The 72,089-nt window shown below is 45.5% G+C and overlaps 1 protein-coding gene across 1 annotated transcript; it reads right to left on the reverse strand.

Moving 5' to 3' along the window:
* Positions 1-10,887: 10,887 nt before the first annotated feature.
* On the reverse strand, positions 10,888-36,587 carry DUSP10 (dual specificity phosphatase 10). Its single transcript, XM_083857971.1, has 4 exons — positions 36,314-36,587; positions 34,005-34,850; positions 16,404-16,781; positions 10,888-13,392 (listed from the first exon to the last, which is right to left on the reverse strand). The coding sequence occupies exons 2-4, from the start codon at positions 34,804-34,806 to the stop codon at positions 13,127-13,129; spliced, it is 1,446 nt and encodes a 481-aa protein (XP_083714097.1). The 5' UTR covers positions 34,807-34,850; positions 36,314-36,587; the 3' UTR covers positions 10,888-13,126.
* Between the last annotated feature and the right edge of the window lie 35,502 nt (positions 36,588-72,089).

Here is a 72,089-nt window from a genome sequence, read left to right on the forward strand (position 1 = left end):
GAATTTCAGAACCCAGCTTTGCATCAGGACTGTAATGCAGTAAGTATTTAAAAATCTCAACACAATTAAGGTAACAAATGCTGTAAAGTATGTCAATAAAATAATTACACTAAATAATTATCCCCTTATTTGCATTCAAAAAGTAATCCTTGAAAGGCTTACTGAATAAAATTAAATAATAGAAATAAAAATTGGTCAATCAACCATCTAGTCTGTGATTATAAGGACAGAAAACAGGCTGGCTAAGTATTTGTGGAGGATTATTTCTGTGGCATTCAACCTCAGGGTCAGGTAAGGAGAAGACAATGAAGGAAGAAAGCTAAACAAGTGCAAAATAAACAGGATTAACTTCTTCCAGTTGTGGGAAAAGTACATTGTCAGTGGATTGAGGTGGGTTAAATTGTGAGTATGAGTGATGCTCACCACCATCCATAGAATCAGGGACTACAAGAGGGTGATAAAAAGCTGGTGTTAAACATGCCAAGGCTTAAAATCTGGATTTATTAGTAGCCACTTCCAAATAGACACACAGATGTTTTCTTGAACTGCCAGCATTAGTGAGTAATTTTGAAAGCATGGGTACAGAGAGGCAGATATATTTTGTAATAACTTCAACACTGATTTTGATAACTAGATTGGAATTTGAACTTTTGCTGATTTATTTTCTGGGTTATAGTGGGGCTGATAAGGAAGAAAAAAGGACCACCTTTTCTGAGAAATATTGCATCCTGCCTGGAACAGGAAAATCAAGTGATCAAAACATAATAAGGAGGGGAAAGGGGAAAGATTCTTATCTCAGAATTTCCATTTATAGAACACAGAACCTGGGGAGAGGAGCAAGAGGAGCCAGGTGTGTGGAAAGAGAATCAAAACTTCCAGGTCCTTGAGAGCTTCAGCTTCAGGCAGTGCTCACAGGGTTTTTGAGATCAGACACTTGAGAGGGTTTCACTTTGCAGAAGCTAGGAAGCTTTGGGGACTTCAGCCCCAAGGCAGTAAAAAGGAAAATAAGACATTTCAAAGTAGATTTATACTTAAAAAATCTATTCAAACTGCTAATTGCATTGATGCTTTTGAGTAAAATGGGTTGCTTAAATACTGTGATCACAGGTCTGTAAAAATTTTGCTAGCATATTTCAGAAAATGCTACAAACTTCTGCAAAATAATTCTGAGGAGCCAACCTCTAGTATTATCCATGCAGAACTAAAACTGTGCTACAAGACAAAATTCTGAAGTTCTTATTTTAATAAAGAAAAGCTGCTGAAAATTTATTTAAAGTGATACCTTTTACCTCAACAGTGGAATTATCTGAAGAAAATGTAACCAATGTCCTTGATACCTGTCCTGAAAAAAAGCTGATTCTTTTATAAGAGACAGGAGGTAAATTACCAACCAAACAATATATATCTCTGAATTACCAAAATATTAAAATCCCTTTGAGGCAAAATTTGCTTGTTTCTAACTCAACCTTAGATGGCAGGTTCTCACAGGCTAATGGTCTTGTCATAATTATGGACCAGTTTGCTCTTTCCAGCACATTTTGGGCTGATTTTCTGACAGTGTATTGTGGGTCTTTCTACCAGCTTTTACTGCGTGTTCTCCTTTATCACAGAGAAACCAAATTCTACGTGTTGCTGTTCTCCCTTCTTGGCCATGTTAAACATCAAGCTTTCTTTTATTCCAATCATCCTTAGTGAATACTTAAACCCATTTGCTGCATCCCTGAATGTTCCTGCTTTAATAACAAGCATTCCCACCCTGATACCACACACAGCACACCAAGTGTTTCCAGGGTGAATCCAGAGAGGTGCACCAAGGCAGGAGTGCAAATAAATTATCTTAAGCATCCCTGCCAACCTAAACCAGCCTGTGGTTCCATCATTTTCTCCTTAGGCCACAGCTTCTCTTGAAGGACCTCCAACCTATCTTCTTCCATCCATGTTTTCTGCAAGCAGAACTGAGCCCTGGGATATCATTCCCTTCCCTCATTGTACAGATGGAATGCTGAGAGTGAGAATTAAGACCACACTTTAGCACATCAATGCCTGCCTGCCCAGAAAGAGGAGCAGAAACAAGAAAACCTCCCCTGACATGGGTGCAAGGTGAGATTCCCAGGGCAGGGAGATCAGCCCCATCTGTAACCACTGCCCCAGCTGGTGGCCAGCCCTGGGTCAGGACATGTTTCAGGAGCTCACATCCCTCAGAGCATGGGCACAGCATTGCTACAGCCACTGCAGCACCACTGGCTCCCTGATTTACTCTTGATGTGGGCTTGGAGTTGATAGTTTCCAGGGCCTCCAGCTAGACTGGATCTCCACAGGGATATCCAACAGGGAATCCAGCTCAAACTCACTCTCAGCTCAACAGCAAATGAGCAGTTCACTTGTCAACACTACACACACAAAACTCCCCTAAATTCTTCTTTTACGCTTTCAGGGTATCAAGTGAAGGCTTTTCCCAGTAAATATAGCTGAGTGCTTCTAGTCTGAGTGCTCCCCCAGAGGGGATCAGACAAGCATTAGGGAAGAAGAAAAGAAATACCTGCGTAGTTTGTTGTTAGAAACTGCCATCTAGAAGGGAAGCTTCCCTTCCCTCAAAGTCTGGCAGGCTGAAGAGACTGAAGTTTTGTTTGGGAAAGCCTGAAACTCTGTAAGTCAATATTGTTTTTAAGATCTCTCATGAGCATGAGAGTATATCATTATTTTCTATAAAGAGAATTTTGCCTTCCCATTAAGAGATACGTGTCTATTTGTATCTCCCCTTTGCTGCCAGATAGCCTTGGCAGAATAAATACATTGCCAACACCCTCCAGGCAAGGCATAGCAGCCTGGAAAACACTGTCCACCACTGACACAGACATCTTCCCATTTTCCTTTCCCACCATAGCCCCAAAAAGTCTGGTTTAGCAGCAGCACAAGAGCAGAGGCCATGCGGGGGGATGAATTACGTGAAGACAACAGGAACCCAACACAGGAGCCCCTTTCTGTGTTTTCCCTCCCACCATGGCCAGGCTAGACACTTCTATCTGGTTCCAGCCACAAGTGAAATCTTGGATTCCTCTGGAAGAGCAGCAGCCACATTCCAGGTTGTCAGCACACCACTCTGACATCATTTGCAGATCTGGGTCACACTGGTGACATGGGCAGTGGAGGCTGAGCACCAGTGCTCCTGCTGGTGACCCACACCAGGCCTGGCCAGGGACCTCCACACCCTCAGGGGGCTTCAAAGACTGTGAAACTACCAAAGCAGGCAGAAAAAGCTCCCCTCTCTCTCACATTAACTATTTGGGATTATTATCCACTGGGAAATACTAGCATTCCTTATTGGAAGAAACACCATCCTTTCAAAAACTACCTACACTGAGCCAAATAAAAAATGGCTCCTTCCCAGATGACCAAAAAGTTTTGAGGAAAGCCAACACACTTCTTTTGACCAACAACTTTATTTCATTTTAGATGTGCATTCAGAAGATGAAGCCCTTTTAGGGAGTGAGCAGTTGAACAGTTTCATCACTAAAAAGGTTAAAGTGACATGCTCTGACCTTATCAAAAGGTTTCTTTCCAATTATTTTCTAAACAAAACCCTTAGGAGGATTATGCATTCTATGCAATGTCTTGCTGTTAATGAAATTAATCGTTTTCCTAATGAAATTTGAATTATTTTAATCTTCCTCATGAATAAAATCAAAACATCTTATTCCAAGCACTCTCATCAGTTCAAGTTAAAAGAGAATTGCCTAAGACTACAATGGAAATAGATTAAATCAGCTTTGGATGCTCATAAAGGGGTACTCAGCCTTGGCACCTACCCAGCACGGAAAATTTTAGCCTCAAATAGCTCAGGTTCAGTCAAATTATGAGGAACAGAAACCTGAGCCTTCTCATGATAAGTGCAAGGAAGCCACAGTGAGACAGAGCCAGCAGGGCCATGACAAAGTGCCCAAGTCCCCTCCATGGGGACACAGAATTTAACCTGTATGGCAAAAGGAGTTCAGGGAAGATGAGATGGACCTCAGGTGGGAAAAGCTGCCAATGGCTGGGCATCCAGCCTTGTTTCCCAGCATTAGGATGCCTGTTGGACCCAACCAGCTCTCAGACAGCTGGCCCCAGGCTCACCCTGGTGAAGATCCACCAGATTCCCAAACCCTTGGATGGGCACACAATTACTCCACTGCCTTCTGCAGGGGTCTGATCTCAGCCCAGACCATGGACTAAGGCAGATTTTTGGCCATACAGAAACTCCCTCCTATCTGGTCGTTGTTTTCCATCTCTCTTAGCCAGGCCAATATCACAAACAAATGAGTGAAGCAAAAGTAGTGGGGTTTGCTCCAGCCCAGCTCCCAGGACTCATTTCTATCCCTGGTCAGCAGCTCACTTCAAAAGGTCCTGCTATCAACTGCCAGAGGTGGTGTTCCCAAATCCCCACCACTTGGGAGAGACCTGTCATTGTCCCTCAGTGAGGAGGGACTCTCACTTCTGTGCCAAATTTTCTCTGTCCATCCTTTGTTTCTTCACATCTCCCTTACTTTTCAGCAAGTTGGTTATGTCTTTTCCACCCTTCAATCATTAAAAGTCTGACCTTTTTTCACCTTTAGACTGAAAAAGGAAGCAAAGAGAAACACCATTTCCAGCTGAAACAGAAAGGAGGATTTCAAAAGGCAAACCACGTGTGTACACCATGTGCCTGGAATGCTACCAGAGGCACCTGGCAGACAGAAACATAGAATAGGAGAGGCTGAAGAAGTAAAAATACTATAGTAAACTTCCTTGGGATGTTAGGATAATCCAGAAATCCTTTTGCCCAGTTTCCCCATACGTGACCCTTACTCTGACAGATTGCACCAGGCCACGGTTCCTCTGCTTCCTCATGTACAATGTGCGGTCACCCCAGAGAAAGCGAGGCAAAGGTAGCAAAAGTTTATTTACTTAATTCCCCAGAGATTTATCCAGCCACATCCAGCCCAGCCACCTCAGGAATTCAGCTGGGAGGGCCATTAGTTTGAGCATGGCCCAGACTGGATGGCCTGCAAGATGCTCTTTGCAAGGTGGTGAGTGGAGAAGGGCTCAGCTCTGCAGGTGCCCACCATGAGATGGGCTGGCACTGACCAAGTGGCCCCAGACAGCTGCCAGCACACAGCTGACACATCCCCACCTCAGCAACGTGTTGTAGGATGCTGCTAACTCTGCAGCTCTCAAAGCCAATACAACATGCACAACTGAAATGAAGGAAAATGGTGAGGAAAAAGCTATCTTTCAACAGGCAATATTAGCCTGTCCCCTCCAAAGCAAACCTCCTGCCTGCACAATATTTAGTGACCTGCACACCACGCTATCAGTCAGCCATGGGAGATTCCAGTGCAATGGTTCACCCCTTGCCAGAGGTGTTTAATGGTCAGTCTCAATCTTAGAGGAGTTTTCCAACCTTAACAATTCCATGATTATCTGAGTCCTGCACTGCAGCACCTGCCCAAGCAGTGCTCTTGCTCAGCCTAAGGCCAGGGCTGCACAGACGTTTCTCCTGAAACACCAGAGAACCCCTCACCCCCTGGGTCATCTCTGCCGTGGATGGTCAGCCCAGCCAAGTGGAAGTCCCTTTGGGGCTCTGCTGGAAGCTCGTCCTTTCCAAATACGTCGAAAACAGAAGGCCGGGGCTGGATGCAGGTTTGCTGAGATCAGGGCTATTCTGGTGCAGACAGGCTATGTGCTGCTGATAGGGAGGATTAATGAGCCAGGCTGCTCATCCGTTGCAATTAGAAACAACACTACAACTATTTTGGTGCCATTTCTCTGCTGAGCACTCAAACAGCTTATCAGCCCCTTCTATATCTGCATGTAATCACGGCTTCCTTAAATATAGGAGGGTAACAGCCATATGTACACTGTGCTCTGCCCTGGGGCTAAGGTGTGGAGGACCACTTGCTAATGCTCATACAGCATTAGAGAAAAGGAGAGAAAGGTGTTGGGTGAATGGCACTAACAAGCCTTCAGTGTCACTTTGTCTGGCATTTTCCAGGCTCATGGGAGAGCTGGACACAATGAGCACCTAATTTGCTCCAGCTGCAAGGAGAAGGCACTCAGTGTCTGAAGCTGTAGCTAATCATCATATTTATCAGCATAAGAAATGGTTTTGTGACATTAGTCAAGAAGGAGGAATTCTAGCTCCTGGGCTCTGCTCCTAACTCTGACCCATGACCACGGAGATCCCTCTCATCTGCCCCAGCTGCAAAATGAGAGTGACAACACCTGTCTAAAGGATGAGGTCTTGCCTCCTGCTTCCATGTTGTTGTTTACAAGTGTGGGTGATACTTTGAGGTAGAGGACTTCCAAACAAACCAAATCCTTTATTATGTCCAGCATACTATGTTTCATACATCTCCTGTGGAGTGGTGAACATTTTATCTGCCTCAATTCTCTGACAAAGGTTATGTATATGTGACCCTGAATCAAATCGCCAATATGCTTCAAAATTCAGAGCAGGAACTGGACTCGGCAAACTTTCTGATATTGTTACTGTTGCTTCACTCATATAAGAGTTCAGCTAAAACAGCTGGAAGAAACAGCTCACCCAGGGCACTGGAGGTCCCTTCCAGGTACTGTCACAGAGCCCAGCCCAGAGGAGTTTCTCCAACAAGTTGCACTCCAGCAGGTTAACAGCTGGACTCCAGGCCATGTCCTGATGGTCATCACAGCCCTCAGCACTCAAGGGGCACAGCTGAAAACTGAGGAAGGAAACAAACCATCAGTGTGCCCCGAGGTTCCTGTTTGCCTCACACTGGAAATGAGTCCCTACAAGCTGCTATCAGGAACTGCAAAAGTTCGGTCCCAGGTGTTGAAGGGTTGTAAGACAGAGCAAAGCATTGAGACACAGGCACAACACTGCATCAATGCTGGAGGCCTTGAAAAGAGCTTCCAAAGGGATACTAGCAGGGCAAAGCTTGGTCCAGGACTGCCAGACCGTGTTCAGATCTCGGAAAACATGAACAGCTCCTTAGCCACCTGCTAGTATCTCAGTTTTTCACACCAGCATCTTCTTCCTTCACCCTAATGGATTTTAACAACCAACATGCTCTCATTGAAGCTGCTGCCAATGCCTCTGACTAGACATTTTGTACCTGCCTGTGTCCTGGAGCAGAGAGAGATTCTACAACCCAGCAGTCCTCTATGCAGAGTCCCTGCATCACAGACAAACCTCTGCCCATCCTTATAGCAACTTACTATGCTGCTCTACAATGTGATCTTAAAATGCTCCACTGGTGTCTGCCAGAAGAGCAACTTGATATGAAACTCACAAGTGCCAGACAGCTCCTTCATCTCTCCATGACAAATAAATCTTCAGGATAAATCCATGATCTCCAATGTCACTTCTTATATATAGACAATCAAAGAAACTAAGGTACAGAAGTGTGAAGACAAGGCATATGAGTCAAATTATATTTAACCTGTCATTTAGTGATTTATCTAACAAATAGTTTGTTATATTTTTAATTTTACTCTCTGGTTTACATAAAGGTTTTTTCAAGTGTTTCTGTACTGTGCTGAACTCTTCCCCTCCAAGATACAGCCATTCTTATCCTCAGGAATAAACCTTTAGGTTATTTTTTCTTGCCACTGAAATGAACCCAGCTCTGAAGCAGGAGCGCACAGCTCTTGGCTCAGTCTGACAAACTCCCGTCACATCCCGGGAAGACACTGAACAGATGGGCATCTCACAGGGCAGGACTTAAGCCAGACTGGATCCAGCCAAATTCAACAGGACCTCAGACAGCTTCCAAGCCCAGGGACTGCATCTCTACATACTGCAGGATACAGGATCCTGCCCCCATAAAGATGCAAAGGGCAGGGCAGCTCAGCCACCGAGTCAGCAATAGGATTTCTGGCTGCACCTTGGGTAAGTTCTGCTACTGTTCCTCACTCTGGCTCACAGCTCATCTGAGAGGCCCCTCCACCTGAGCAGCACCAACTAGAGATGCTCAGCAGGTGATTGAAATTGCAATTTTGCCATCCCATCAGTGCCTCTTGTTTCTAGTAAGGAGGCAGTTGCAAGTTGGAATTGCTGCAGGATGTCTTGGGCTCCGGGCCCCCAAGAAGAGTTGCTGCCTGAAATAATCAAATCACACTAGAAGCCCATCAGGATCATTGCAAACATTCATCCTGCCTCAATATGCCTTAAAAATGACTGACTTTCAGTTGCTTTCCTTCAGTCTGAGGAATGACAAGACTGGAAAAGATGCAGAAGACAGCTAAAGCAAGACAAGAAAGGACCCTGCTCTTCCAGCTCATACTCCACTAGGACAAGGTCCTAACAGGAACGGAGACAGCAGAGCAAGAAATCCCTCAGCAAAAGGAACATTGGACTGAGCAGAGAGATTAATACTGCACCCAGCAGTGGGAGGATGACAGGGGCTGGCAGCACCCAGGATCACTCCTGGGAACACATCAGGACCTGAACTTTGTTTGCAGCAGCTGCACACTCACTGAGAAAACAAACGGCTCTGATTATCAGCTACTGATCTCAGGCTGGCTCAAACCATTTGAAACCTGCTCATCACTAACTCCTGTGTGGTACCTAGAGGAACAGCAGACAAACAGGCCACAGGAAAGCAGATACCTGCTAATGAGCCAGCCTTGAACTACTTATTATCTCTCTTTGATTCCCTCCTTAGCTCAGTCGAGTGATAGCAGGCTTTATTTTTGTCCTCCCTACTGAATCAGCATCTTCTGTTCCCAGAGGCTTTTTTGTTCTCCCTACTGAATCAGCATCTTCAGCTCCCAGAGGCCTTCCTGCTGCTGGTAGTACACATGGCAGGAGCCAGCTTCACCATAGCTAAGCAGGACTGGAGGCCAAAACACTCCCCCATCTGCCTTTTCCCACACACCTTGTGGCTCCTCAGTCTCATCAGCTCCTGCCTGTGCTTTTGAGCAAACCTCCCTGCAAGGAGTCCTTGGCAGAGCTTCTGACTATAAGGCACCAATGCACTCCCTACACGATTGCTCCAGCTCAAAACACTCTGAGTCTGTATCTGTCAAGAAGGTAGGGGAGGGATCTTTTATCTGTCTTTTTCCAAAGGATGCTGGCACATCCATGAAAGGTAAAGGCATAGGAAGCCTCAGAAAATCATCTGCCAAGACAAGAAGGGGGATTCAGTTATCCCCAGTGTGACCAAGAAGCATATCAGCTGCTTAGTAAGGAAAGTTAAGCAATCTCTTGGCTCTGGAACAACTCTAAAGTCAGGATAGCTTGCAGGATGAATGAATTGGTCAGTTCTAGCTTTAACAGAGCTTTACAGCAGGTCTCACACATTGTTGGGTCACCATTTGTAAAGACAAAGTAAATTTCCAGCCAAGAAGCAGCACTTGGCTCACAACACCTTGCCTGCCTTGCTTTGCAAGGTGGATCTCAGGGAGCCAACTCACAGGACCTGGGCAATATCCTCAAAAACAACAACTCAGGAGAGAAATGGAAAATGAGTTATGAGGGAATCAATTTTCCAGAACCGTGCCTATTTTAGCACACCTCACACAAGAGCACAATGCTGACGCTGAGCAGGGAAAAGCAGGTCTTGGTCTCACTGACACTCATGTGTGAATAAAAGGCTATTGAGTCATTTTTTTTCCCATTTTTTTTTAACTGTGCCTCATCCTGGAGTGGCTGAGGGGGGCATCACAGCCAGCACTAAGAGCAGGGGATGGGTGATCAAACCTCAATTCTGTCCTTGAAGTCCTAAATAACCTTTCTGGTTTTCCTTCGCCACAGCAATAACAATACCTGTTTAAACCCCATAACAGTTCTGGCCCCCACCCCTTCAGCCTTGCTCCCTCCCAGAAATGAGGGCAGAACTTTCATGTTTTTCTGGCTAGGAGCATATAGTGCTCAGGCAGGGGCTTTCTACTGACACACAGGCACATATTCACAGTGCATCATGCTGGGTAGCAGAAAAAGTGCACACAGGCAGGACTCCTCAAACCCTCATCTGTATTTCTCTTGCCCTTAGCGTAAAGATGCTAAGTGACCATTTACTAGCTTCAGTAAATTCTGCCTTAAAAAAAATCAGCATTACCATCCAACCTGATCCCTGGTGAAGCAATTCTCAGGTTGCCATTTCCCAGTGTTGCCTTCAGTGGGACACAACCCTCCAGAGGTCCCCTACAAGGAATGGTCTGCATGAAGGAGCCCATCTCCACTACAGACAAACTGTCAGCAAACTCCACTCACTCACAGCCTTGCACTGCCCTGCTCCATCATTTCCAAGACCATCACACTGGAGAATAAAATCAAGCCATGCTCCTCACAGTGACAAGCACAGACTGACAGGGTTCCTGCAGCAGAAACTCCACTCCCATGCATGGAGCAGCAGCAGCCAAACTGCTGAGCCTCACTGAGGCAAACACATCGAATCCTCTGCTGCCAGTAACTCACTCAAGGCTGCAAGAGCTACTCATTGACTCAGGTAAGAATTAAACACCAGTACTCACATGGCTGCAAACTTCATCCTAATGCACTCAGTGTGCGGTGGCCAAGGCTGAACCAGAGAGGATGTTGTGAGTCATGTTGGTGCAGCACAACCTTCTTCCCTCTCCAGGTCTTCAAATAGGAACAAGAAAAGCAGTAACATGGAAGATTAACTTTGAATCAAGTTCTCCTTCCCTTCATAGTGAGCCCCAGGTACACAGCCTACATGCTCCCTTTGGTGAATAAACCTGTTTCCCTGGCAGGGCACCAGCACTGTTACACAGTATTTATGGCCACAAACAGGCTTCCAGCACCAACTTTCCAGCCAACCCTTAATCCTGCTGCTACTTCTGGTTCTCTGGTAAGAGGTTTTCTAACCTCCTCCCTCCTACCTAACAAGGGGCATCTGCAGTTCATTGAGAACAGCTGGAAGAGGTTGGGCTCAAACAGGAGGGAGGGAAGCAGAGCAGCTTTGCTAAGGGACCTCCTTCCTTCCCAAAGCACAAATGCTCCCAACCAGCAAACAGCACCTTCTCTGTCCAGCCACCTTCTCCTTAGCTCTAGGAGCAATCACAGTCCAAGAGGTTTTGCTGCGTGGGCAGCAATTGCTGCCAAGGGTGTTTTAAATGAAAGGACCAATAATAACCATATAAAAGAAAAAAAATATTAAAAATCAACTCCAGTAGAAAAATAATTTAATAAAGGGATAAGTTTCAAGAAAATATCTGTATAGTAACAACATTTTAAGTAAAATGTCCACAAAAATATACATGTCTAATGTGATTATACATTAAGTTTTCCAACAGGTCCTGTTTTACACTTGGTTCAGTCCATGTAGGTTTTCATCTAGGAAAAGCCTTCACTGCTATCAGCCTTCCTGGGACAGATCAGTTTCCACAACAGAATCATAGGAGAAATGTTTTCTAACTCATTTTAGGCTCATACAAATGAACTTTAGAGGTGGTAACAGTCCAGAACAGATCAGGTTATACCATATCATTTAAAAAAAAAGTGAATACAAACAAGGAAAGCAAAAGGCAGCCGCCCAAGGGACACTGTCAGGCAGAAACATCAGCCCTACAATACACACCACATGACACTGACACAGCTGGAAAACAAGGGGCAGGAAGGGAAGAAGGGCAAGAGGGAGGGGAAAATCCCAGGAGGATGATTGCCAGGAATTGTGGAACTGCTAAAGAAGGGGGCTATAGAGAGGCAGGGAAAAGCACACGTGACCAACATATGTCTAAAAACCAGACAATTTTGTAACATAGAAGATAAGTTAACTACAGGAATAGGGAAAGGAATCAGTGGAGATTGTTTATTTCTTATTTTTCCAAATGGCTACTGAGCTGTAAAAATTACAGGTCTGTTCCAAAAAGCCCTCACCAATAGTGCTAATTCAGTCAAACCAGAGAGAAAAATCTGGTTACAGAGAGATGCAAGATACAGCAGAAAGTAAAGAAAACATGTTCCACCAGCAGAGGACAGGAACGCAACACTGAAGGGGAGATGCCAAACAAGAGATCAATTTTGTCAATGGGAGAGGTACAATGCCACAAAAAAAAAAACAAAACAAAGGGAACAAAACACACCCCCCCCCCATCTCATAGAAAGAAAATGGAAAATGGCTAAAGAAATAAAAGGACACACACTTTCCAAAAGATTTTTTTGTTTTATAATCAAATTTCTTTTACATAGACCACTGAAACACACCAATATTTTGTGCGAAAAATATTTTTAAATAAACTTTACTTGTTCTAGATTTTTGTACATTCTGATATACATATGTAACAAGGTTTATGGCACTGTAACCAGGATCAAAATCATATAAAGGAACAAAATAATTGCTTTCATTTATCCTTTCTGAACCAAGCTGGCTGCTGTTGCACTATTAGACTTTAAAAATTATTATCTTATTATTAGTGGGCAGCCAACTCTTAATTGGTTTGAACACTCAAAACAAACCCCAAATTATTATTGCACAAGAAGCCAGTGAAGGCATATGGCATAGAATGATCGAAGTCCCTTACTGTTAAAACCTTACACCCCAAAATAGAAAAATAGAACTGGAACATGAAACACACCAAATAAACTTTGTTTTCTTCTTTAGTTTGAGTCAGGAGTGTGAAAAGTGCCTTGCAGACTTTTAAGCTGCTCTGATTTCCTTTGCATCAGTGAACATTTTGCTAGGTTATCTTTAGCAAAGCCTTTGCAGAATGAAGGCCCTTCTGTTTCGGAGAGGTTTTTTTCTGCTTTGTTTTGGCTATTTGTGTTTCGTCTTCAACTTAGGTTTCTTCAGTCTATGAACCTGCACAGACTACTTAGCCATAAACTCTACAAGTAGCCGGAGAGGAAGGAAAAATAAAAATTAAAGAAAAAAAGCCCAACATTTCTTCTTCTTCTTCATCATCTTCTTCGTTTTTATTTTTAAAAGTACTCCTTTTGCTCTGAAGCCTCCCTGCTCTGCCGATGTCTGAGAAGGAAATCGTAACAGCATCCCAAACCCAGCAAAGTTCTTGGATCTTTTAAAAACCTTTCCTTACAAAAAAAGGTTTTTATTCACAAAAAGTTTGCCACAAAACTCCCCTTTGAAAGCTAAAAAGAAAACCCCATAACCCACCCATCACTGTCCCAAATCAAGTGAAGAACAGGTTCTGCCCCCTCACAGCTCGGCTGTCACACGACAGTCTCCACGCCAATCAGCTTTGGTGTGAGGATTCGCGGGGTGACTCCATTGTTCAGGTCTTCTTCAAACTCCAGTAACTGCCCCATAAAGTTAAGGTTAGGGGAAATGATTGGTCGTTTGCCTTTGACAAATTTATAGGCATCCGTCATGGTCATGCGTGTGTGCTTCATTAAGTACGCGATAACAATGGTGGCAGATCGGGAGACACCCGCCTGGCAGTGGATGAGGAGACCTTTTCCACACTGATGAGCTTCCTCTGCAAACGAGACAGACAGAAGAAAGAAAGATTTGTGCCAGTCTGTAAATTAGAACAAGCTCAGTGCAATTAAGAGTAACTTAATGTGAAAAGTCCCTTGATTTGATTACAAGCACAGCGGCGTCTCTTCCCCTTCCCCTCCAGCACATCCTCGCCCAAGGTTTCAGAGCTACTGAATGTGAAACTCCCAGTCCAATCTGACACGGAAAATCCTCAAATCCACTCTCTACTCTTTATTAGTAGAACCATGCATTGAGAGATGCTGCTTCACTGCCAGGGAGCATTTCATGAGGAGGACAAGGCCCATGGTGAGGAATCTCAGGCTCCATTTCCACCTCAGTTGCAACTCCACACTGTGTTATGTCAGCACCTCAACCTCCCTGTTTTTCAAAGCAGGGAACCACCCTTCTAAAAATCAGGTATTCTCAGATTCAATTCATAACAACACATTTGTTTCAAAGCCCTGTTCTCTGAAGCTTTACAAAGCTACTCTTGAAATGAGCTTCAGTGGGGTTCTCTGCTGTGCAGCCTCTGCAAAGGGAGGAGCTGGATACACACACACATCCGCTCCACCAAGATTCATCACTCAGAGGGAGGCACCCTTGGTAGCATTTAGGGGGCACAGAGTGCTTCTAACCACATGCTAACAGGACCTGGGAGAGGAGAGTCACTGCCATACCATCCTCATCTGCCACAGCTTGCTTTTAAAACAGGAGATGGAACTTTCAGGAAGTGACACTTCAAACTACTTCTTTTGTTTCAATCCACAGAACGAACATGAATTTAAGTTTGCAGGTTTTGGCACAAATCCAACCCTACCAAGAGTACAGTTCAACCCACCCCACATGTTCAACCTGTGAAAGCATAAATGAAGTCAACTTCCCTCTAGACATTTTTGCCAGTTAGTATTTCAGGAAGCTGAAACTCTCTAATGCATTTTGACACACATTCCCAGAGAGTTTCTGATGATTTCACTTCCTATGGCTTTAGTCTTAGCTGAACCTGGGGTTGGTTGTGGTTTTTTGAAGACATATTTAAAGAAACATAGGCCAACAGTCTGCTGTTTAAACATTTCCAAATCTTCTCAAATGCAATTTACAGTTTACCCTAAGGAAGGGAAAGCTTTAACCAGTTACTTCCCCAGCTGGGTAATTTGATACAGAAGAAAAACTCTCAATGGAGAAATATTTGTTTATTAAAAACAAAGACAGCCCCTCAAGCTGTAATTATTAAAAAAGAAAGTAAAATGGGTTTTGAAACGCTTTCTTAACCTTTCCAGAGCAAAGCTGCTTTCTCTTGTCTTGGTAAGGTCACAAGCCAAACACTATTTTTTAGTAGTTTTGAGAACTCTAATCCTGCAATTCATGGGGATGAGGGAAGGAGAAATCTCTCTTCTGCCTCAGAAGGACCTCAATGGAGCTTCACCATCTCTTTACCTAAGCTTAGCCTATTGCATCTCCCCATCTTATTGAACTTAAAGTTTAAGGTTTTACTGGATTTCTTGACACAGCTGTTTTCCCAGAGAATCAAGGCAAGGTCCCTTTTCCCTGCCCTTCACCCAAACAAGTGTTCACCTTCCCAGGCATACAGTACCAGCATCCTGGGGAGCTGACAACACTACTGGTACCACTGGGGCTGGTTCAGGAACACAAGGGAATATTTGAGTTAGAGATCCTTGGGTCCTTCAAACTGTAGAAGACAAGCCCAAAGGCTCAGAGTGGTAAAACTCACCTGAACTGCAGCATAAGCAGTGATTTCTCTATTCACTTCACTAAAGCAGTGTAGCTACAGAGCACAGGCATCAACACACCATGAGCCCCTACTGAGACACAGCCAGGCAAGGCTGAGGAGCCCTCTGCTCCCAAGCTGCCAGCCCTGCCTGGGCTCACAACCAACCTGCTGAGCCTGGCCCTCCTGCCCTGGCAGCCGTTCCCATCCTTGTTGAGCCCGAGTGCACCTGAGTGCAGAGCCAGCACAAAGGAGGGCAGGCAGGAACACGGCTCTGCACCCACTCCAGTGTGAGGTCAGTCAAGGACCTACACTGTGGTGCAACACACAAGCACACTTCTTCCTTTGTCTAGTACTTCTCCACCAAGACTGAAGTACTGGTGAAGGAATTAGCTCAGTCTCAGCACAAGAAAATAGAATTTTATGTCAGTGGTTCCCCCAGCACACTTCAGAATACCTCTCAGGACACATACTTGCACTAGGGAAGCACTTTTACTATGCCACAAAAGCAGTGTCCACAAAGACATCTAGAGGGGCAAGGAAAGGTGCTCAAAAGCTTTCAGTACCACGTGCTGAAGTCCTCTCTGACCAGCCCTGCTTGAAGTGGCCATTTGGCTTTAGCCTAGCTGAGCATGGCCCTAAACTTGGCTGGGGGTTGTGCTGTGTTGATTGTAATGAGGTCCAGAACAACGCTGCTGGGTCACTTCTTCAGCAATCTCCACAGTAAGCTGTATGTCTGTGGTGAACTCTCTCACACGGCCTACAGGGTTTAGAGGCTTATTAAAGCAAGTTTTCATCACTATCCACTCAACCACACATACACTCTGAAGCTACAAATCTAATGGTGGAACAAGCCAAGTGTGAAAGTTTGTCAGTTTTCTCATTAAGTTAGCAAAGACTGAAACACCATTAAGAATAGTCACTATGAAAAACTGGCTGGAAGCCACTGTGTGGAAACTAGGAATGCAAAGGAATCAAAAAGAGGGGATGACGAAAATCTCAATTTTGTGGGGTTTCCTGTATTTAGAAGCCTGGAGGCAGGCGTTACTATCACTGGATAAAAATTGTAACCTCGGGCTACTTAACCGGATGTGCCAGAGATGAGAAAGGCCAGAAATATGAGGCGCTCAGCATTTCTGACAACCCAAACTAAAGGAAATATGGTCTTAACCAGCCTTCAGAGTTGTTGGCAAAGCATAAAGTTTGTTCTAAATTGTTATAACGGGTAAAAATAATAACAATAAAAAAAACAAACAGGAATGTTTCCAGGCAAGGGTAATTACCAATGAACTCAAAAGCCTCTTCAAAATACTGCCTGAGATTCTGCTTGTTGCTGTCAGTGGCTGGGAGCCGCTTGTAGTTGAACATGCCTTTCTCGTAATGGTACAGGGGCAGGTGGGTGGTCACGTTGATGACGTAGCCGATGTTCATCCTCTGCATTTTCTCCAAGTCCTGAGCATCGTGCTCGTTTCCGAGGAAGAGGAAGGGCAGGATGGGGGTGAGCTCAGCGTTCTCGATGTCTGGCGTGGTGGGGATGGACTGAGGTAGCACGGGGGGCACAGCGGAGGCACCGCCCCCTCCTCCCCCCTCGGGGCACTCCTGCAGCTGGAGGGAGTTGTCGCAGAGGTTTTCGTGGTTCTGCCTGAAACCGCTGAGTCCTCCTGGGAAGAGAGACCAAGCAAATACTTCAGTTAGATACCCCAAGATTCCTTCAGAGCACACACTGGGGCCACGAGGGCTGGAGCTGGCTCTACTGTCCCCACCACCACTGTAACAGTGTCACTGGCCTGTCAACAGCAAGGGTGGCATGAATCAGCAGCAGGCATTGTCCTCCCCCTGCGCGGCGGATGGTGCCAAGGAACGGGCTCACAGACAAACACCCCTCTGTGCAACATCAGCCTGCTGGGGCTGCCTCACCTACTGGCCTGGGTGACAAGGAAGGTGTTTTTCCAAGAAAGAAAACATCACCAGAACCAGAGGCCAAGGGGCTATCAGCACACTAAAGCAGAGCAGCAAGCCAGCTGGGACAGTCTTAGCTTTACCTGCCCTTCAGCAGCCCTGAAGGGCATCCCCCCCCACCCAAGAGCTCTGAGGAGGACGGGACCAGCTCACCCCAGCATCGCCCAGCATCGCTCCAGGGAACAGCATGTACCCGACTGTGCACCCGAACAAAAGAAAACCACTCCTTGTAACCTAACAGTGACTGAGGTGCTTGATTAACATGTGGCAAACAGCTCTCCTTTCGCTGCCCCGGCCACCTGAAAATATCTAGCAAGAGTTATTTTTAGGACATTAAAATGGATTGGGAAATGGATCTGAGGGGGGAGGGAGAAGTCAGTTTTTCAGTGAAGGAAGCTCGTGCCTTCCCTGCTCTATTGCTGGCTTTTTCAAACACCATTTCCCTCCCTCTTCACTTTTTTTTTTTTTTTTTTGTGGAGGGTGGCTTTGCAGGGCTGGAGCAAGCAAAGTGGACCTCCTTTCTACACCTCACTCTGCACTGACATCAGCGGCAGGCTCCCCACCTGCCCTGTCTCCATGGCGATCCCACAAAGCACACAATGACATCAGCTGGCATGACATCAGCTCTTTGAGTGCAAACAATACAAGAACCACTACTTTGTGCAAGGCCTTCGGTCGGAGGCGGCGGTGTTCCTGGGAGCCGCTGATGTAATGCTAACAGGTGGCTCCTCCAGCAGAAAAAGGCAGAAAGAGGAGAAATGCAGGGATGCTGTGCTCCCCCCCACCTCAGCACTGTTGCTGTTGTACCAGGATACTTGAAGGCATGCTCAGCATCCAGACAAGCCAAGTGCTCAGGCTCAATTGCGCTTTGTTAACTGCAAGCCAAAAAAAAAACCAGGAGGTGAGAGAGTGACTCTGAAGTTACTAGAAAGAGCCACACTAGCAAAAGGGGAAAAAAAAAAAAAAAAAAAAAAAAAAAAAAAGAAGTGGAATGCCACCCTTCCAATAATGTTATTTAAAATTTAAAAAAATAAAAGAGGCTATTTGTCTTTTCCATGCTCTTTCAGTCACCCAGTGAAGGTTTTAAAGTGAAGCAAAACATGCTGCCAGTTGGGCTCTGAATCAGATACAGCAAAAGGTTTCAGTGCCTACTGTTGAGTGCTGCAATTCAAATGCCCAACTGAAGTGTCTGTGACATGCCTGCCCATGGGGTAGGACCCACCCAGGCCCATTTCCGTGCCCTGTGCTGTATTCCAAGGGCATAAGGCACTCAGACTAGGTTACAACCATCTGAGCCCCTCTAATGCAAGTGTCCTTTTTCACATCCAAATTCATGTCCTTCACACACTGCTAGTAATGTAATTTCCCAGAAATTCTTGAAATGTCTACAAAATGCAGAATATTTTCCCTGCCTCAATAATGTGCTTGTCTTCAGCTATTTCTGCTGTTTACAGGACACAAAGCAAATAGATTGCCTTAAATATCTCTATTCTCAAAGTTGTTACAACAGGAGATCAGGATAGAAAGAAGATCAAGGACAAAAATCTGAGCTCGACTGCACCGCCCAGCCTCAACGGGGCCTGAAAAAGTCTTCCCAGTCCACTAAGAAAACAAGATGATAGTCCCCAAGTTGAAGATGTCTAGACTAAACCCACATTCCCATCTTTCTGAACAGGCAAGCGACCCATTCAGCTTGAATATTGTTGTTTAAATAGTCACAGCATGCTGGGGTTCCAAGAAAACCCCTGAAAAAGTTGTTTTAGTGACCCTGGAGCCAGTGCCCATTTTCCACCTCTCCTGGTGACTTCTGGGAATAAGCAGCCCCAGGTAGAGGCAGGACCCCACTGGTTCATCACTCAGGTGGGGACACACTGATGGTGTGGCAGACACCAACTTGCTTCACCAGCTGCCTTGTAAGACACAGCAGAATATCAGGGCAAAGGATGGGAAGGGACTCCAAATACAACATGTGGAAGATGCCCAAACAAGTAGAGTAGCCAGACATATAACACTTTCATCCACAATTTTTTTACAGGCATTTGCCAGTGTCACCATTCCTAATGTCAGTTCACATCCCCCATTCTCCTTGTTCACCTTCTCATGTGAGAGGAGAGTTAAAAAGTCAGTTCAAGCAATATTAAAAGCAACTCTCAGAGCAAATGTTCCTGAAAGAACACATTACTGGGGAGAGGATTACCAACCTGAACTGGCTCAGACACATCAGCAGGGGAGGACTGGACAAGAGCACTGGTACCCAGAAAAGATTCAGCAAGATGCAGTCATGGAGGGAAGCTGAACCCTAATCCAACAGCAGGAGCTTTGCTTGGATCTGTGCTGCCACATGAGTCATGCAGGTCCCAAAACAGGACCCAGACACCTCCTGAGTGCTGTTCCGTTCTCAACACACACGTTCTTGCACAAACTGATTTATGAGGCACTAGGGAACTTTAAGTGGAGCTCATGCATGCATAATGCTCAGGCTTTTTTGAGTTTGAGACTACCTCCCAAAACAGGCCCAAACAAAGTTAATAATGAGCAGCCAGAAGGAGAGGGATGGATTTTCCACATGAAGGTAAATACAACATCCAAAGTATTCAAACACGTCTATATTCCCTTGTCAAGCAGCTGTTATTTCAGCATTTAAAGTCTTCATGTAGGAATGTTAGAAGAGGTGGGAGAGAAGAGACGGTACCCACAGCAGAGGCCAAGACAAAGCTCTTGCAAGCCTGGTCTGAGAGTTGATTCATTAAACTCAGGTGCAAGACATCACTGCTACTGACCACAAATCCAGATCACAAGGAAGCTCAAGGCATAGATGCAGGGACCCCACTTGGGATTGTAACAAAAGATGTTTTGTGGTTGACCCTGCCCAAGCCTTCCCAAACCTGGGGAATGAAGGAAGCATTACAGAGGGCAGCACCTGTGGCCAAGAAGCACAACTTAGCAGAAGCCTCTCACTGGCACAGAAGCTGCATTTTAAAAGCAGCTTTTTAGATGCTGTTTGAAATATGGGCAAAGCCTCCATCACATAGAAACAACCTAAGTAGAGAGGCAGTATAATCTATTCACCAAGAAAGCCCCTGGGAACACATGGCAGTGCTGTTGGAACCACAGCCATGGAGCCTGGACTCTGGAGTGTAGCCACCTTCAGTGACAAACCAAAATGCCAACCGGCAGATGAGCCGCTGATGGATGTCCACTTCAACAGACTGTCCTGCCTGCAGCCCATCTCTCCTGGCTTTAAACACTCCACAGAGCTTGTAATGACCAAAGCATGGGGAATCATGCCCAGCCAGTGTGATGCAGCCTGTGCATGGGCACAGAGAACATCTCAAGTACTTTTGCTCTCCTCCAGAATGGCTGCTGGGCAAGTGTGCAGAGGGCTGAACCGACCCAAACCCAAACACAGATGGACATACAAGGATGCTCAGCACTCTAGGGAACCTGAGGTATTTCTTCCAGGAGGAAATCAATCAGTGAGGCAGAACCCCTGCTGGCAGATGGCCTTGTGTGGTATCTAGCAGGATACAACAGAACACCAAGGGCTCCTTACTTACTGCTGATGCAAGACCCAGGTTGCAGAACCATTTTTGCAGTTGTAACCGCATGACCCTTTCCAACATCCTGCCCTGCCAGAACAGTTAGTAAGTGACAACAGACTTTGGAGTGTCTGAGACCTCAGAACTTTGAGGAAGTTTTAAGTCAGCACTGTACGTGCTCCAGCTATTCCCACCCACTTGTTCAAGTTCCCTGCAGCCATCTGCCCATAAACATCTCACTTAATGCTCCTCAAATCCCCCCACCAGGCAGCACCTGAGCAGCAGCTGCACACAGATTTCCCAGCTACAAAGCCACCCAGGAGCCCGGGGCTCACACCAGCACTGCAAGACCAGGTGAGCAGCTGAACAGCAGCCAAAGCAGCTACAAACAAATAAAAAACGACAAGCAGCATGATGCTGGCATAAAAGTCACGCTTAACACAGTGTCTGTCATTTGCCATCAGAAGAGGGCGAATACGATGCAAAACAGGCACAAAAGTACAGCAGGAATGAGACAGTCAGCTTTTTATGAGAGACTATGGCCTTGCAATAGCATCATCTTCAAAGAAATCCAGAAAAACAAATCGTACACACACAAATTTATAAAAGTGGATTGGCTGGTTGGGGATTTGTTTGTGTGTTTTGTTTGAAGGGATTTTTTTGTTTGTTTGTACCATTGCAGCTTTTTAGTTTAGGGTTTTTGTTGTTTGTTATTTAAGAATATTGAGAATTTAAGCACAAGGAGTACAGTACCACCTGCCCTCCCTCCTTTGTCTCCCCTTTGGCTTCTCCTTCAGCTACAACTGCTGCTTTCTAGTTGTGTGACTATATGCAAACTAAGATTTGGGTTTACAATATGCTTTGGCACATTTGCAATATGTTTCCTATCTGGAAATGAGCTCTTACCCCACAGCTGAGAGAGTAAATTACCTTGTTCCCTCTCCAGTGGGAGAGCTTAGGGAGAGGCAGCTACAGTGAAATACCCTCACCACAAACAAAACCTTTGCATTACCTCATCGGTGTGGATATACTTTGTTCTGAGCATGGCAGGTACTGGGTGTTCCCACTCCCACTGCAAACAGGAACATACTTTTATACATGACAGACTGCAGATGTGGGAGCCACATTTAGACCAAGCACGTGGTCTCGGGAGACAACCAGACCTTTTATACAGCTTTCAAAGCTGTCCAGGCAGATTTCTGGATCTGCTCATCCTCGATTACAATACCACAAAGCCATCTCGGAAAAAAAAAAAGCAACGGACACACAAGCACAAGAAGAACAGAAATCCCAGGACACTGGGAAGTATCAGCAGAAGAGATCTGTAAATTCCCCTCCTCTCATGTTGCTGGGCTCTCGTGGGGTGCGCAGCAGAGAATCTGGTGATACCACAGCTCTGGCCACCACAAGCTTTACTCGCTCAGGAATGAAGCCAAGCTTTAAAACACCCACTCAGCATGTGACCTGTCAGTACCACCACAGCAAACCCTGAGGCTGTGTTTGAGTGAGTTTAGGGCCGAAATGTCACAGGGAGCATTTGGGGTGCAGGACAAAGACACTCAGACTATTGGTGCGTATCTGTTTAAGACGACGCTTTGAATTTGTGCAAGTACAGCCTGTTCCTTTAAACCTGTGACCTCATTTATTTACATTACTGCAGAAAAGCACTGCCAGAAGCAACAGCTGATGACAGTCTCATGTATTTTTCCACTAAGACAACAATTAAACTGCTCCTGTGTTATTAATGAACAGATGACTTTGTGTCAAGTTGATTCAAAGCACAGGATGCCTCAAGGTTAAGCAAACGTGACTCCAGCATGTAAAAATAGAAGTTAATAGAAGGTATTGTCCAGATGCTTCACCCACCCAGTGCTCTCCCCCTTCCTCAGCCTCCTGGGCAGGAGGGCCCAGGTCTCATGGCCATCCCCCATCACACTGCCACCAGTGTCTAGAGGTCCTGCTGCAGGATGGCACACCAGTGCAGAGCCACCACCTCTGCAATGCCACCATGCAGGTGGACTGCTCCTGTACCACGGGCCTTCTACCAAGGAAGATGCTGCTGCACAGGCTGAAGCAGAATTCTGCCATTATAGGCCCAATCCACACCCAGGATAAGGACAACCATCTAGACCATCTCTTCATACCACCAACACAGCTGTGGCTGCAGGTGTAGGTCTGCTGAGCACCAAGGAAACTGTCAGGGCATGGAGGCACTGGGGCTGCATCCATAGGGCACAGGAGCCAAGGCCACCTTGCAGGACATGACATAGCCATCACACTTGCTCACAGATGTTGCTGGAGTGACTTTAGCCACAACAGAGATGGTTCCTAGTGTGTCCTGGGATTCTGCTCTGTTCATCCTGAGGCACTGAATGAAGGGGTGCTCAGATCTCCTGAACAACACAAGACACACACTTTCCTTACTCAAGCAGGGCTCTGCTTCCCACACTTCTACAGCAATGGGGCCAATCCAAGCAGATCACTGTAGGAGTGTTCCTACTCTCCAAGCAGATGTCCTTCTCCTCACCACAGCTACAGCTGAGCAGTGCTCAAGGGGTAGGGTGAGGACCTCTTGGACCACACTCAGCCAAGGTGACATTAGTGAACTCCTCATCTGCCTGGGGATGTTACTAGGAAACCTTGCCATGGGGCTTTCCCTGTCACCCACACAGTATTCAGCACCAGCTGCACTGCAAAAGATTAAGCTTTGAGCAAACAAAAAAAAAGTAAAAGTAAACAGCACACACAAAGAACAGCTTCCACCTCGATACACTCAATCTAATCTAGTCTTTCCCTCAAACTCAGCTGCCAACAGCACTTCAAAAAAAAGGCAAAACTTCTCATTCTGAAGAACTTGCAAGGTCAGTTTTTTTCCATGTGGGAACTATCCTGAGAGGTCAATTTGCACACAAATTCTGGCCTAGAGGAGTCACAAGCACATCCTTGACACAATGGCTTTGAGGTCCCTTTAGAAGTCAAGAGTGTGACACTGGATGAAGAGGAAAGGTTTCCCCTCAGCATTGAGGGATGTGCGCACATGTTTGCATATTATTTCTAATTTTATCTCACTATGGCTCACACCCCTTGCCACAGCACATCCTCTCCCACTGGCTTCTGAGGTTCTTGCCCTCATCTACTTTTATTTGTTTCCTCTGACACCAGGCACAGCAAAGCTGGCTCTCCCATGAACACATCCTAGGGAGGGAGGCAAGAGGTCATCCAAAACCCCTTCCCCAGGCCGTGCCAGAGTTGCTGGCTCTGCCCAGCTCCATTCTTGGCTCCTCCCATCCCACCATCACCCATTTTCAACCACATCATCATCCCCAGGAGCCTCCCACACCTCAACACATGACTTGCTTTTTTCCACCATCAGTTTTCACCCCTTCACTTTTCCTTTTCTCATGACTACTAGATCATCTAAACTCATTCTAATTAGAAAGAAACAATCTTTTTTCTTTGACCTGTCACTAGAAAACCTTTCTTGGACTTCAGTTTAATACTTTTTTTTTAACCTTTATACTTTTTTGTCTTAAATTTAGGGTTTTTTCTCAGACCCTGGACACCCATGCAAACCCACACATTCCATCTATAGTAGTCCCTTCACTGTCAGCTTTTTCAAGAGATGTTACTAACCTTTGGAATACTCACCAGCCTGCTCAGAAGCCACCCTGAATACTTTGGGACCACCTCTCTGCATTCAAGACCGTGGTTCTAGCTTGTAACTGGAAATCTGCCCTATGCTATGGGAGTGCTGAGTCTGCTTATTTCAAAATAAACCCTCAAGTACTGACGGGAAAGTAAGCCAGCATCCTTCAAAGCACTGTGTTATCCTTGGGGAGCAGTCAGGAAGGTGAAAGAGGAAAAGGCCTGCTCTGAATTTTGGTACAAGGACTAAATTATACAAGAATGTAAATAGGAATAAGGCAAGAAACCCCACATCCCAAACACACTATGATGACGACTGCAGGCACCAAGGAGGACTGGACTTACCCTCCCTGGAGGGCAAGCGTTTATAGCAGAGACTCAAAATTAGTCCCATTACAACTTCTCATGGCAAAAGTATGTGTTCCCATGGGGATGCAGGCTAACATGAAGTCCAATTAAATAATCACTGGAAATGTCAGCATAAACCCTGAAGGAATACATACTTCTACTGTGAAATGCTCCCACTGGAAATCATATTAACAAAAAGGTCATCAAGAAATGCTAAAGCTATGTACAAAGGAGGCAGGGGAAGTGAGGGGGGAGGGAACAGAAACTATTTTAATGCAATAAAATACCACAAATGGTTTTATATTGACAAAGAGCTATGGGTCTGTTTTCCCAGACAGAGGTAGAGCTGAGCAGATTTGGCCAGAACACCAAGTTTCATTTGTTTTTTAATCTATTACCACTTCCCTCCCTGGCCATCACCATATGCATCTCTCAAGCAAGTGGCCTGGAAAGAGCCAGCACAGGAGCAGGACATGGACAGCCGTGGCTCAGCACATCTGAGGAGGGAGAAGGGTCCAGCAGTGTGTCAGACATCCGTATTCCTGGATGCGTAGGAGTGGACCTTTCTGTTTAATCTGCGTGTTTTAGAGAACGCTGACTTTTTCATGCTTCAGCCATCCATTTATTCTCTTTCCCCTTTTAAGGGCAACCTCTCCAGGACAGCTTCTTTCTAAAGAGAGAGCAGGCTGCTTTGTTTCTCCTGAGGATAACACAGGCTCTTTTCCAGTCCAAACCACTGCTCTGCTACAGCAGAAACACCAGCATCATGCACATTTATGTGAAAGGAAAACAGGGTGCTGATAATACCACACCCCTATTTGGTAGTACTATCCATTCCTGATGAATTTAAACTCTTTTTACACTGAAAAGTTTCTACCCTTTTATCTAGAAATAACAATATCTGGCTCTGATTTGACATTTTCCAGCAAGGTATTCCAAAGCACATGAAGAAAAAAACAGAGAAAGCAAAGGATGCTGTCTTGACATATCCCAGTGCCACACAGTCCAAAATAAAAGCAGCAGACTAATGGAACTAGCATGGTGCATGACAGCCTCCACTTTGACAAAAGCTTCAGGGCCAGCTCTGCTGGCACATTTATCCCAGTCTAAATGGTCAAGGAACCAAGGCCCCAAAAACCCCACTCGGAAAGAGGAAGTTGACCAGATTGCACCTATATTCTCCAGAGTCAAGGCAAGAAGGAAGCAGGGAGAGTGGGAAGAGAAAAATACATATTTATTTACAGAATCCAGAGCTAAAAGCAATAGAACAAGGAATATCTCCCAGATGAAAATCAACCCTTGTGTCCAAATAAAATAATTCCTTGTCTCCTTGGGTAAGTTAACACTAATATTTCCCAGGAAACATAAGAACTCTCTTATCCTCAACAGAGATGTTGCTCTGCCTTGCTGGACTAACACCTAGGAATTTAAGATTAATTTCACTTTAAACAATCAGAGTGGTTTTGTACCTAAAATATGCCAGCAAATTTTAAGCAGCAGCAAAAGTCTTATTCTTAGCTGTCATCAACTGGACAGACAGATTTCCATTACCTTAACAGAGAACAAGAAGAATTAAGAGCCCAGCATCAACATAGTGCAGGTGAACGGCTCCAACAACAGCTTTTGCTTTAAAACATTAGTGTTCAGCTGCTTACATAAGGCTTAATATCACATTTTGCCATAATGAACTGGAGATAACCAATTCAACTGATATGACAGAAGCTTGCAAGTTATCTTCTATTTTCTAAGTATCTTTAAGCCATGGTAAAAAAAAAAACAAAAAAAAAACATAAAATAAAATATATGATAATTCATGTGTGGACAAGGAGTAACATTTGTTCTTCTTTTTATTACCTTTAATTAGAAGCAGCTCTTCTCTGTTGCAGTGAATCAAGTGGGAATTCATCCAGGCATGCTGTAGACTTTTTAAAGCAAGGGCATAGTAAAAGAGTTGGAGCCAATGTGTTCACATTTCTATTATTCTCTTAATTTATTTTTTCCAACCTACTCCTTTCAGAGCCCTGATCTTGGAAGCAGGGCGTTGCATGCACACAAAGCAGCACTTAACCCTGGCAGGAGCAGCGGCTCCCAAGCCATCCCACCCAGTAGGAGCATTCCTGTCCCTCCAGCAGCAGGTAATGACAGATTTACAGTTCCCTCCCGACCCCACCATCCCCAGACCCTCCAGTGGGGACAGCCCAGTGCAGAAGCTCCCGCTGCAGGAGCTGTGGGTGTAGCTGAGCTAGACAAGGGTGGCACTGCCCCAGGCAGCAGCAACCAGAAGCTCATTCCTTCAAGTCAGAGGGACTAGGTGGCACCTAGACCTACAAGGTCCCAGTTGCTCCCTGTAGACTTGCCAGTTTGGGTCCTTCTGCACACACTCTCCTGGGACAGGCTCACTGAAACCAAGGGCAGGAGGATCAGAAGCTTGCGTCCCTTCTGGATCTTGCTCTCTACTGGGAGCAGAACATTTCCCTATAAAGGAGGCAACTCCCTCACCTAGGTAGAGAAACACACGAAAATGAACTTTGACTTTTTTAAAGCACAGAAAACACCTGGAGGCAAATCAGAGCCTAAAAATGTACTGTCAAGGGAAGAGGGTGCTCCTGAATCCATCTCCCACTTTCTGCAGCAGGCAGCTGTGTTCTCCCAGGGCACCACTGTGACTGTGGATGGAGCTGGGGTCAAACACACTTCACACCAATGGCAGCAAGAGAGAGAAGCTCAGTTTTACAAAGAGTGCAAAGGACAGCGAAAGAAAATAGAACCAACCAAAAAAACCAAATCAGATGAAAATAACTTCTCTATGCCTCATGGCAAGTCTGTTGTGTGGGCTTAGTCATAGCTCCCCTGGCCACAAGGCCACCCTGCTACCTAGGCCCAGATTTATCCCTCCAGTCCAGTTACCCCCTTTTTGCACCACATGGTGGACTGACTTGCTTCTCCATCTCTCCCCCTGTCCTTCCAGCCCCAAAATGCTGCTACAGAACTAGGTCAGAGACCACCTCCTGGTAGGACACAGGCACCTGGGGAATCAGCATCTTTCTAAGCAGCAGAGGACACATCAAAAACAATCTTGAGAGTTCTCCTGGATGTGAGGCTGCCTTCACTGTAGATATTATTTGAAGCAAAGAGTTTCCTGCACTAAAAAGTCACAAGGGGTTTAAACAAAATGAAACAACAAAACCTTCAAGTTTCACTACTGAACCACAGAGCATTCATCAACACACTGTGCAGAGATCACGAGCACTCTTGGACTTTCCAGCTGCAGAAACACATCCCCTGAACCCTGTGCCTCCTGCCCACAACAGTCCCCATTCTGCCTCCTCACAGGGTGTCCTGACTGGCAGAGTCAGGACTGGTGGCCAAACCCAAGGGCACTAGTGCACATTTCAGCTCTCCCACAACAAACCCCAATATTCAATGGACCAAGAGCAGGTGAAAGGCCTGCTAGAGGAAGCTGAAGCAAATGCAGTGTTTGAGACAGCACCTTGATGCAGCCTCTCCTCTCAACAGGACTCTTTGCAGCCTTTACTTTTAGGTAAGGCAGGGAAAGGTGACATCCACCATATATACACTGAACTTCTTAAAGACCTATATTACCAAGCACTTTTGTGATAGCAACAAATTAACTTTTATAGTACAGAGGTGTTTAAAAAACTGCAAAAGACAGATTCGGGTGAGAACTTAAAATCAAAGCTTCAGAAAAACAACTGCTCATAGTAATTCAGGTCAGCCTTGTGATTTCTGCAGCCAGCACACTCCCAGGCCCACCAGGGACTTCCCAACAAGGTCAAAGCACCATACATAATCTTATCTCACACACAGAGGGACAATGCACTAGGTTACCTTCAGATTACCATAATCTAGTTCTTTAAACAGCATGACTTCTATAGCCCTGCAAGCTGATGCTGAATATTTGAGAGGTGTTTCCCTCCTGGCTGGCTGGTGAAATTGCAAAACAGGGGAGCATTGAGATGTGTGCATGCTGCTCACATTTGTGGCATTTCTTCACTTTTGAGTTGCTTGCATAAATAACAACCTCTAAACTATAATGGAGCTTTTCACAGAGTAAAAGTCATAGCCTGAAGACGGGAATGAGCCTTCTCTTCAAATGCATCTTAAAGCCAAGGCAACAGCACTAAAAACTTCTGTGCTCGTAAGTGTAGTAAAAACTTTGGCCACTCCTTTGGAAGGAAACCACCCATGTACAGCTCTAAAAAAAAGAAAAAAATAGCAACATAGTCCATCTGTATTAGTTAAGATGCAGACACCACTCAAGCCTCAAACACAGCTACCTTTCCACCCTGAGCCTCTTCAAACAGTTGTGCTCATCTCAAGAATAAAAAGCCAGAAGCCAGACGAGCACACTGTCCTAGAAAGATTTCAGTAGCAGAATTTCTCACCTCTGGCAGGGCAAGCGTAAGGGCAGCACATGAGGCATTCAGCTAATTATAACCCAACATCTACCTACCAGGAACATCACAGGGAATGTTATCCCAGTTTACACAGAACTGGAACAAGATTTTTCTTTACAAATATCAGAGAGGTTTGCCTAATGTAACAGTTTGCTTCTGAACTCTTAGTTCTTAATTCCAAGGGTACAAGAAACTGGGGATCCAAAAAAGGTGAGGAAAAAAATCTCCTTACTATTGCTCTCTTTCCAATGCAGTGTCATTGCTCACTTCCCAAGGACAGTTAAAATGTGACAGGCACCATGCAAGCCAGCATTGCAAACTCTCAGATGCCATAATCTGGGGAAAAATGCCACAATTACCACTACTATTGAATAGGCAAAGTTTAGAGGTACCTCTCATCTGCAGAAGTATGCCCTCAAAATATGGTAAAGATCGTGGTCTCCAGCCACACTATTGTCCCAATTTATCTATATGCAAAAGGTAACAACACACAAAGCCAATTTTCTAGTGTGATGGCCAAGATTATTTATTCCAGTAGAAAGATACTTTAAGCACCAGCAATCAGAGTCTGAACACTGAAGGTGAAATCTCAGCCCTGACAGAGCCAGCAGAAGCTTTTCCCCAGCAACTGATGGGGCCAGGTCTCCTCTGCAGCACAGAGGGAATACACTTTATTTTTAAATGTTCGGTAACATTTAAACATCCAGTGTTTTTAAAACTACACACTTCCCTATTACAACCATGACTGAATACTCATTCAGTTGAGATCTCTGGTGGAAATAAGTGCCAGGCACAGGTTTTGTTGGTCAGCTGGATTTGTTGACCATTACATCAATTTTTACTTTCAAATACACTTGTGCAGTGTAATCCAATTAGGGTTTAAAGCAACACTGACACTATTAAAATATATAATTATTGACAGTAATAATTAATGTATTTGTACAGATTATGACAAGGTCAGGTATTTCAAAGGCAGCTGATCACAGTATTTACATGAATATAGGAGAACATAAAGCCAGTAATTATTCATATTGTAAGCATATCAATCCCTCTGTAGTTGTTTCAACTTTGCTGATATGTGACTTTAGTGTGGTAAGAGATCTGAAACTATTCTTAGACCATGGCAGAAAGCATGAAGTGGTTTGTTGGCAGGTCTCACACTCCCCACTATAATGAGAGCAAGTCACTTCATTTATTTCCTCGTCAGATGAGCAGAGAGAAGACCAAAAGCCAGAGCATAAATAAGCTCAGAGCATAAATAAGCTCCTCAGACTGTGAACAAGAACAGAGAAGAAACCAGTTTTTGTGGAGAAACCAGCTGGTTCCTCCCCATCTCCTTTGCAGAAGTCCAGCCATGAGTTCACAGCATACAGTGGGAATTAAAAATAAAACAAAACAAAACAAAACAAAAAACAAAAAACAAAAAAACAAAAAAACAAAAAAAAAAAAAAAAAAAAAAAAAACAACAAAAAAAAAAACAACAAAAAAAAAAACTAATCATATTTTTAACTTCTGATTTTGAATTCCATTGCTTCCTTGAAGTCAAACACAGAAGCCTTTACAAACTAAACACAAGACTTAAGCAGGTTCACAAGGCTTCCAGTGCTGGGTTTTGAAGGAAGAGGAAGGACAGCAGGATAGAGACAATGCCACTAACCCTGGTCAGGGAGACAAAGGCAACTGCTCTTGTGTTAAAAGCTGTCAAGATGTGCTAACACAAAAGCTTCGATTTTTCATTTTTGTTTCCTTTGTAGATTTAATTTAACTTGTGGAAAAAAAGAATAAAAAAGCTGAACTTCAAGCCTAAATATCTCAGTCAGGGGAAAAGAGTATTTTCTATCTGAATGCAAATGAATTTCCCACTTTCCATTTTTAGGTCCCAGTAGCAAACTCAAGCACACATGCCCCCAAGACTCCAGGCCACTTTGCTGTGGGCTGAGGAGCTCAGGGAAGGCAGAGATCCCTCACTGTTGGGTTTGCAGGAGGGGAAGGGTACAACCCTACCAAGGAGGGCCAGGGCTGCCCAGAAGTCACAGCACCATGCTCTCCCCCTCCTCAAATTCAGCTTTGACATTGGCCTCAAGCAAAAGGAACACTGGGCTCATATCATCAGTTTTGCCCTCTCTCCCTTCCAATACTAAGGAAAAAAAATATAAGTTTTGAAAAAAAAGCATTCATAAAAAAGTGAGGCCTTTAGGTTTCAGGAAACATGGAATATCATGGTCTAGGGGTGTTGGGGGAAATACGACTTCTTCCTATTTTGTTTATAAACAGACTGAGCAGCAGCTTCAGCCCTGACAGCTCAGGCTGCTACAGCCCGTGCAGCAAGACTGCAAAACACAGGATTCTTAAGGGTTTATTTTTTGTAAAAATAAAGGATTTATGCCTGTCTCAAGCGCTGCTGTGCCTCATGGCAAAAGAAATAAGTAAATCTTTCTTCTCAGGAGCTTAAATCAGAATCATGGATATGTTATGTTTATGACCAAAAAAATGTCAAAGGAAGCAGCAAGGAGACACATGGATAGAAAGGGAGGAAACAGAGGTCTTAAAATCCTCAGTGTACACGAAACCCTGCCTTGTCACAGCACTGGTTTACACACCGCTCTGCTACATTAAAAATAAACCAGACCACCTCTTTTTAACTCGCGCCTAATAAGGCGCACCATACATACATTTATCTATAGATTGCAGCCCGGCCTCGGAAAGCAGCACAAGGTTTCTGTGCCGCTTCCAAAGCCTGGGGCACCTCAATCCCGCCGGGCAGGGCTGTAACCCAAGCCCAGCTCCGGCGGTGGGACCGACAGGCAGGGCGGACAGGCAGCACCAAACATGGAGAAGGTGGCACCGCAATCGGGGGGACGGGAATTTGGCCGGCCCGGCTAGCAACCAGTGTTTGCAAACACAACACGGGGCATCAGATGGGCCGGCAATAAATTAGGGCAGAGCGAGAGAAAGCGCTCGAAGTAACAAAGGCAGGCAAAGAGGGCTCCCCGGCCACCCCCCGCTTTCGTTTTAGCGCCTGGACCAGGGATGGGGATGCGCCGGGGCTGCTGAAGGGCCATGGAAAAAACGCTATCTGTCAAGTGAAACTAAATAGCGAGTGCTTCCAGAGCCACGCCCCCAGCTCGGAAAGTTATCCACTGCCTCCCTAAATGCTGCTTCATCCCAGGATCAGCTCCGTCTGACCCCAGCCGGAGCTCAAAGGACGGGAGGTGAGTTACGGTAATGGGGAAGCTCCTCACTACAGGCTCCCCGAGGTGAGCTCTGCTCCAGCCCAGCCCATCACTGTGTCCAAAATGCAAAGGATTTGGGCTTTCTGTCTTGTGTTGACAGGCCAGTTTGGGGAGGGAATTTCTCCTAAGCAGGGCTTTGAGGTAACATTTCTCAGCGTCTGAAAACCAAAAAGGGCCCAAGGACTCCCACGAGCAGCTGGTTAAACCCAGAGCAGCACATGGAGCTGGAAGGTGGGAGAAGGGGCTGCCACAACCTGCCCAACAGGGGCCCAACAACTCAGGGCTGCCCAGTTACTGCTCTGTGGCTTCATCCCAGCCACCATCTCACTCCAGCCACTGAAAAAGTACCAGTGTGAGGTTCAGATAAGCTGCAGTGTTTTCAGAAGAACACCTTCAGCATACTACTTTTCTAAGGACAGGAAGGCTTGCAGACCACAACCACCTATCCAGCTGCAAACGCTGTACAACAGAAGGATTACCACCAGAAAGGCAGGACTCCAGTGGCAGCCACGCTCTGCCAAGCATCTCATCTCCCTCTTCCACAGATGAAGGGCATCATCATGACCCCAGAGACTCAATAAAAGCATACTGGGATCCTGTAGCAAGTATCAAAACAAGCCCAGCACGACCACACTCTTGCCAGGAGCAAGGAGACAGTTCAGCAATTTTAAGCTTCCACAAGACACACACACACAGAAGTATCTCACAGTACCCTTAGGTCCTACAAAGCCATGAAATTCAGCTGAGGAAAAGGGATAAAGTACCAGCTCACTCCTTTCTCCTGCCACACCATGCAGGTTGGAAGTAGGAAGCTGCACAGAAAAATTAAGCAAATTAAATACATACAGTATGAGCTAAGCAGAAAATCCTTCCATAGTTTACCACTGCCACAGCCAGTCTCTGCCAACCATGCCTCCAAATGGCATAAACACCCAGGGGAAAGGAAATTTAATCTAGAGGGCAGCGTTGTTATAAATAGGATCTCAAGAATAAAGTGAAGAAAGGGAAGTATCCTTGGATGATGCCTTAATTGGTGGGGCTATTAAAGGATAAACTTATATTCCATATTAAAACAGGAGTCTTTACAGGAAAGCCATATACATACATAATCACTCATACAAAGAAACACAACACTTTCAGATCACTTTTTAAACAAATAACCTCCCTCTGTCCATTATTCTGACCCCATAACACCAAAACAAGGCTTGATTGCTCCTTAAGTTTTGCTGACTGGTCCATGACACAATGCTTCAGACCAAGTGACCTCCCAAGTCTTTCCTCCCCCCTCCCTTCTACTCTCCCACTGTCCATCTCCAGCACCTGAGTCCAGTTTTACATGGACTAAAATAAGACTGCTAAGTAAAGGTCAGTCTGACAAGCTAAAAGAGAAGTATCCCCTCCTGGATCTCTGCTCCTTGGGCTATAAATACTCAGAATAAGCACTGGGGGAAATTCTTTGTCTGCACACACAGACACCAGGAAGCAGATTTCCTCCTCCTTCCACTTCTCACCCCTCCTGCTACTCAAGGACAACATCCAGAGGAGAGCAGGCATCTCCCTGCTACCAGCTCCATGATTTGTCCATGGAAGGCATTTGCTTTGCCACTGGCAACTTGAGGCACACAGGCCTTCCCAAAGATAAACAGATGCTTTCAAGGCCCGACCATCAGCGAGGCTGACAGCAGAGAGGACACACTGCAAAGCCAACCAACACACCATGTCTGGGCAATGAGGAGGATTACCTTTTAGGACTAGGGGCTCCTTGCCTTCTCGCTTGAGGGACTCCAGCACTATGTGGAGGGGCTGGGAAGGCATCACTCTGCTTGGCTCATTGGTATTCTCATCATAAACTACAATTTCTTTGGAAAAGATTCTCTTGAAGGAGTCCTTGCCTTCCCGGCAGGAGATCAAGTCCAAGACGGTGATCTTGCCCTGCTGGAGCCTTCTCCGGCTGATCTTGTCAGAACAGTTAATGTGCACAGCCCCTTGAATGTGGCTCTTATTATACTCCATGAAGGGCCTGCAGTCGATGATGACGGGCCCTTGGTTCTGTTGGTGGCTCTTGCTGCATTTGGTCATCTTCTTGGCCAGGTCATTGGGGTAGATGATCTTGATGCTGGCGAGCTGCTTGGCACTGCCCGAGACGGGGCTCCCCACTCCGCCCAGCGGGCTCAGGCTGCCGGCGTTCTCATTGCTGTTGACCATTTGGTTGGCAGGGCAGGCAGAGGAGGCTCCGGCGTGGGCGCTGCTGGTGCTCGCTTGATTCTGGGCCTGAGTGTCCTTGTCGTACGTTGCCACAGTGCAGCAACTGGCACTGCTGCATCCACAACTCAGGGAGCGTGCAGAGCCGTTGGATGAGGGCATATACGTGAGATTAGCAGTCTTTAGGGACACGACAGCTGCGCCCAGCAGACTGGAGGGGCTCTCACCGGCAGAAGAGGCAGGTTCAAGGAAGCTAGAGTCTAAACACAGGTTAAGATCCTGAGGTCTCACTGGCCTCGAAAGTGCCACTACTACCCTGTCGTCTAAAGGAGATGGAGGCATGAGGAGGCTGAGCACTAGCAAGTTAAGAAGAACTCAAGATCACCCTGAAAAAGAAAAAGCAGAAGGGAAAGAAGAAAAAAGGTGATGAAAACAGGTCATGAAATCACATAAACCCACAGATCCAACAACTTATTTTGCCAACACCCGCTATCCCGTACCTAACAACCCCTTCTGACAGTTACCAGCTCCCAGCAGTTGCTAAAAAGCCTTTTCAGTGCTGCAGCTATCTGCACGTGTGCCCGTGCTAGGCAGGATCCACAGCAGCAGCCTGGACTGTGCAGTGACACCCAGGAAGAGGCATTTAGCTCCATGCAGATGGTGCTGAGCTATTCTGAAAGCCCAGGCTGCAAGGCTCACCACTGATAGTGACAGAGGCACGTTCCTTCATCCCTTTGCTCACCGAAAAGGAAGCAGCTACTGGGCTGAGTCTACTACAGAGAGGAACGCGTAAGAGCTGAATAGCTGAATGTGTCAGGGGTGATATGCAACTTTTCCAGCACGGTGGAATAAAATTAGCCTGTGAATAAATTTTCTGAGACAGTTACAAACTTGAACACGTAAGGCTTAACAAAAAAAAAAAAAAACGCCCAGAAGAAAACAGAAAAGTTAGTTTCTGGAGGTAATTGTAAGTATGCACCTTGCACTTCCCTCCCCTGGTTAGAGGTGAATCCAATCCCAGTTAAACCCCTAGCTCCAGGCTCGGGAAAGCTGATGTTCCCCAGCAGTCCGTGAGGCAAGTTCCCCGCTCCCCACCACATTTCACAGCTTCTATAGAGTGGTCCCCTCTGCCCCAGCCAAGGTCACTCACTGCCCGCCCAACCTTTGCCTCCCCATTCGCTAAAACGCGGCACGCAGGACTTGAATCCCCCCGCTTATACCCGGCAGACAAGCAAGACAAGGACAAAAACACTCCAAGCCAGCCCTGACAGCGCGTTCCCCTCACCACCAACTTCGCGAACACCCGCATCTCTCTGAAAAACCCATCCCAGCACCAACTTTAACTCCGCCGAGCCCCGGAGCGGAGCGGGGCGAGCACTCACATCTCCCGTTTGCCGCCGGGGCCGGCTGGGAGGAGGCGGCAGGGAGATGTCCGTCCCGCACAGGGGTGCCCGGGGGGCTCTGTCCCCGCCCTGCGGGACAAACCCTCGGGGGGCACCTCCGGAGCGCCCAAGGGGCCGCGACCCGCCGGCCCGGGCACAGCGGCGCCTCGCTCGGGACGCTTCCCCAGCCCGCTCCTTTCCCAACCCTCTCCTCGCCCTATTTTAGGGTAAAAACTAGGATAAAAGCCCCCTGAGCGCCTTCGCCTGACGCAGGTATTTTTTTTTTTAATAAAAGGAGGGAGATAAATCCAGTTAGTTCGCCCAGCGAGGGGGAAACAACGAAAGAGCCCAGGAAAAGCGGGAAGCTGGAGTTTTGCCCCCGGTAGCAGGGAGCCGGGGCTGCCGCCAGCCCTGTGCGGGCTCCCACAGCCGCGGGCCCCCGCTCGGTTCGGCTGCCCCGCACTCACCGGCGCGTCGCGCTCCGGCCCGGTGCGCGGAGGAGGATGCGGATGCGGAGGATGCGGAGGAGGCGGCGGGAGGTGCCGCTGTTCCCGCAGTTCCCGCAGTTCCCGGAGCGTGTCGCGCCCGCTGCCCCGCGCGCCGCCCGCCCCGCGCCCCGCGCGCCGCCCGCACCATCCTCGTTACTTTCTCTTTTGCTACCGCGTAAATGTACGGCCCGGGGGGGGCGGGGCCCGCGCCGACGGGCGGTGGCGCCGGCCAATCGGAGCGCGGGGGTCGGCCCGGAGGCGGGGCGGTGACGTCACCGGCAGCCAATGGGGAGGGCGCGGCGGCGGCCCCGCGCCCCGGGGCAGGCGCTGCTCCCCGCGGACGGGCGGGGGCGGCCCCGCGGCAGCGCCCCCCGCAGGACGGGGAGAGGCGGGCGCGTCCCCGCTGGAGCGGCCCGGGCCCGGCCGTGCCCGCGGGAACGGGGACAGGGAGAGCATCAACCCCACTCCCGGAGCGCTGCCCGTCCGCCCCAGCCCCGCCGCAAGCGGCTCGGCGGTGAACGAGCGGCGCCAAGCCCAGGGGATGCTGTTTAGGTCCTTCCCTGTCACAGACAGTCCCGCACGAGGTGCTCGGGAGGAGGAACAGCCGGCAAACACGTTTCCTCGGCAGCGTCGCTCTGCCAAGCGCCTCATTCCCTCTCCCACAGAGGAAGGGCATCAGCATCACCCCACAGACTGAGTCCATCACTCATCAATCCACCAAGGCAAAGACAGGGAAAGCGGCACCCCCAGACTGATGCATCCCACCTGCCCACCCTGACCATGGGAGCACCGGAGAGTGTCACCTACAGCCCAGCATCCAAACCCTCAGAGCTACAGGAGGAAGGGTGAAGCTGGAGCGGATATGAACAAGCCCACACTAAATACTTGGGAGTAGAGCAGTAAGTTCCCCACACAAAAGCTGTACATCACAGGGAGGGCAGGAGATGTGCCCCACACTGCCCAGAGTGACCTGATCCCCACATTAAAGATGGACCCAGCTGCTCCATGTTACAGAACCTCAGGCAGAACCAGCTTTGGCACATTGTTCAGTAAAGATCCCGACTGTTCAGATTAGACTGGACTCTCCAAGTGTGAAAAGGAAAGCAACACAGGCCAGAGGACAAGATTTTAAGGATCCATTAGAAGGATAAGCATGAATCCCTTTCACCCTTGCGGTCAGAGGCTGACATGGGCGAAATAATGAGCTGTCACCCTTCCTGTGAGCACTACAAGGTGAGAATTGATTTTCAAGCCACATGGATCAGCTCATCACACACTAAGAGGATACCTGGCAGCAGCACCCCTTTCCTTCCTCTCTGTGCAATCTATTTACACATTTCCTGGTTCAGCGACCACGTCTCATCATGTACCAGTCCATCATGTATCAATCCACCAAGTCAGAGAGAGGGAAAGTGGCATCTCCACAGCAATGGATAGGTCCTTCCTAACCACAGGAGTGACAAAGCGCTTCACCTACAACCAGGAATGCTGACCCTTCAAGCTACAGGAGGAAAGATGAAGTTAGAGCTTATAAGAAGTTGCCAGCATGATAACATTAAATCTAAATTAGCCCCCAAAGATTTTGGTTCTGGGATGTATGCAGATAATTAATTTTTCAACTGGGATTTTCAAGCTGTAACTACCAATCCAACTGGGTCTATTACCAAAAAAAAAAAAAAAAAAAAAAAAAAAAAAAAAAAAAAAAAAAAAAAAGAAAGAAAGAAAAAAGGCATAAAACACAGTAATATCATCCTCCAGCAACTCAGATTAAACAAAAAATAATTAAAGCAGACAGCAAGATTTTAGAAGCACTGAATACTTGGTTTTTTTAAATACTTCTAAGGTAAACAGCAAGTCAAATCCTTTTCCTCACAGCCATTCTTTAAACAATCAGCTGCTTCTCCTGAATGTTCCTTGTAGGACAGCAACTCATCTAGCACAAACTCGGGCTTTTGTTTTCCAGTGTTGTGATACCACAGCAGGGCACCAGTTCCCCTGCACGCTGGGAAGGCAGAGGAAGTGGGGGAAACTCTCACTTGTAACAGCTTCACCTCCACCAACCTGCTCCCACTGAGAGCAAGTATGGGGAAAGACTTTGAGCAATGAAGTCACAGAGTGACTTCACCCAACAAAGACCACAGTCTGGAGGTATTACCTTCTGAAGGCTTGTAAAATATAAGTCATAAATGCAAACAGAGCTGTGCAATTGCTGCATGAACAGCTGCCCTCCCCAGCGAGGGAGCAAACAGCTCGATGGAGAAATGCACTGGTCTCAGACTCCACAAACACTGGTCAGTTCCCCGGAGGTGCCACTGTGGGACACCACTGAAGCGTTTCCATGCTCTCTATTCCTCTTTGTCCTTGGCTTGCTGAGGTTGGCACTGGGCTCACAGCAGAGGAGGGGTAGCTCATGCTTCCCTCAAAACCTCCCTTTCAGGCCACACTTGGGCTTGGGGAAGGAGCTCCCCATGGGCTTGTGCTGAATTCAGTGCCTGAAATGGCCCCTCCAACCAGGGCAGCTGGAAACCATGTTCCTATTTGTGCATCTCCCAAAGCCAGGCATCTCCTAAGGCAAACATTTGCTAGAAAACACTTGGAATCATTGATTTAGCAACCTTTTACTTTCTGACCAAAGTTCTCAGTACAGTACTAACAATGTGCGCCAAGAAAATGTTTTGTGACTTGGTTATGGAGGAGTTCTCCTCACAGGAGAGCTGTGCAGAGGTTACTTACAGCAAGCAATGCTCCCTTCCGAAGGATACTCAGCCTTTGCCAAGTTTTCTCACAATACAAAAAGAGGCCAAATGTTATTTTGTCTCATATTTTATTTAACTTTTTATTTTTCCAAGAATATTGACTGTAAGTTGCTATTCCACCCCAGTTTCAGAGGATTTCCTACACAACTTTACTGACTTCATGCTTAATACATTTTATTAGCCTATGACATAAGATTGGCCTTTTTCCTGTTCTCAGAAACCACAGCCCACTGTGACTTTTTTTTCTGAGCATATTCAATGAACAGCTTTCTAAATTATTTTGCTCTCTGTAATTCAATACCCAAAACAGACAAGACTTATCTATTCCCTAAAAACTAAACTTCTATTTGCTGAAAAGCACACAAGAATTCTTACTATGAAAGCTGGCAGATCTTAGTTAAATTCCCACTTCCAGCAGTAGCAGCACATGGGATTTTGACATTTATTTTCCTCAAATGCTTTTGCCACCATGGTGCATTTGCTCAGACGTTTGAAGAAAACCACAGGCAGACAAAGTGAAATCATCTCAGAATTGAAGCAAATTCTCACAAACTCTCACAGTATACAAATTGCATAAAATCCAATCAAACCCGTTCAACCTCACAAAAAGAGTCAAGATTGATAAAAGAACATGCTGAATATTTAACAGATGTGAAAAAGAAGCCATCAAAATTCTCGCCAACAACACAGACATCCCTTATTAAGTGCTCTCAAACTAAACAGTTCCTTCTTATTGAAAGATTTCTTCCACATCAACCATTCTTCCACTCTACAATCAGGGAACCTTTTATCTTGTTTAGGATTAGAAAAAGACCCAGAACATAATTGCCTTCAACAACACAGCCATGTACAGCACCTGCCCTGCACCTAAGCAGAGAGGAAGGTGTGCTGTCCTGTCCATTGAACATTCAATCTCTCAAGTTGTGCATGAAGAAAGGATTTCACCTGTTGTAATTGTGATTGCAGAATGGGGCACTCCAGTGTTGGCTGACCTCTGGGGTAGCATTATTCTGGTTTTAGGGGCACAGTAACAACCAAAGCCAGGAGTTCACAGTAACAGGCTGTGTGTAAAGACAACTAAGGACAGATGCCTGTCCCTCCTGAGACTGTAATTTGAACAGAACAATGCAAGTTCCCAATTTTACTGGCAGAAATGGGAAGCAAGAGGCTGAGTGACTTCCCTAAAGTGACACAACAACTTACACAGTGGAGCAGAAAATTGGGAAACTGGGGAAAACAAAGGTGCTAGCCAGCACAATATTTCAACTGCAAACCTGTAGCTCACACTTCATCAGGTATCACATGAACTGGCTAAAAGAAAATGTCCTTGGGGGCTAGACTGAACTTCTATGTGTTCACTACTTAAGATTGTCCATTTGTTTTTTTTAAGCACTCTTTGATTCTTGTTAGGTTTTAATATACTGCATGGCACCTTTGTTTGTCCTTGTTAGAAATATCAGTTCACTGCACAGGCAAAGCTGAGAAACCACCGTTAGCCATTCTGTTAGCCTTTTGCAAAAAAATTATATCCCCCTTTTTCCTTTCTTTTGAAAACCGTTTTAAAAGCACCTTAGCAAAACACAAGCTTCCCTCTTAAGTGATCATTTTGTACTAGAGGAAACAACCTGTTTTAACAAACAGTTCATCTTGTAAGTAAGGGGGTGGGATTGAAACTGTACAAAATGAATTTATAAGGAAAATGAGAGACAGTAGTAAACATAAAGATGCATCCTGATACTCCCGCTTGCTTTTTATGGCTTATCCCCAGTGAGGAAGCTGCTATAAAATGACCTAAGTGAGAAACTGAAATGCAACAGCTCTGGCACTTTAACTCCACGTGGATGCTCTTGCTGCACAGTTACCAGCCTGTGTGGGTTTGGTAAGGCACAGGTGATGCCAGTGTCCCTTCCCTGGGGCACACCAAAGGATAGTTAGGGCAAGGAGGTCACGGCAGTGAGCAGCATCCTTTAAACAAAGCAACAACACAGGTGGTCAGACAGGTGAAGTCAGGCCACATCTCCTGACCATACCTGCTCCAGTTCAGCTCTGGGTCACTGCTGTGGGACTGTGCTCAGATACTCACCCCACAGCCCTTGCAGACATCCCTGCCTTCCCTGTGCTTGGTGGCAGGTGACAGCTAGAGACCACCCTGCAAACAGCTTGAGCTAGTGCAGATGGCTGAGTTAGTTTGATGAGTTAGAGAACAAGGCAACCTGGGGCAGTTTACCTCCAGCACCCTCATCAGCATCCCCCCAACCTTTCTGCCAGCACAGAGTGTGGAGATGGCTGCACATTGGGAGGAGTGGGAAGTGGTTCAACACCTTTAAGGTGCTGGAGTGAGATATGTGCTCACAGACTTGTTTATACAATTTCATTAAACAAATGCAGCTACAGATTGACATTTTAATTCCTCTATATGACATTTACCCAGGGCTTCAAAACAAACATATTTCCACTTACCTGGCTGTATATGCCACCTCTAAAGCAACAGAGGAATGATTAAATAGGAGTTTGCTTCAGTAAAGTCAGCTAGTTTTTCAAACCTGTCTGGGTCCAACCTGCTCATTTTTATTTAAGTTTCTCTAATCATCTTTGGCTGCAGCCTGGCCAGGAATCTCAGCAGGGCAGACAGAGATTATTATTTTCTTAACAGTCCTTTTATCATTATGATTTTCCCATTTAAACTGTGGCTGTTTGAGTGAACAGGCAGTTACTGGTCTCTCCAGGGTACTTGTACTTCAGGGAGCAGAAGAGACTCTGGTTACGAGAAGTCTTCAGGTGTGTTCCTGCAGCATCCTGACCACCAGCATGAAGCAGCACATCAGGAGCACACCAGGAGCGCATCAGTAGGACAGGACAGGACAGGACAGGACAGGACAGGCACATCTATGCTGCCCAGGAGGGGACAAGAACTTGGGAGGAAAGGAGTAAAAGAGTATGAAAAGCAAAAAGGAACTGCTTTCTGAAGGTCTTTATTTATAAATTGCCTCCAGGCCAGACACAGTCTTGCTTCATTTTCTTAGGGCTTTGGTGACAAAGGAACAGAGCAATAGGGCTGGAAAAAGTCCAGCTGGAGTCACTCCCGTAACTCCGTTCAGCAGTTTGGGGTCATAAAGTCTAGTCCCTCCTGTCTTCAAAAAGAGATCAGGGAAGGTGAATTATTCAAATTGGCTCTGCTGGAAACTAAGTGCACAGCCAGTCGCTGCCGTGGCAATCGCCGTGAGCCGAGAGCGCTGCAGAGCTAATGACGGCCGGCTGGGCTGAATTTCACACCCAGCCCACCCGATCGATGCCGTGAGAGCAAACAGAGCCTTCTGTGCACAAGGTCTCCTTCCCAGAGGCAAATATCCGATTGTCCTGGCCTGGCAGCTGCAGGCGGGCGTGCACGGGGCACAGGAGAGCACACTGACACAGTGGGACAGGGCACTTCTGGGGCTCCTTTCAGCACCCCAGCTGAGAGATGCTGTAGGTGTTGTCCAGGACAGACCTAAGCCTTCCTAACCCCCTGCAAAGCCAGGTGGCAAAGCCTTTGCTTCTCATGCCAGGGAGGATGGCTCCCTGCCTGCTAAAAGTGACAACTCTTACCTTTGGTGTGCTCTCCTACCTGTTTTTCATGGATCAATGTGGCTCCTCTCTCCTGAGCCACAACAGTGAGAATACTCTGTCTTGCATATTTCTGCCTCCACCCCCATGAACAAAAGGGAAGCAGGAGAGGAATATGACCTTTATGACTTATCTGCACTTGGAAATGTACCAGAACAGATCATCAGAGATGCTGGTTTCAAGTGCTGCTGTAGCTGCTTGAGCAGCAGCCCTGTATAGCCCTAAATTGGGAAGAGAACTCCTGGTTCTCATCCTCCAGAGCAAGCTTTCACATCAGGCCTTGCACCTGGACCACAGTTTTGGTCCTGCTTGCCTGCAAACACCAGTCAGGCTTTGAAGGTCAGGGGTGTGAAATGTGCAATGGAAATGAAGCCCTTCCAGACAGCAGATTTGTGTCAATAGCAGAGCTGAGCTCTCACCAGCCTCACTCGCTGACATAAGTGACCTGACTTTTGGGGGTCAAATAGGAGCCCAGATAACTGGCATTAGCTGCCCTGATTTACAGGCAACTTTAAACTCGGTGTTTTGTACCTGCGTCACCTCCAGCTGCCTGCCCTCCTCTGGCCCACTGAGACAGGAACCAGCAGAAGAGGCACACATCCCTCTACCTCTCCTTGCACTGGGTCTGTTGTTGAATTTGCACCAGGCTCTGTGCCAAAACAGCAAAGGGGCACAGAGCAGAAGAGACCCACGGGCAAACACCAGCCATGCAGGGAAATCATCAGCTACACTCCTTTGCTCAAAGACCACCTGAGCCTCCACAGCCTCTCTCAGGGCATGAATGGCATGGCTCACTCACCTGATTAACCAGGTGGAAGGACACCGGGCTCCCAGCCCTCCCAGCAGCCCACAGAGATGAGGGGGTGGAGGACCACACAAGCAGGCTTCAAGGAAAAGCACTTTAGTCAGCCGTCAGCAGTGCTGCACTTCGGCATTTGCAGGTGTTTCGGAGGAAATTAATTGAACTCTCATAAAACCACTCCAAACGTTTGTCCTAAGAGAACATCCTCACTCATTTGTTTATGGTGGATGTTTTGTACTGTGAGTTGCTGCATTTAGATTAGCATTCAGTGCCACTTTCCACCCCACCCCATTTCTGTCTGTATTAGACAGAGCTGTCAGCATCTCACCTTCAGTGAAAAGAACATCAATATTTCCTGGCAGCAGGCAGGGGAAGCTCTATGCAAAGCCAGAGTTTTAACAGTTTAACAAATGAGCAGACTTGCAAACCTGGAAACTTATTCTTGGCCAGCTAGGTATCTGGCTTAGCCCAACTACCTCCCTCCTTCAGTGCAGATGCTGCCAAAAGGGAAGGAGTACAGCTCCTCTTCTGACCAGCATGCCTTCTACATGGCTACACTGAGGGGAGCAATTCCTGAACCACACAGACCCTCCCCATGGGCTAGCGAAACCTTTCTTACAGTATATTTTCAAGCAACTCCTCTTCTCCAGACTGGGCCTCAAGCAACTTCCCCTCCATGGGATAAACAGCTTCTTCCTCAGCTTGATTACAGCAATCCTAAAATTGGAACTGAGGAGCTAACAGGAAGAAAGAGCTGGGATCTTATTGAGATCAACTCTATTTCTGTCATGTTGACTGAAATAGGCAGTTGACCTTGTTCTACTTATGACTACCTCAGTGCAAGCCACAGCTTGCTTTATCACCAGCATGGGGCAAGCAGGTACAGCAGACAGTTCTCAGCACCCTCTGCCTGCCTCACAAATCCCATTCCTCCCACTACGGTCAAGGCTGCCCATGCAGCCAAAGCCAGGCAACAGGGAAAGTGGAGTTCATGTTAATGGGCTCCAGAATTTCAACTCATTAGTGAATGAGCAAAGTACTCTGGGTCACAGGACAAGGTTTACTCCCTCCTCCTCCACTTCCCTGAGGCAGTGAGCAATAATTATGTTCACCATTTTCCCCATGCTGATAGACAAACCAGTTTAACTGCAGAGGGTGCTTCCCTTGCCAGTCAGTTGTACCAAAGGCTAGTGAAGCCCACTGAGTTTACACAGCTTTCATTAAAGAAATTTTCCCTTTGAAAGGGAGATGAGATTTTAATCAAAACCATCTCCTGCCTCCAAAGAGCCTCCCTCCAACCAGAAAACCACTCCTCACTTCCTTCTGCTCTTACAGCTGCCAGCTGAGTCCCACAACATGCTTGGGATCCCCCTTAATTTAGGCCCAACAACTGTGATGCTGCAGGCAGCCAAAACTTGCCAAAGTGGGTACAGGAGGCCAAGCTCCTGCTAATCCCTGCAGGTGAGGTGATGCAATACAGGACACCAGCTCACATGTTGCTGCTGCAAAGTTCTTTACTTAGTAGGTCACCACCACTTTTACCTTAGTGTGAGGCTCTGGCCTTGGTGAGCCTCCAAAAATGTTGCTGTTCCAAGTGGAACAACATGTTCTCTCACCATGGTTTAGGTGTCCTCTCTTTCTTTGTGAGGTCAATGTGTACCAAAGCCACCAGGAGATGAGGGAAGGACATTGATGGTTGAAGAGGGGGAGATCACCACAATTCAATTTGGCTCTTGCCAGATGAGCCTGTCTCTGTGATGCATGCTTGTGACCAAATTTTAGGCAAATTACACTCCTGCCACATAAATTAGTGGCAGTATAATCAATGGTTGCAATTGTTAAATGGCAAATCCTGCTTGGTTTACTCATGAGATTGAGGGACTTCCTAAGGGACTTCTACCCCCCTGGACAGAAGGAAAATGACATGATGTAATCAAGGCAGAAGAGGAAGCTGCCTTCCTTGTGTCCCCTTCTGAGAGCACAGCAAGCAGTACTTGGCCATAAATACAGATCTTGTGCAAAATGCTTTTTCTCTCTTAGCAGGGAGATTACCCAGCTTGGGTTAGGCCAACTGTTCTGAATAGGAAATCACCGTGCCCTTTTCTTATACAGCAAGGTGCTAAATATAAACCCAAGTTTCTTTAGATTTAATGTTAATGTCCCAGGCATTTCTCATGACTTCTGTTTTCCCACGCTGACGATCCTGCAGCTGATGGATTGTGAAACCACAGTGCAGGGACTCACACAAGAGATGTCAGCAGTGGAGATTACACACCATGGGCTTGCTTCCCCAGCCCACTGAGGATTAGCACCACACCTACCATCTACTTAGATACCTTCTTGAGAGATTAATGCGTTGGTTGGACCAATAATCGTGTTTCCCCCTGTTACTTGCTGAAAGCAATTTGGCATGCAGCCACCACCTGACCAGTCCTTTTTCTTGGTCCAGGCCAATTCTTGTAGTTCTCCTGACCTCTAATGAGCTCCTGCAGTCTTTACAAGTATCCTATTCTCACTAGGCAGCCACATGGCTGCTCCTGAGTTGGCTGTAAAATCCCTGCCAGCACCAGTGGCCCTGGCTCCAGATCTCAGAAGAAGCATTTTGCTCTGCAGCAGGTGCAGTGTATTGGATAGACATCTTCTAGTGAGATGTTCACATCCCAGCTTTGGGTTACACAGCTCTGCTCTGCCCACGAGAGTCTCTCAGTGAGCACTGCTGCAGCTCCACTTCAGTAACTGCTGCTGGGGTTGGTCAGCTCAGCCCTTGTTTCTCTGTTCAGCAGAAATTTGCAGGTGTCAGGAGCCAGATGGCCAAACTGTAATCCCAGCCCCTTCCCTGCCTCAAAGCAGCACCTCAACCAATGCATGCCATATTCAGGCAGCTGTGGACAGGCTGTCACTACCCTGAGGATCATCACCCTGCTATACCCTATTGCTCCATCTCCTCACCATGGTGGCCTTTTGCAGGTGATCTCTAACTCATGGCTCATCCTTTGGGATCTGGCTGGAATGAGTCACTGCAGATGAAAACAGTGATGGCGCCAGTCCTCCGTGGCTGAGACAGTGATGCCCATGCCACCCTCACGATGACAACCACACCAACCCCCAGGATTGCCTCCTTCCTCAGCCCTGAAAGGCAGTTTTGTGTGAGGTCACAGCAATGGATCTTGTCCATCCAGAGAGCATTGTCAGCACACTGACCAGTCCTCTGTGCTGCCTGTCTGAAACAAGGGAAGGAGGACCTGGCACTCTGCAATCCAGTCAGGGAGTGCCACTCTCCAGAAGTGGCCCTGCAGGCTCCAAAGTGACCATCTGAAAGATAAGATCCTGTCCAAAGTAGGGGATCATTGGTAGCTCAAGGATCCCAGGTGAGTTAAACCCAGACTGCTTAAGACAGAAAAGGGTGAAAAGCAATCCCAGAAAGAAGAATCCAGGGCAACCCCAAGACCAAACCATTAAGTGTATGCCAGGACACCCATCAGAATTTCAGTTCTGTGTGAATCAACAGCAACACACTGAGATGGGCTGATGGCACAAACAATGCCTGGTGTTTTTCACCCTTATGTTCAAATTCTGCTCTTCCTCCTAAAATGCTGATCAATTTTACCTTTATAAACATGCTCAAAGAATACTGCTTCCCCTCCCTCTCCAAAATAAGGCCATTAATTATAGAGATAATAATAAAGGTACAGAAAACTTGCAGGACTTTGTATGTTATTTATGAGATGGTGATTCAGCCTTAAAATGCTGTGGAAGCCAGTGTAAGCAGCTGTAACCTAGCAGAACAGAAAGGTTCTGATAGCAAAAGCAAGTAAAATAATCACCTGTACACCAGGACAGAGCACTGTGCAAATATTTCTGGGCTGTGCTAATCATTCATGCTGCATCAGGCAAATCAAGCAGATTTCCTCGAAAATAAAAAGGAGTTTTCCTAGATGAGGGTGTACATTTACTATTAGTCTGATTAAAGTAGATTTCCTAATTTCCAGACTAATTCTATCTGGCCAGAAAGAAAGTAAAGAACAGATTTATTTTTTCCCCCTCCTGTCAGATGCAGCGGTAACATGGTGAACACTGTCATTCCAGGTATCGTATGGGTCTGCTCTAAATCCTGTCACAGGACTTTCATTAAGGATTTTAGTCCTCTTCCTTTCTAGGCAGCCATGCCATCCAGATGAGGCAGCCAAACCACCCAGATGAGGCACCCAACTGTCCCTGCCTAAATTAGACACCACCCCCGCATCACTCCAGTGCTCTGAGTCACCTCCCCAGTCCACTGCTTATCCCTGGAGATCTAAGAGGAGATGCCAAAGTCAACAGTGCGTGTAATTACTCAAGGTTTTAATCTGAAGGAGTGTAAAAATAAAAAGTGATGATATAATGAAGTGAAAGATTCTTTCTTGATGAGTGTTAATTAAGCCATGGTCACACAGGCCCTGGGAGCTGGGATCAGATTATTGTCTTCAGGTGGGACAACAGACCCACCCTTGCCTGCTGAGCCTGTGGCCATTATGAGATTAATGTTCCCTGATGGGCAGTTACCACACCTCCCCTCACAGAGGGGATTACACCCTTCATCAGATGTAAAATGTCATACAATGGCTTGGGTTGGAAGGGACATTAAGGATCAAGTTCCAACTTGATCAGGGCACTTGCACCGGGAAACCTTCCGCTAGACCAAGCTGCTCCAAGTCCCATCCAACCTGGCCTTGAATGCTTCCAGGGATGGAGCATCCACAGCTTCTGTGGGCAACCTGTGCCAGTGCCTCATCACCCTCACCAATTCACTCACAAGAGATTTATTAACAAATTTGTTTCAAATATCTCACCTAAACCTATGCTCTCTCAGTTTGAAGCCATTCTCACTTGTCCAATCACTACACTTCTGACAAAGAGTCCCTCTGTGGCTCCCCTGTAGCTCCCTTCAGAATATTGGAAGGCTGCTATGCGGTCTCCATGCAACCTTCTCTTCTCCAGGCTCAACAGCCCAAACTTTCCCAGCCTGAACATCCTGGTGGTCCTCCACATCCCATTCTCATTCTGCCTCACTGCTTGGCCAGAGAAAATCCACCCCACATGCAGTGATTGGGCACAGTTGGTGTTTCAGAAACACCACACAAAATCACTAAGGAAAAACAACTGTTCCAAGAAGTGTTTCCAGAGGCATTGCAGTAGACAGACGCATTGACAACAGCAGCTACCAGATCCCTTTGTGTCTGTACAGGCACAACACTTTCAAGATTTATCTTCTCTATTTCTTTACTTCCAACAGTGCAGGATGACCTCTTCAGAAATAAGCACTCTAAAGAGACTTTTCCCCTTGTTTACCAAAGATGTACTTCCCCGCCCACAAGGGAAACCTCACAATACAGCTATTAGCAGTACCAACACTGCTCAGGGGACTGTTGGGAGGACAGAAAGGAATGTGAACTGGACTTTCATTACTCTTTTAAGAGCACAGCTCATCACTTAAACAGGTTCCAAAATTAAAAATGTAAAGGATTAAAACAGGGTTTGCATTATCTTCAAATAAGAGATATTTCTTTCAAATAAAAAATATTCATCATGGCCAGACAGGGACCAGCAAATATCTCAACCCAGCCCAGCTGAGTGTCCAGAAGCAGCAGTAAGCACAGCTGAGTCCACCGGTGTGTGCTTGTGTGTTGCTCTCACTGGCACACATGGAGAAGCTCTGGGGCGCATTACACACTCAGCCACACAGCTGCCTGCACGTTTTGAGGACAAAACCCTGAGTCCACACCTGGATAATTTCCCATGAAGGTCTGTGCCCCGTGCCTACAAACTGTATAAGTCTGTGCCTGCAGCTAACAGAGAACGGCAAATCTATTTACTACTAATTTTGCCAAAAAATGAGAGATCTTTGCTATAAAAACTATTCCGTTTTGTGTGTTCAGTTTTAGAGAAGAGCAACTCAATATCAGTTTTTAGTTCTGAACTAATTTTAATGGTTGAACCATAAGCACTCGAGCAACAGAGTAATGGAAATCACCACAAGCCTTATCTGCAGCAGCTCTGCCAGCTGCTACTCTGATGCTGCTTCTGACTCCCGAATTTTATTTCTTTTTCTCTCAAAAGTCTTAGCCTGTCGCCTAGTTATCTGCAGGATGAGCAGAACAGGGATTGAGAAATGTGCAGTAAAATTGTTTCAGACCCATGGAGGCTCTGATAATGAATCACCAAAGCTTTCCCTGCCAGCGAACACATTTTTAATCCCAAGCACAGCCAGAGCACTGCTGCTCCTTTACCCTTTTCCTCTCACCGCTCTCTCATCAGGACATCAAGACCAGAAGAGAAGAGGCATCCTGCTATTCCCAAGAATCCCAGGTTTGTCCTGTTCTCTGGCTGGCCCCTTCCCAGCTCTTGAATCACACCTCCATTCCCAGGAGGGCCTGGGATAGCACAGGGCACCTGGCAGGGATAAAGTCTGCTCCTGATGAAGGTGATAGTGATGTTCCCACCTCGAGGTTTAACAATATCAGCAGCCCTTTGTGCACTGCTCACTGTGGTAGTTAGTCTGACTCATGATTAGCACTCATTGTAGATGACAGGGGAGTGAGCAATGTCCTTTGTGTTAAACACGGAGCAAACACAAACAATTAGCAGTCAATACACAAATAAGGCAGTGCTTCATCGGGCAGAGGATGTATGTAACTGCCACCATGCCCCATAAACAACAGGTCTCTTCATCTGTTCCATTTGTCACTGCAAATACAAGTCATCTCTCATCCACAGCATTTCTTAAAAGACTGTATTGTATTATAGGATTATACATCCTTTCAAAATAGATTAAATAAAAGCTTAGGAGGACAGTGATCTTATGGATATTTCATTCATGACTAACATTTTTCTGGCAAACTATGTAAATAAAACTTGAGCTTGGGCTCAGGAGAGTGATGGGAGCTTCCAAGCATTCTGTCATTCTGGCTGGCTTGATATCCTGCAGCCTGGCCTGCTGGGGAACAGCAGGGACCTCGAGCCACTGCTCAGAGGATTAGGACATGCACATTTCACTAAAATATTCCAAAGAAACACAGATATCAGGAAGAGCTTGAAAATTTTAGTTCAAAAAGCAAACTTTGGTGTGAGGATCTTGGTGTACATTTGGGTACGGAGTGGGGAGAGGACAGGAAAAGGTGGTTGTTTTAATATAATTGCTTGTTCAGCCCAATATAAAGAGAAGATTTTGCAAAATTCAAACCTAGCACAGTGTAGGATTTGGGAACATGCATGTGTAAGCAGCCAGGAGGCTTTGTTTTGATTTTTTTTCCTTGATATTGCTGTCTTCATTGCTACAATTGCTGAGGTCAGTATGTAAAACAGAGATTGCAAGCAAAAAGGTGATAAATGCAACATTTCTCCTTGACAATGTCGCAGCTTCAGACTTTTTTGGCCGTAAAACTTAGTGAGGTCTGAACAACTCAGAGTATTAAATAATTCTAATTAACGTTGTGTGCATAGACACACACACAAAATGTCTTTGGCTGATTCCCTCCATGCTACACAAACAAATTGGCATTATGGGCAACCCCTGTGAATGACTACTCCGTTTTGAGCCTCTGACAGCAAAAAGATCCAGCAAAAAGTTGACTGAACCCCTCAGTGGACAACCAAGGAACAGCTACGATATCCAAGCCTTGGCAAATGCTCCTGAAGGCGAAAATCCTCAGTGCTTCTGATTCCTTCTAACAGAGCTGTTAGGAGCAGTCTCATTAGCCTCCTAAGTGTTTCCTTCACTCTCTTAATCCCTCTCTCCTGCCTCTTGACCTCGAAGACTCCCTCTGAAAGGAATTTACACGTGTTAATTATGCCATGGGTAAAATAGAGTGTTATTACTCCACCGCACACCCACTGCCTCTTAATTTTTCTGGGATACTCCCACATAAAAATTTGCGAGAAGCACATAAAAATTTGGTGAGCTAACTTCCCCTATTCACGTGCTAGTTACTGAGTGAAAAGGGCTGTGACAATCTCAGGCGGTTTCAGTGAGCCATTCCCTAATCTTTGAGTTTGATCTTTCCTATTACAGGAGCCTTCCTCCTCCTCCTCTGTGACTTTAACCCCTGCTAATGAAGAAAATGCCTGGGAGAAGAGTCACACTGGACCCTAAAGGATGAGGTCACCCCTTTTCATCAAGGGACAAATCTTCATCAGGGGACAATATTGCACAATTCATAATCATTCACAGCAGTGATGACTGGAGTTGATCAGTCATGGTTAGACTTTAAGGAAAAAACATTCATTATCAAGCTATGGAAAAGAAAAACAGAAGGTGACTCATAAGCTTTAACCATTTAGAAATCAAAACTGTCACAGGGGTGGTAATTACACCGGGAAGGTGGTGAAAACTTTCAGTGACTGCCCTCCAACCTGAATGCAGCTCACACCCTGCCAGGTCATCACCACCTTGGAGAGAGAGGATTTTCTTTTCCGAGAATAATCCTTGCTCGGTGTGAGACAAGAGGTTTTGCTGGAATGCCACCTCCAATGGAAGATGTAACACGTACCCGAGGGTTTCGTGGTGCCACAGTTCATCAGCAGTCAGGTGGATGTGTCATAAAACACAATCATTCCCTATGGACACTGCAGTCCCCCCGAGACTGGAAAGATTGCAAAAGCAAGACGCCTTGAGCTGCAGAACACCTTCCTGCTGGTACAATACTGCAGTTCCATAACCTCCTGAGCACATGCTGTGCATAAATACAAATTCACAGGCTCCTGACTTTTCAGCTCAGATCTACATGACAAAATCAGCCAGTTTGGGTCCTAGGCTTTTTCTTTGCTGACTAACTTTTCTCCAGGCTTTTAGACCCACAGAGGCAAATGGATACCAGAAAGCTGTTCCTACCAAGGGTGTAAAGCTGATATTCCAGTGTCAGAGGAGCACAATAACCCATCAGTACTGCACACCCACCACACAGTAGGACACCAGGGACAGTATTTCTTGGGACAGCTGTGGACAAGTGTTAGCAAATGTCTCAGACCACTCCTTTCTGCACAGACATTGGGAGCTAAATATTACAGTGCATTTAAGTGCCTTTTTACATCCCAGTTCCCTTAGTGCATCATTTTACATAGCCCCATGGAGCATTAAATCCGATTCTATATGGTTGCATACAAAATAGGAAGCACTATCAACTGCCTGAAATTTGATACTACAAGGAGAGATCCTGTATATAGTATATTCATATATAATACCCATCCTCCTCCAGTATTTATACTTTTCATAAATCAGTACATTAAAAATAAGATCTTATGTTAGCATAAGATATCATATCTAACTGTGCTAGACTCATTCAACCCTGCTTAGTCACCACAAATATCCCATTTGAAAAAGTGGTGTGAGTAATTCTGAGTGGAAATCAGAAAAAATGAGTAACAAAGGCCAGTGGTAACAATGAAACCAACATTCCTCATTACACTGGGCAGAATGGCTGCAATGACACCCAGGCAGTTTGGTCCTTTTATGCCACTTGAGGCTCATGCCCCTGCTTACAGAGGGATAGTGAAAGCTATCAAGAAATGCCTTTATAATGCCGAAGAAGGGCAGATATTTTGCCATTTCTGCCAGGCCCATAAGTAACAACCTGCTGACTGAAGGCTTCATTCCTTATAAGCGCATCCCTCGAGCTATTCTGATGGGCCAAATGTTTAACATTTTGTTGCCTCAGAGAAGCAAGTGGTGAACTCTGATATTGCTTCAATGTCCTGATACATTGACCCTGACCCCAGGGAAGAGTTTTCTGCTCCTCAGCTATTTCCACTGCCACAGATGGAGCAGATCTGCAGCCAGCAGCAATGGCTGTAACAGCAGAACTGGTCTATCCAGGCTTGCCTGCTGAAGCTGATGACAGAGCTATTGCCTCCAACTTCCACGTAAAATTAATATATGCTCAGGTTACCTGAATTCTGAGAAGAAAAGCCCTGGTAAACCATTACAAGGGTTATTTAATGGTGCATAAGTGGTGCCCAGCATTCAAGAATCTCTATTCCAGGTCTGGCAGTAAAATCAACATCCTGGCCCTGCTGAAGGTGCCACAGATTTACCTCCTGTCTCCAGCTGAATGTGGAAGAACTGAACATCATGCAAGAGCAAAGCAAAAGGAAAATTTTACTAAGTGTCATGCTGAGAGATTGCTATGTCAAAAGCCTGGCTCTAATCCTGACTTTCAAGTGACACTTTTGTTAGACCTAAGGTGTAGCCAGTGTTACCATTCTCCCCTGTGCTAGTATGCCAGGAGAAGCAGTGCCCTGCTGAATGGATGAGAGATGGAGGATGGAGATGGCTCAACAGCCTGCTAAAATAACATATTACAAAGCTCAACGATTTTCCCCATGCTCCTTCATATCTCATGCACCAAACATACAAGAGACGTGCAACATTTGCATCACACAGGCTCTTGCCACATCATCCCCCTTCTACTCAGAGCCCCAGCCTCTGTAAAACCTCTGCCACTCCCCTGGTGTGCTCATGGTCATGGGACACCCTGTGCCTGAGCTGCCCTGCTCTGAACAGTCACATCCATGAAGGATCACCTGTGCAGGGGAACAACCTCTGAGTCTATCAGATGTCCCTGCATCCATCTACCTTTTGCTGAAGATCTGGCCCCTTTCTATCTACCCATATCAAGGTCTTTGTTTTCATACAGGACATTTCTACACCAGCACTCTCTTTTACCTAGTAACCACAAGGAAGCACACCAAAACAAGAGGGCAATTAAAGGGAGAAATCTATGGCAGAAGAGAAGAAAGAAAAACCTTCTGAATCTAAACTACTAATATTTTCCTGCAATGTCTTGTGATAATAGGCCATGAAATGTGACGTACCCAAATAGATGCAGCGAGGACTACTCAAGGCTTCCGCTTTGGATCATCCTTTTTGGAAAATCCCCAGTAGCTGCAGACAAACCTCGCCTCTGGAAATCCCCTGCTCACTACACTACTGTCATTTTTTGCCTAGGGACAAAACCCCAGCTGTGCACTTTATTCTCCTGTGTGGGTAGTGGGAGGCCAATTTTGCATGAACAACATTTGGACAGGAGGCAGAGGTTATTTTTGGCCGCTCTGATAAGGAAAGAAGTCCAGGCTGAGAAAGAAAGGGAAAAATTAGACATGTCTCAGTTGGCATTTCCCCTACCAAGGCAGGGAAAAGTTCAGCTGAAGAGGCAGCAAATAGGAGAGTCACATGGATTGGAGCCAGGTCTTCCCCATGCTCCCAGGCCTTCTGCAGCCCAAACCAGGCAAAGGGGACATATCCTGAGCCCAGGGACCACACTAAGGGTTTCACTATGGAGAATGGCCTTATCCAGCACAGTGCTGGCAGGATTGTTCCCTTACTATTGGGCAGGCAGGCTGGAAGGAGCAGCCCAGGAGAAGTCCATGGCCTGGGATGACTGAGTCCCTCCTGGGTGACCTGGAAGCTGCAGCCACCATGGTCATTCATGGACAGTAGCAACTTTAAAAACTACCAGCAAATCTCAGGGATAGCTGTGGTTCCTGAAAAATACCCCTTTCCAGTGCCAAGGAGGTCTTGGCAAAAAAAAAAAAAAAAAAAAAAAAAAAAGAGTTTGGCACAATAAACTGAGGACTTCCCTCCAATGTGGGCAGGCATGATGAGCATATCGCATATCTGAGGGCAGACACAGGGCTGGCATCACACAGCAGGGAGGTGTTGGACCTCAGCAGGGAAGGGAGCTGACACCTCCCTGCACAAAGGTTTGAAATGATGTCACATCATGCATGAAGATGAGGCCCAGCATGGTGCCAAAATTTGGCTCCCTGCTGCCAGCCTGAAGCTGTCTCACATAAGGGACCCAACTCCTGCTTGGCCAAGTTGATACAGAAATAGGCCTGCAGGAAGATATCCATCACAGCTCACATGGGACATAAGGAGATGATTTTCACTTAAGAGGACAACGTGGGTCATGACTCATCTGCCAAAACTGGAGGAGTAGTGACATTTCTGGCATTCAGTACAAAGCAGACCACCAGCTCTTCTCTTGCTACCTCATCAGAAATGGAAATTGAAAAAACCTGAAATATCCCAAGAACTGTCCCATCCACAGATGTCAGAGCTTGCACACAGCTGCAGCCAGGCTGAGTCGCCCTCCAAATCCTGGGGAGGGGGTTGAGCAAGAAGAAACTGCCATGACCTTCCCAGTGGCCTTGCTTTGTGGTGAAGCAAATACAATTTCAGTACAAATTACAGTTTGTACTTTGTCTGCCCCTAAGTTCTTTCTAAGCCTCAACTTTAGCTTTTTAATACTTTGATGGCAGGCCAATAGAATCATTCCTACTTTCTAGAGAAAAGGGGACACAAACAGGAAGCATAAGTCCATGACAGTTAAAACAGGTCTCAGCAGGACTGAGTTAGACCTTAGATTTGCCTTACCAGCAAGTCCAGCCTTCCTCTTTTCCCTGGTGCTTCTTACAGGTCTGAGCTTGGAACTCTGAAGGCAGGTGAAAATGAAAGGTGGATGTGGTTTTGTAACTCAAAGAAAAAGAAGAAGCCAATGAAGTCAACAGAGTTTTATTAAATAAGCTCTAGGTCAGTCTCAATTCTGCATCTTATATGTGTTTGAATAATACCATTTCCTTCAACAGAACTGTATGAGGCATAAAAGAACACTGATAGTTTTACCTGACTGATGGTAGGGAAACACTAAGACTAAGCAGTGTTGGTCACCGAGCAACTAATTAGGATGCAGGTAAAAGGGATAAATTCTTACTGAAGCAGTTCATAGGCAGGTGGATGCACCTGCAGCCAGTTCTGCACTGGTGTGTTTATCCCAAGGGACCTGACACCACAGTCATACCTCTACAATACCTGGTAATCCAGGTGGGATCTCTGGGGGTTACCTGGTGCAATCACCTGCTCATGGCAGGGCTTGCCTCAAAGACACAGCTGACTTTGCAGACAGATCCCACCACTCAGCTTTTCTACAGAGTTTAGTAATTACAGAGAAGAAGAGGGGGGAAAAGCAGGAAGAAATTCTCAATCCAGCCATCAAGCTTCAGAGACTTCCAGGTAGTTGGTTCAGCACGCTTGAAGGGATGTGATGGAAGGTTCATGCTGCACCAGCCATTTCCTGCTGAGCTGCTGCCAGTGCAGTCAGCGCCGCGAAAACTCCACCACCGCGGCGGCGCAAATCTGGGTCAGCTTCTTGAGGCACCCGGTGGAAACAAATGTTCCCTCCCTCCCTCTGTCCCAGCTCTGGCCAGGGTGTGCACTGACATCATCTTTTCTTTGTATCCCCTCATCTGATGAGGATTTCCATCCACCACCCTTCACCCACGCAACACACCCACCCACCATTTTTTGGATGCGTTCCCAAATTCATTCCAAGCCCCCAGCAGCCGCAGAGCAGACATTTTTAGCGGGTGAAACGCAAAGGAAAATTCACATGGAACAACATGCCTTGCAGCTGGCATCTCAAGTGAACAAAATCAGGGCGTGCTCCAGATTTGCTGCAACTGCCCTGAGAAAGGTTTTTCAAAAGCCACTGTCGTGCAAGTGTTTCTGCCGCGCTGCACTTATTGAAGTCTCCTCCTAATCTCCAGTGAATATTTGCCCAAGGCCCTCAGCCCATGTCTTAAAATTGACATGAGACTGGAAGTCTCTGATAAAAGAAGACACAAGACAGTGGCAGCCAGAGATATCAAAGGTCAAAGTTGAAATACATTGCAGGTCCAAACAGATTTAGCCTACTCGTTTTTAGCTGATTCCCATCAGTGCACCACGCTTCCCCCTAAGTATTACAGACACAAAATAAGTGCTGGCTGCACTATCCATGAGGCAAGGTCCAGTGCAGAGTGGAGACTCCACTGCAGCCACACCTCTCCTGCAACAACCTTGGGGAGGATGTGTCAGGGCAACCCAGTGGATCTGCAGAGGCATCCCTGCTCCCTTCCCTAGAACTGAGAGTCTTGTGGCTCCATTGCAATGGAACACCTTCTCCAAATAATGGCATTTCCTCACTCAAAGGTCTGATGGATCATCTGTATCTAAATCATCTGAGAGTCAGCAAAAGGTTTGAAATCTTTCTTCTAAACTTTCAGTGGGCTCATAGTTTTATTTTCAGGTCACAGCCCTTTTCATCTATTGTCCTTCCTGCTCTACATCAGAAACACGAGTTACACAGGCCACCACCTCCCTGCTTTCTGGGCTGCATCCTTTCCCAACTGGGAAACACAAATGGCTATCCCTTTGATCCTGCTGGGCTAATTAAGGCTAGATAGGAACAGGATTGGGAAGCAATTCAAGGGAAAATTGTATCTTATCTCCCATTATCTCAGAGAAAATGTCCTCCAAAGTCAGCACTTCAGACAAAAAAGGGGGAAAAAAAGGGAGAGGCCTTATTGAACAGACCTCCACTTTAACCAAGGTAGCAAGTAAATGTTCAGAGAAGTTTCTTAGCAAGGTAGTAGCAGACAGAGACCAAGAGCTGTACACAAAAAGTGATTTTTTTTTATTCCCCTTGGGTTCAGGGATGTGGGCTCTACCATGGTTAGCTGCTCCATTCCCAGTTTTTCCATCTTATGAAAGTGAGTCCCAAAGAATCTGACTTGGTGTACTGAGTCTCAAGCAAAATCAATTCTTTCAGTTCATTAGGCACAGCCTAATCTAGGGTTTGGAGAAATTATTCACCCCAAATGAAAACCTTTTTTTAACGTTACATGAACTAAAACATTATTTTAAGGAGTATTTAATTTTGTAGAAAATAGAATCAGAAAAAAAGGAAACCAAAACCTGCACTAAATTTCTGCACAGCCTGCAAAGCCTCATTTCCTATTTCCTAACAAAAAAAGCTACCATGAAAGAGTTTCAAATTTTTAATACCCTGCAAAAGTGTTAACAGTTACTGGCCACGTGTAACTCAAAAGAATCACATCTGATAACTCTGAGTCATCAAAACTGTAGCAAAAAATCCTGCAAAAGCAGGCATTTTGCAAGACTATCATTATTCTGCCCCTTAAATAAGCCTTATTAACAGGAAGAGTCGAGGTGGCCCCGCAATAGCCTGCTGCATGGAAGTTAATCAGAAGGAGCTAATTTCGGATCCAATGTTCCTGAAACATTTTGTGGACTTGCTGGAAATTCTCATAGAGCTGCTTAAAAAAGGCTTTTTTTAAGGAGCTGCTTGTCAGTTTAACCCACGTTTGAGACTATTATTTGCCAAGCTGAGGAGTAGAGCCAGCTTGCACACAGCAGAGGGCTAGTGAAATGGAAGGCTCTCATGCAAGACAAGTCCAGATGAGACTTCCAAATCAAATTAAAAGGCCTGCCTGAATATAACTTCCTTCTTTACTTGGGAACTGCTAAAAGACAATCAACAGCTACATGGCCCTTTCTTTTGTTTTAGATTATTTGGGGGTGAGGAAAAACATTGTTCTTAGCACAAAAATCCATCCAAGCAGAACATGTTTGAAACAATCCCAAGCACTAAAACTATTTTTATTAACAAGATGCAGTAGCTCATTCTTCCTTTGTTCCTGTTGGATGACATTACCAAGACAGTAGCTCATGGCAGGGCAGCAATCTAAGCACCATGGATGATTTAAAAACTTTTCCCTATTAGTACAGCTGAGTAACTTTGTTACTTACAGCAAAAAATTTAAAAAGGCTTATAAGTGAATGAGAGAATAAAATCCTCCTAAGCTTTTTGGTCTGGAAATTTAATTTTTCAGACACTGGTATCTGGCACAGGTCAGAGCAAGAAATTATGTAGTTCAGGGACACATTCAATTCCACCATTTCCAACTCTGTCATGACAAACCTAAAAAGACCAATTTTTAAATTTTTCTCTGTTAGTTAGAAAATGTTTTAAAATAAATCAATCCAAAAGTGCGGAAATGCCTCACTTCTACAATACCACAATATAAAGTGCTGTTGCCTTTGTTAGGTTTTAATGTTAACATTCCCTTCAACTTCAATCGACCAAGTGAAAAGCAATAGGAGCACTGCTGGTTGAAAAAAAACGCCTTCCTCTTGTCACATCAATCCAGTCTGGCACCACTCAGAACAAGCTGAAGATGCCCAAAGCAGCCATGCGTCCCCTCCTTCTACCCCTTCTAATGCTGGTGTGAGCCCACAACATGTTATATTTTGACAGACTCCATTTTCCAATGCAAATGTGGTTTGGAGAGAAGCTCTGAGCCATCTCTGGGGAAAACTGCTCCAAAGGCTCCGTGCTGAGGCACACGAACACACAGGCTCAGCTGAGTGCTCTCCTGTCAAAATACAGGCACAAATTCAGTGCAAGGAGGCACAAAAGACATTTTACCAGGGGTGCAACGACCTCTTCCTTGCTTTTCATATCCTTGTGTAATGATTTCATACTCAGATTGCGAGGGCTTTTTTTCCCCCCCTTCTCTGTGCTCCAGGCCATGCGGATTCTACCGCAACATACACATTAAACAGTCCTGGCAGTCCTCTATAATCACCCAGGAATGCAATGGGTGTCACATGGGGCTTTGCTCAATACAGCTGTTCACTGGCCCAGCTGAACAATAAACATTTGAAGTATGGCAAATGTTCTTTGAGGGAGAAGGTTTGTTATTAGTGTAAATACAAAAGGACTCTTGAAATGGCCCAACGACTTCAGCTTCACTTCAGGAGTGCCCAAAGTTATGAAGCTGGAGAATAAAGAAGTTGAAAACCAAGATGTTATTTTCTTGTTATTCAAGCAGTGAGAATTCATTTAAAAATATCTGTATGACCTCAGGGGAGTCACAACCACAGAACCCAGAAGATTAAAGAAAATAAGCTTAAAATACCTTCCTCAAAGAGTCATGCATTTCTTTCGCGATTGTAAGAAGTGATGGGCAAACCTAAAAAGGTCCAGAGGTTTGGATACATCTCCAGAGCAGCTGATGCCTTCTTAAAATCCCCCTCAGGGAAGATTTCTGCTCACATTTATTAGGAACAAGAAATCTGGTAAGGTTTGAGCTCATGCCTTTGCACTGCCAATCTAAGTCCTTTACTACCTGCTGCTACACAACTGAGTCTCCAAATCCAACACCAATAGCAGCAATGTTGGCCAAACCACAGAAGAGGTAAGAAGCTGCAAAGAGCCCATAGAAAGTTGTTCAGATGATATTTTCTGTGGGGAGAGAGTCCTGGGAGAGATTAAAACCATAGAGAGTCACAAAACTGAAGAAAAATACAGTTGGAGGTTTTCTCAGAGAGTGCAGTTTTACCCATCAGGGATATTCTTCCTGTTATGCCAGACTGCTCATAGCTGACTGCATCTGCACAGCAACCAGCCAGTAGCTTTTTTAAAAAATTATATTTACTCTGAATTACATGTTTTCTGGTGTCAGCTTTAGAGGTAGATAAAACCTAGCTGCAGCAACAGCTTTTAAATCAGCTATCATCTGTGCTTCAGTCAACAGAAACCTTTAATTAAAGCATTGAGTTACACGGGTTCTGGTTACCATATAACTAGCAACATCTTCAAATATTTGGATTGTAAACAATCTTCATAACTTGGAGACAGGCATCATCTTTCCTACTTCATGTTGAAGGCTTTGCAGGCATTTTGTAGAGGTCTGGCAACAGGGAATGACAGAAGGAAGTACTGATAAGGTGCTGCAGTTCAGCAATAAGGTAGTACAGGGAAAATACAGTAGATATGTAATGGTTTGTGATCTCTCCTTGCTATGGAAAAAAAAACTCTAGGATCTTTGCATTTATATTATCCCAGACCTGGATTTGATGGTGCACCCTGGCATGAAGCTCCCTAATGCTCTGGTTGAGAGTACAAAAGGATGCTGATTTTACAGTGCTTACTAGCCAGCTGCTTTCAGTAGTACAGAGCTATTTCTTTATAAGTGATATTGTGGGCATCCTATTTAATCTTGCTCTTCACATTCAGAAGAAAGGGCTTGCATATTAACATAGAACACTGGACATTAGAAGGATTTATGGAGGAAAAGAATAACTGAAGAGATTCCTATTAGTTAAATGAAAAACATTAGATGTGCTAAATCAGTAGGTATTCTGATTAGCATGCAATAAGTATCTGCTCAATCTAAATAGGCTGAGCATGCTAAAACACTCCACAGACCAGATGTAAAATGGTATTCAGACAGCCTAAGTAACTTTAATTTTTTATTCAATTCAAAGGAATAGAATTTTGTATATCTGTACCTTTTTGTAGGCATCAATTACAAATTATTTCTGTCCCATGTTCCTCTACCATCAATCAAGAAACAGTCTGTTGTCTATAATAAAATACTAAAATACATATCAAACAGGACCCCTCACAGAAAAACAGACAGCAGATGATGGTAGACATATGGCTATCTTTAGAAATACTGCCCTTATCCAAAACTATGAAATTGCTATATTTACCTATTCCAAAAAGCACTCTGAGGTCTCCGGGTTCAGGTTTCACTTTAATGAAGCATTTCAGAAGAGGAGAAGCATCCAAGTGTAAAGCTGTGACCCAAACCAGAGTCTGTACCTGCCACCAATCCCTGGAGGAACACACATTTATGAGATCCCTGTACAGATCACAAGCTCATCAGGCTCACCAGAGAGTCTCTGCATGGTAACAGCTGCCCTAGAGGAACCTGCTAATATCCACCCTAAGCCTCAGCTATAAACCTGATGTCTCCTCCATCTTTCACTTCTCTTGAGAGATGAGTCCAGCGGGCTCTCTCCTATGGTCATCAACTCCCAAAAACGACACTTTAGAGACATCACCTCCTCCCTTAGCCTTTGAGTATTAGCTGGTTTTTTATAGCAACTGGCCTAGAAGGGGAAATTCAGCTCCTTCCTCAGCCCACCTCATACCTTCTCAGGGGGCATTTAATTGCCAAATGCAGTCAGATTAGAGTTGGTGAAGAACAAAACAGAGACAAGAACAGCTCTGCACCTCTCCCTCTGGAGTAAAAAAAACACTGTTCATGGGACTAGATAGACAGAGGCAGAAAACAAGCACTGAGGGAGCATCAGTCTAGAGCTTGGTCAGGCTGGACTGCTCCCTGCTTCTGAGCCTGTGTTTGGGTTTTAATCAATAAGCACTCAATATTATGTGTAGAAACAGCCACTGAAGAAGCCCCAATCTGGGCCAATGCCTAAAAGACTGCTATTAAAATGCAACAGACATTGCCTCATTAAGAACCACGCAGCACAAAATGTCCTATTTTGCAGAGCTAAGCATGAGACCTTGTCTTGTCTTGGAAGGTTTTTAAAGGGTTATGGTATCATATTCACCTCAGTGGGGAGGTTTTCACTGACTCACCAAAGCAGGATCAGGTCGTTATGGCAATAGATCTTGCTAAACACAGAGACATATCCCCAATTCCAGAGTGTCCAGCACACTGCCATGCTTACATTTCTGCATTGGGCCACAGGACAGGCAAATGCTGGGAATATTGTTACTCCTCTGGCATCCCAAAGCCACACAACCACACCACTTAAAGCACCACCCTTAGGCACTTCACGTTTATTTGCTTGTGTGCTCCCTACAACAGGTATATTTCTGTTTGGATTTTTGGTTGGGGATTTTTGTGGGCTGTGCTTCTAAATCCTTAATCTGATCATTGCTCAAAGAAGCAAGAATGTATTGTGTGTTCAAAGCTGTGTGGATATAGCCAGGAAGGCCCCCTCCTCTAATTAAAACCACCCATTTACTTTTTGTGTACAGAGAAACATAACACAGCAGGAAACAACTGTCATATCAAATACCCCCTTATGGTAATTGTGGTTAAATACCGACTTTTTAATGGTAACATACTTATAGGGGTTTGGCAACACATGCAAAAAATAAGTAATCACTTTTTCTGGAGGGCTACCAAAATGGCAGGTTTCCCAAGTCAATCAGTTCTCCCAGGGACTGGGAATGTAGAAAGCAATTTAATGCTGCAAGGAATATGACAATCTATTTATAATGGCACAGTGTGAGAGGCTGAGAGGAGAAACTGCAGCTGTTGTATAAGGATTATAACTGACTGATTGTTTCTAACAAAATGTATTGCTGTATCAAAAGGAAGTACAAGTTTAGCTGCCTGGCTGATTTGATTTCCCTTGTACAGGTGTGGTGCCAGCTTGAATGAAATCAGGCACAAAGACAAAAATGCCACTTTGTGATCTCCCCCTTGACACTCTGGGGTAGCCTTTGTCAACTCACTGCATCAGACCCCATCCAGCCTTTGTTAAAGTGAAGAGAAAGGCTAGCCCAGATTCAGAAGACCCCATGGGAGCATCATGAGGGATAGAGAGCATCCCTGAATGTAAATAATAGTCCCCCCTTTTGAGTCCTTGAAAAAGGTTTGCTTCCTGTTTCATATTGACTTCTCTTCCAGCTTCCATATGTATTTCTGTGGGCTGTTAAATAACAGTCCCTCCATCCTAAGGGAAGGCTGCTTGTCAGTGCAGAAAAGCAAATGATTCCTGCATTCTATGTACAGCACATTACACATGCCAGATGTTATAATGACTATTATGTTTAGGATCAAGGACACAAAAAACAGCAAACAGCAAAATTATCAGAGCACCCAAAACCACCCACTTTGAAGAAACCATGATCCAGCAGCTGGCCCACCCCCAGGACACTTGGGTTCATTACTGTGCTTTTCACCCCAGTTTGAAAGAGCCAAGGACTTCAACAGCAGCAGTATAAGACTTCTCTAGCAACATATGCAAGGCCCAACATCCTCTGTAGAAAACTGAAACAGAAAACAGGCTTAGCAAAACATGCCTTTATCAAGTAGGATGCTAGGCATGATCTCGCTGTTAATATAGGCAAAGGGACTTTTTGCTCGTTGATGTGGTTAACCATAATGCGGGGTGTAGTTCATCTCCAAAATCTATGCTCATGCTTTCCCTGCAAGAAGATAATCCAAGCCTGATAATTTCTCTCCTACACCCTTATCTATTACATAGTCAGCTAAAATCTGGGAGACAGAGAGATGAGAAACCTCCTGCATGTAAATCACTCTATTTTACACCCTTTACGCCCTTGGAGCATGCATTTTCCATGGCTGTTTGGTGGAAACAAATCTAGTCCTCAGTTTATAGATCCCACTACCCCAACTTCCTGAAAGCCGGATACCAGCAAATACTTAGGAACCCTTGGGTCTCTTGATTATAAGGATGAAGGGCTGGTAAAGACACCCAGACAATTAACATGTCTCCCACTGCTTTGCCTTTCCCCATCACCTCAGGATCATTCTCTGGCACACAAAGGTCTGATGCTCTCAGGCTGTTGCCAGAGTGGTTATTCCTGTGGGTTGTTTCCAGCTAGCATGGTACATCTTGGATATGTGGCACTTCCATATGTATTTTTGCCTATCTGGAAGAATCTCCTGATTATTTGGCAGGTTAGCTACAGTGCCAGCTAGTGACACCCCAAGATGCCACCACACCAGGTGAGGGTCACCCCACTGCTGGGACAAAGCCAAAGCACACTGCAGCACATCACTAGAACAGATCAGACACCTGGCTGCTGCAATCTAGCCACCAGCAGCCCTGTATTCCCACCAGCTCTAGCATGGCAAGTCACCTACACACACAAACTTGCACCTGGAGGAGGTGGGGGTGGGTTTTTTTGCTGTTTGTGAAAAGGTTTATTGCTCTTTGAATCATGCAGACAGCTGTGGCAATATGACTTTAGCTGGTCTCCCAGCCCTGCCCAGTGGCACAGAGGAAAAATTATTTTTTGTTACATTCTAGATGGGCAGCTGAGGCATGGGAATAAGATCTCTTTATAAATATACACAGAGTTCTAGCATTTCTACGGCACCTTTCATCCAGGGATCTTAAAGCACTTCAAAATATTGAACATCACCAGACCCCTGTAAGGGCTGGGGTAGTGAAGGGAAACTGGGAGAGCTCTTACAATGCCTTGTTTCAGCAGGCTGGTTTAAGAACAAGAAACCACGTAGGTAACCTGAGAAACGGTGTCTGGGGCTTCAGGGGATTTTTGCTTCTAGAAAGTTTCTGTTTGCATCTTTCAAATCTTTCTCTTTCAAAACATCAATTAGAAGGTAATTTAAATAATGTTCAGAGACAAAATCCTAATCCTAGTGCCTTCTGGAAGCCGCAAGTTCTGAAGCCTCCATAGTTCTGGTGCATGCACTAAAGATCTACAGTCATTGCCCAGTTATAATATGCACACAGAGGGTCTGAATATACCAAGCAGTGATATCAAGAAGCCAATGCAATTATTCTTCACTTTTCAGCACTGAAGAATGAATTCAAGGAGTGCTTTAAAACTGAAACTAATTTATGCCATTAAAAGTTACCTTTTTACCCCTTCAGATTAGTGCAATGAGGTCTTACTACAATTAAAATTAGACCTAATAGGTTTTCAGTAACTAAATAAAAGACCTCAATATTACCTTCCCTTTGGCCTCATCAAGACTTTCCAATATCACCCACCTCCATGCTATAAGTGGCCCAGGTATGTGGGATTTTCTCTCCTTCCCCCTCTCAACAGCTTAGTTTCTATGTGAAAGAAAACCAATCAGAGGCCAAAAGCAGTTGCAGCATGCTCCAGACACACTCACAGGGCACCTGCTGAGCACTTCTGCCCCCCTCTTCAGCCAAGGCCGTCAACCTGAGTGGTTGTGTCAGAGCAAAAGCTCAACTTTTCCAGTCCATCACAGTATGTGGGAAGAAGGCATCACTCAAGGGGGTCAGAAGCACAAGTACACAGCAGGTGGGGATTGCTGTAAGAAATCAAGGTGAATCCTGCGGGCTCTGGGAGCTGAGAGCCCCCAGGCGAGCCCTGCTCTGTGATTCCCTCTCTAAGTCACACGTACCCCCAACCTTTCCCAAAGCCAAAGGGCAGAAAGCAGGCCACATCTGAGAGTCCATACTCCCTGAAATTTTTTTCCTGTATAAACTACTACCTTCAGGTGCAGGATCATAGCAAAAAAAAAACTTCCAGCACAGCATCCTCTTTCTCCTTAAATCCAAGAGCTTCACCCCACAAAACATCCTGGGTGCTCCTGAAAAGAGAGGCCAACACGTAGAACCAACTCTTCTTTTGGGGAGAGTGGGTGCAATAGAAGTATGGAAATTTATGGCAGCAGACAGGCAGCCCACAAATTCAGGTGTTCCTGGCAGCTCAAGGTATTGACTGCTACATTATGTAGTCATATCCTGCAGCTGCACCTCAGCAGCAGCTAAACCAGGTAGAGAAGAGTAACAGCACTTAAGAAATCTAAGAAACCTAGAAGCACTCTGCTGAGGAATGCCCAGACTGAGATGAAGGCTACTTCATTTTAGTAGCTGGATCCTGCACATATCTCTTCAACTGCAGTCTTTTTATTAGTCATATTTTCATAGGTGCCAAGAATCTAGCTACAAAGAACACTGTACAACTCAGGCATGGAAAAAGTTAGTTCTTTGTGGTATCGCATTTTAGATGAAAAACCACTTCCTCTCTTCCACAGCAAAGCAAGAAAGCGTAGGCTTCAGTTTTATCAGTCACTGCATCTGCGCCTTCTTAACAAGTTTAAAGTCTGTGAGCCAAAAATGTATTTTTCCCTCTTTGACATTCATGTAAATTTGAAACATGTATAGCCTCACTGGAGTTTACAATGGTAAAAATGATGAATGCTGGAATTTTGGGTTTTTTCATTCAACAAGAACAAATTGTTTCACAGAATAATATGCTTTCTCTTGAGAAGGCTCAGAAATTACTTCTCAAGCTACACCAACAAACCACGTGGATTTTCAATGTGCTGCCGCACATGGATCCAGGGTGGGTTTTGGATGAGTTACCTGCTGTGGGATAACAGCATGGCTCTCTAGTGACACGGGTGGCTGGGGAAAAGGGAGCACTCACTGTTGCTCTCTACCCTTCCTGCTGGTCTCTTCCAGTCACACCACAATCTGCTTTAACCATTTAAAGAACAAATCTTTTTCTCTTCTGGCATTTATCTCTTCTGCTTCTTGTTATTACAGCAGAAACCCACAAGTATCTATTTTAAGGTAATCTTTACACCCTGAATTTTCACTAGGAGATGTATCTTTCTGTCCTTTATCTCATGCCTAGACATTCAGGTATCTTCAAGAGGGACATCACTTCTTTAGTGTCTTTCCTTGGTTGAGCTACATGTAATTCTCAGTGTATTTCTGTGGCTATCCATAACTTTTTTATCTGCCTCTCTGCTTAGCTAGCTGTCTGGTTTGATATTTCCAGTTTGCACTAAACCAGGCTGGATATCCCCCCTTTGTCTTTCCCCATAGTCATATGCATCAATCAGAGCCTTTTTTATTCTTTCTACAGCAGATAGGGAAGAAATAGAGATGAAGCCATGCTCACCAAAGTTTCCAAAGAAGAAATCAACACCATGCAAGAGACTCTGGCTGTATCAACCTTAAGATGTGGTAGTAACTTGAAATAGAATATAGGTCTATAAAGTATTAAAAAAAACCCCAAGTAATAACATCTTGTACTTATGTAAGAAAAATGTTGACCTCTTAGTAGGAACCACAGTATGGCTCATAACAATATATTCCTGTGAGCTAAAGCCCTGGTTTTTAATACAGTCATTTAACCGATTAATAACTTCAGATGTAGAAAAGACAAAATAATTTATACATATATTACACCCATTTTGGTAGCAGAACAGGAAATGCTGCCCAGGTGACCTTCATTAAGGCTGAGATTTTCAAATACCTAAGCTGTTAAAATAACTGCTGTAATTGTTAAGGGTATTTAATTCATTGGTTTTAATAAAGCATGACAATAGCTGATGAACACTGCACCAGAATGTCACTGCTATCACTTTCCCTCTGGCACCTCAGCTTCCCAGTGTTCAGAAAACAGTTTCAGCATTCCCATCTGAGTTTTTCAATAACAAATCTCAGATCTCAAGTCAGTCTAGAATATTATATTACCAATCTTTTTCAGAAACATCATCATTCACACATCCTGCACCTACTGACTAAGTAGAAGGCAAAACCATCCGTCACTGGAATTAGTCTCCCACACAGCTGTCACTTATAAGAAACAGGGATCCACTGCTTCTTTCTTAATCTCCAGTCATTCCCACCTCTTGATACCTGACATGGAACACATTAGAAGCTGACACACTCCAACTCTCTTTGCCCCAGAGTTTTGCCCTTACAAGCCTGATACACCAAAATCCTTGACCTGTTTCTATGATTACAGAACAGTCTCTCTACCATGCTGCTGGGTTTTCATACTCACAGTTGTATTTTGTGGCAATATTTTATATGAAGTTATTTTATATAAAAGGTTGAGCTCTAGGGAAAGTTTAAGCTCTATCCCTTCAGGAATTACTGAGTTTGTTGACTGTGAGGAGAAAAAATACCACAAAATTTTCAAACTTTTTAAAATCATTTTAAACAAGTACAACTAATTAGAGTCTGATCAAAGCCAAGTGAAGCCCTTTGGAGCAGCTGCATTCCCTATATTTGTGAAAATCAGGCCATTTAGATAGTTATTTAAATAGGGAGTATTGGAACTAAGCCAAAGCCCTTTGAAATCAATGGGAATTTTTAATGACTTCAATGCAATTTGTATAATAGCTTTAGAAAATAACCTATTTTATTTAATTCATTGTTGCTGCTGTCTGTCACAATATAGATTGAGACATTTTTCAGTAGCAAGATCTAGATAGGGTGAATAAATCCACACAGAATTGCTGAAGTTGAAAGAGACCTCTTGAGATCATCTAGTCCAAACCCCCAGGCTCAAGCAGGGCCAGCTACAGCAGGTTTCCTGAGACTGTGTTCAGTTGGGCTTGGAATATCTTCAAGGATGGAGACCCCATAACCCTTCTGGGCAGCCTGTCCCAGTGTTTAAGAACCCCCACAGTTAAAAAAGAAATACCAAACAAACAAAGAAATTTACTGCTTTCCCCTTGTCCACCAAGGTAGTGATAACTTTGTAGAAGGCAAAATGGTTGCTCAAGGGTGATTTCACCTTTATAAATCAATCCATGCTGACAACTCTAAATGACCTTCTTGTCCCTTCATGTGTTAGGAAATACATTCCAGGAAGTTTTTCTTCCTCACCTGCCCAGGCATCAAGGTGAATATTATTAGCCTACAGTTTCTCAGAGGTCTTTCCTGCCTTTCTTGATGTGGAAGTTCTAAAGAATCTTCACAAACCTCTCCCAGTCATAATGACCATTTGACATATCAAAGTTAATCAGTGGCCTTGCAATGACATCAGCCAGGTCCCTCAGCTCTCAGGGGTGCATGTCCACTGTGGTTAAGTGGCTCAGACTCCCTAGCCTGAGCCTCCTTCACTCTGAAGGTAAGTTCTCCTTTTCCCAGACTTTTCCTCTAGCCTCAGGAGCTTGAGATTCCCAAAAGCTAGTTTTACTGCTCAAGTCTGGAGCAAAAACATCTGCTGCCCTTTGTTCATTTTCCTTCTTTTCAGAATGGTCCCTTCCTGAGCCTTGAGAAGGTGAGCTTTGAATAGGACCCAGCTCTCCTGAACCTCCTGTCTCTCCAGGGCCACATCCTACGGGATTCTTCCAAGCAGCTCTCTTAGGCTGAAGTCTGCTATCCAGAAATCCAGGGCTACTTGTTGCCCTGCTCCCTCCTCTTAGAGTCCTGAACTCCACCATCTCATGGTTCTGCAGCCAAGGCTGACTTTAACTTATCTAGTTCAGTCTAGTTCTTCCTTGTCTGTATCAGGTCCAGGAAATCACCTTTCCTTGTTGGCTCCTTGACTACTTGTGCCAGATACATCATCGAGATACTCCAGAAGCCTCCTAGATTGCTTGTGCCCTGCTGTATTATTCCACCAGCTATTGTGTGGGTCCCCCATGAGGATGAGGGCCTATGAACATGAGGCTCCCTTCATTTGTCTGAAGGCCTCATCTATTACTTCTTCCTAATTAGGAGGTCCATAGCAGATACCCATTACAACAGCACCCATATCAGACTGCCAGCTCCTGGCCCATTCCAAGGCAAAAGTTGACAAAAATCTATTTACAAGTTTCTATAAGTAAGAAAGGACAATATTTTTGTATCCATTTCTATTTAACAAACAAACAACAACACCCCAAAAAACACAAACCTGCGACCCTGCAACTGAGTGCACTTTTTCCCATTACAAAGGCACACTGGAGAAATTCATTGTACCAGGTCAGCCTTCAGTTTTGGAATGTCATGCCTGGCAACACAAATGTGTGATTACACACTCAAAGACTGCTTAACTCAAAGTTAAGGTTTTCTATCTTTGATGAAAATGAACTTAACAGTGATGCTGCACACCTGAACTAGATGCCACCAAAATATTTCACTTTAAAAGTGGGAGGAGCTTTGGGGAGGTACAGATAAATTGGAAAGGAGCTCTGGGGGCAGCCTGTGCTGAGCTGTGTGAGCTGGAGTGTTGGCAGAGCTGGTGATTTCACAGCGAGTCCGGCACGTCCCAATGGATCGTCACTGCTGTCCACAGCACGGTGCCGAAGGATCCTGAACACACAGTGAGCCAACAGGACAAGAGGCCTGGCACTCCAGCCCTGAGAGCAACCACACAGGAGCTGTAACCAGGGTCTGCAGAGAGTCCAGACCACCAAGTCAGCCCAGAGTGACAAGGCTGTTCTGAGGCCAAGCTGGGAAGTTGAGTCCAGGGGGGAGGATCTGGCCCTCAATCAACAGGGCACATGGCCAGGTGCAACAGCTGGCTACAGAGGTACTCCCAGGCAAAGGGAGTTGATGCCTCTAGAGGATAGGGAACAAATCCATGCTCAGCTACCTGGAAAGGTCGGTGGCATCCACCCCCAAGTGGAGGCACGAAATCCAGAGACATCTGGATATAGGAGAGCCTTCCTATTTGTGAGGCAGCATTTTTCAGAATAAAATCATGGAATAATTTAGGCTGGAAAAGACCTCTGAGATCACAGAGTCCAACCATAAACCTAACACTGCCAAGTTCACCAGAAAAGCCTAAAAATATGTTTGCCACGAGGGAGAATTGCTATTTTCCTTTAATTTTGACACAGCAAGATGCCTCTCAGGTCTTGTTTCTCTGCTTCTCAGCCTCTCCTTTACTTCACAAGGCTATTTTCTGTTGCTCTAATAATAGATCATGCTGTAATTCTCATGACTAACACATAATTCTTGATGCAATCCAGGTCCTACCTCTGCTTGTCTGGAGTTCAATCTTGACTGTCTAGCAATTGCTGAAAATGAAACTCAGGCAGAAACTAAGCCATGCTTGACTGAGCATAGAATTTATTGTTCAACTCTCTGTTGCTATTATATATGGCTCAATTATCATCTCCTGCCTCTTTCAGGAATCTGGATATGCACCATGATAGATATTACTGAGACCTCACAAAAAACAGGATCATCCTGTCCCTGAATCCAATGTTATTTCTCTAGTTTCTTGTTTCACTCCTGTATGAGAGTCCACTATTTTCTACAAATCTGAATTACTTCAAGTCCCAGTTGGCTTATTTCCCTAAATACTGTTGCCTTGGTTAAAGACCCACCATGGTACCATTCTAGAGATAATTTGAATATAAAGGTTTCTTTGGCATATTATCTGACATCTCAGTCTGCCCATTTGACGAGCATTTTTAAAGACTTAAATGTTGTTTTACAGCATCATTATTAGGACATTTGAGA

This window comes from Zosterops lateralis (genome assembly GCF_965231275.1).
Source record: "Zosterops lateralis genome assembly, chromosome: 3".
Taxonomy (NCBI): domain Eukaryota; kingdom Metazoa; phylum Chordata; class Aves; order Passeriformes; family Zosteropidae; genus Zosterops; species Zosterops lateralis.

Coding starts and splice junctions, on each gene's coding strand:
- DUSP10 (XM_083857971.1), bottom strand. CDS start 34,806: ATGCCTCCATCTCCTTTAGACGACAGGGTAGTAGTGGCACTTTCGAGG. Junction 16,782..34,004: donor GGAGCCCCTAGTCCTAAAAG/GTAATCCTCCTC, acceptor CTCTCTTCCCAG/GAGGACTCAGCGGTTTCAGG. Junction 13,393..16,403: donor AGAGGCTTTTGAGTTCATTG/GTAATTACCCTT, acceptor TCTCGTTTGCAG/AGGAAGCTCATCAGTGTGGA.